The 68,871-nt window shown below is 43.0% G+C and overlaps 7 protein-coding genes across 10 annotated transcripts in view; 5 read left to right on the forward strand and 2 right to left on the reverse strand.

Annotated features, from left to right (window-relative positions):
• Positions 1-1,474: 1,474 nt before the first annotated feature.
• tmem200a (transmembrane protein 200A) lies at positions 1,475-13,983 on the reverse strand. Of its 2 annotated transcripts, XM_079290663.1 has the most exons (5): positions 13,354-13,983; positions 4,465-4,599; positions 3,751-4,043; positions 3,456-3,619; positions 1,475-2,858 (listed from the first exon to the last, which is right to left on the reverse strand). In XM_079290663.1, exons 2-5 carry the CDS (start codon positions 4,590-4,592, stop codon positions 1,740-1,742), a joined length of 1,704 nt encoding a protein of 567 aa, XP_079146789.1. In that variant the 5' UTR covers positions 4,593-4,599; positions 13,354-13,983; the 3' UTR covers positions 1,475-1,739. The 2 variants fall into 2 exon arrangements, with proteins under 2 accessions (XP_079146789.1, XP_079146790.1); XM_079290664.1 differs by lacking the exon at positions 13,354-13,983 and having other exon boundaries at positions 4,465-4,616.
• A 3,764-nt stretch (positions 13,984-17,747) lies between these two features.
• Positions 17,748-23,094, forward strand: tmem244 (transmembrane protein 244; the record flags this gene model as incomplete). Its single annotated transcript, XM_079290877.1, is given in 7 exon segments — positions 17,748-17,808; positions 17,811-17,839; positions 20,426-20,511; positions 20,630-20,706; positions 21,354-21,479; positions 21,849-21,893; positions 22,441-23,094. Coding segments are annotated over 7 exon segments (522 nt in total). The 3' UTR covers positions 22,539-23,094.
• Positions 23,095-23,560: 466 nt separating this feature from the next.
• Positions 23,561-26,684, forward strand: fkbp6 (FKBP prolyl isomerase 6; the record flags this gene model as incomplete). The annotated part of the gene is made up of 9 exons (XM_079290361.1): positions 23,561-23,635; positions 24,258-24,375; positions 24,475-24,564; positions 24,645-24,847; positions 25,167-25,286; positions 25,380-25,577; positions 25,941-26,050; positions 26,176-26,270; positions 26,381-26,684. 8 exons carry the CDS (start codon positions 23,561-23,563, stop codon positions 26,246-26,248), a joined length of 987 nt encoding a protein of 328 aa, XP_079146487.1. The 3' UTR covers positions 26,249-26,270; positions 26,381-26,684.
• A 2,172-nt stretch (positions 26,685-28,856) lies between these two features.
• Positions 28,857-41,992, forward strand: arhgap18 (Rho GTPase activating protein 18). 2 transcript variants are annotated; one of them, XM_079290359.1, is made up of 18 exons: positions 28,857-29,132; positions 32,299-32,530; positions 33,434-33,560; positions 34,214-34,296; positions 34,534-34,686; positions 35,409-35,472; positions 35,999-36,117; positions 36,941-37,012; positions 37,220-37,313; positions 37,486-37,577; positions 38,653-38,730; positions 38,859-39,018; positions 39,112-39,194; positions 39,282-39,488; positions 39,637-39,771; positions 40,199-40,320; positions 40,437-40,492; positions 40,626-41,992. In XM_079290359.1, exons 1-18 carry the CDS (start codon positions 29,008-29,010, stop codon positions 40,715-40,717), a joined length of 2,094 nt encoding a protein of 697 aa, XP_079146485.1. In that variant the 5' UTR covers positions 28,857-29,007; the 3' UTR covers positions 40,718-41,992. The 2 variants fall into 2 exon arrangements, with proteins under 2 accessions (XP_079146485.1, XP_079146486.1); XM_079290360.1 differs by lacking the exon at positions 28,857-29,132 and adding an exon at positions 32,090-32,137.
• Positions 41,993-43,142: 1,150 nt separating this feature from the next.
• Positions 43,143-52,179, forward strand: LOC306793676 (protein sel-1 homolog 1-like). Of its 2 annotated transcripts, none has more exons than XM_079291385.1 (21): positions 43,143-43,630; positions 43,780-43,817; positions 44,159-44,375; positions 45,592-45,759; positions 46,001-46,106; positions 46,384-46,546; positions 46,677-46,730; positions 46,824-46,883; positions 46,972-47,053; positions 47,185-47,339; positions 47,674-47,730; positions 47,822-47,890; positions 48,230-48,307; positions 48,552-48,614; positions 48,705-48,792; positions 48,948-49,096; positions 49,208-49,373; positions 49,479-49,556; positions 49,665-49,837; positions 49,980-50,108; positions 50,272-52,179. In XM_079291385.1, exons 1-21 carry the CDS (start codon positions 43,543-43,545, stop codon positions 50,551-50,553), a joined length of 2,463 nt encoding a protein of 820 aa, XP_079147511.1. In that variant the 5' UTR covers positions 43,143-43,542; the 3' UTR covers positions 50,554-52,179. The 2 variants fall into 2 exon arrangements, with proteins under 2 accessions (XP_079147511.1, XP_079147512.1); XM_079291386.1 differs by having other exon boundaries at positions 49,482-49,556.
• A 7,523-nt stretch (positions 52,180-59,702) lies between these two features.
• On the forward strand, positions 59,703-66,529 carry LOC306793565 (uncharacterized protein). Its single transcript, XM_079291218.1, has 8 exons — positions 59,703-59,952; positions 60,220-60,269; positions 61,029-61,122; positions 62,390-62,458; positions 62,561-62,650; positions 63,731-64,042; positions 64,802-65,184; positions 65,742-66,529. The coding sequence occupies exons 1-8, from the start codon at positions 59,907-59,909 to the stop codon at positions 65,823-65,825; spliced, it is 1,128 nt and encodes a 375-aa protein (XP_079147344.1). The 5' UTR covers positions 59,703-59,906; the 3' UTR covers positions 65,826-66,529.
• A 1,081-nt stretch (positions 66,530-67,610) lies between these two features.
• The window catches only part of ccn2a (cellular communication network factor 2a), a 3,067-nt gene continuing 1,806 nt past the window's right edge, over positions 67,611-68,871 (reverse strand). The window contains exon 5 of the mRNA XM_079290240.1: positions 67,611-68,871. This exon is cut by the window's right edge and continues 391 nt beyond it. The gene's annotated coding sequence lies outside the window, so the exon portion shown is untranslated.

Genomic DNA, 68,871 nt, shown 5'->3' on the forward strand with positions numbered 1-68,871 from the left:
CTTTCCTCCCCGTTAAAGGGGTTTTTGGGGAGTTTTTCCTGTTCTGATGTGAGGGTCCCGGGACAAGAAGATGTCAAACGTGTACATATTGTAAAGCCCTCTGAGGCAAATTTGTAATTTGTGATTTTGGGCTATACAAAAATAAATTGAATTGAATTGAATTGAATTGACCATAGACTGCATCAATCCAGCGCTTTGCATTGTGGGATGCAATTAGGATGACATCCGGGTATTTTTTTGGCATGCTATATCTTTTGCTTTTGTTTGCATTCTGCATATTACATTACGGCCAAAATCAGTATGTACTGCAAGTAAAGTATGCGGTTTTAAATACAGACGTTACACCGTATGGAACGAGAGACAAAGTTAACTTGCGCTGTAGATATACATCACAGGCAGACAGCGTGTTGCTAGTGGTACTGAAGAGTAAGGACCACACCATGTGCTGCTGCTGGGCAGCTAAGTAGCTATCTGGCCTGCAAAGCTGATATTAGCGGTGCAAGACGTGTGTTTAGTTAGACTTCAGCAAGAAAAGCTCATGTGGGTTAAGTATGTTGTAGCAAACAAAAAGAAAGAAAACGCTGTTCATTTCAGCTGTAGCAGACAAAAAAAAGCAATTCACTTTCATTTGGACTTTACTATTTCAGCTGACTGGATTTCCGCAGAGATACAAGATAAATGTGTCGATGGTGAGTAACTGCTGGCTCGAGTGCAATGGCGGTACATCACTCTGTTACATTTCTCAACAGTGCAGAGCCAAAAAAAATAGTTGGACTTAAAACTAATCAATGGCACTTCTCTTAATCATTTTTTTAAGTAATTCATCAGGTAGAAATGCCTCAGATGTGATTAATATTTGTCATTCTTTTTGACATTTCATGAAGCATTGATTGATTGAAATGAATTGATGATCATCACTCGTTTCAGCCTTAAGTGATCATACTTCTGGTCCTGCTCAAGTCTATAAATATTAAATATTATGGCTTTCTCTCACACTGAGAAGGTCTTTTGGACTTTAGAGCATTGTTGCTGCAGTATGCCAGATAGGTCTACACCAGGCTATTATAAAAAGAAAATTATATACAAGCTGATTTTGGATGAGTTTAGTTTTCATATCTGTGCAGATCAGTTAAAAAATTATCATTTTCAGTCCGTCTATACAACCATATTAATCAATTCAAAGGTGCCATACTGACTAATATCATTCATATTACTGTTCTTCTTTTTTGATATTCAACTGGTTCATTTCTCAGGTTGTGCCTGGACCTTGTTATGAAAACGATGCCTTTTGTGTCGCTGCCGCCCGCAGAGGAAGAAACTTGCTCGAAGCACTTCCAGTGTGTCCTTGAGTTCAGCGGCAGCTGCTGGAACGAAAACCTTGTAACACTTTTTAAGAAAAGCAATTTTCAAAAGATCCAGTTAAGAGTAGACTCGTGTTGTAATGTGATTTATTTTTATTGATCCTTGTAGCTCCCTCCACACAGGTCACAGGTCAGGGTCAGATACAGCATTTGTGGACCTACAGTCGGCTTTCAGCTCCGTGCTGGCATGAGGCCCGAACCTTCGACAGTGCACGACGGCCCATTACTTCCTACTCTCCATCCTGGCGCTGAACAAAAAGTGTCTTTGAAACCACGTTTTGAGTTGTCTCACTCGTCAGTGTCCTCCACACAAACGCACTGTACACTCAAACAGCCTGGAGAGTCATTTACAGAACAGGACAGAGCTGTACCTTATGTTCAGAATCGAGTCTCAGAGCTGCCCCTCTTCAGGGTGCTGCTGTTAAACTCGTCGTGCTCAAAACTCAGATTGTTATGCGACCTCGATATCATCAGCAGCTTCTCCCGCCTGCTGTATTCGCGTCTCGCTGCCGCCGCAGACGCCGACGCATCCAACAGCCGCTCCCCTTGCTCCTCCAGCCGCGCGTAGCCTTTGCTGCTGCTGCCGCCGCCGCCGCCCCGGTTGCCACCGTTGCAACGGCTGCTGTTGCTACGGTCGAGGCGGGGCCAGCTGGGGTGCTTCCGCTGCTCCGGGTGCACGCTGAGCACGCTCGGCCCGCGCTCCAGGTCCAGAGACTTGGAGTGGCTGCCGAGCATGTGCAGAGAGGAGTTGGAGCCAAAGTCGCTCCTTGCTGCTCCCGGGGAGAGCCAGCAGCCTGAGGTAGAGGAGGGAGCAGGGGAGAGGGAGTAAGAGAAGACGGAGGAGCAGTGGGAGGAAGAGGAGGCGGAGTTGCTCCGGTGTAAGCCCGGCGGTTTGGAGGCCTTGGCAACGGATGCTACAGGAACCACCAGAGACTCCATGGAGCTCAAAGGCTGTGACCTCTCTCCATCCCTCCTCTCTCCTCCCCTCTCCTCCTCAGTAATCGCCTCCATCTCCGGCTCATTGATAACGCAGTTGTTGAGTTTTATAACGGGGAGGGTGAACGCAGAGATAGAGGAGGAGACAATAGAGCGTGCATGGTGTCCTCCCTTCTCCCCGTCTCCGTCCACCGACCGCTGGTGGCGCACAGAGTCTGAGCGGGCCAGCCTGAAGGGGTGATCCTTGTAGAGCGGCGCCAGCAGCCCCGCGAAGCTACAATCCAACCTGGACTGCCCCCCGTGTCTGCAAAACTCCTCGTCCCCTAGCAGCACCTCCTCCTCTTCTACAGACCCTTCCCCTCCAGCGCCGCCTCCGGCCCGAGAGGAGAACGCCAGCAGGGAGTTGCTGGCCAACCGGGCTGCGCTGTCGGCCCCAAAGACTCGAAGATCCCCAACTTCTCTTGCGTAGGTGCCGTCGCGGTGCTGGTGTTGTTTCTGCTCTCTCTGCCTGAGCCGATGGATGTCAATGACGGTGGAGTACATGTCTCGCATGTGGATGATCTAGTGCAGAAGAGAAATATACGATCAGTAATGGCAGAAGTGTTTGGATAAACTGAGAATACGTTTCATTTTCCATTAGAACATATTATTCTCTCGTTTCAAATTTGTACGCGTCTGTTGGATGTGACCCTGGAATACACGTTTCACATGGATTACCTGGAAAGCGGGTGAGGAAGGAGGAGAGGATAAATCAAATCAAGGAAGGGAGCGAGAGGGCATACGAGCAGAGATAACGTGATCAGAGGAAAACTGCAGGGATGGGGATGGAACGAGGTTGGCAGAAATATGATTTGCATGTTAGTTATGTGGAGAGGATGAATATGGATGACTGCCCTGTGCATGCACCTCATTTTGTAGAGAGTGGAGGAAGAACTGAAATGAGAATTCTTCTGTTGACTCAGGTTTTGTGTTTGTAGAATTTAAAAACCTGTTTGAAATTGTCCTTCGTAACCTTTTGAAGAAGCACTTTCTGCACACATCTGTGTCTCTTTACAGCTTATTGGGCTAATAACATGTAGACCCTCAAAGTCCACTGGCAACTTTCCTTTCTCTGGTAGACGCTGGGTATGCGTGTGTGTTTTCTGATTTCAGCCCTACCTTAGTTTCCCGGTCTCTGTTTTCATGAAGAATGGCATTAGCACAGATGAAGATGAAAATCCCAATGCCCATGGTGAAGGGCCCGAACATCTTCATCCTCTCAGAGTGACGATGCTGTTGCAGGAACCGCGTCAGAGCGCCACCGGTCTGCCTGGAGGGCGTACCTACACGCAGAGCACATGGAGGGTGGGAGCCATTTAATACAGAGAACCATGGAGCAGGAGAACGGATGCGTTCAGAGGAAGAAACTGACTCGACTTAAGAAAACCAATCTTCAGAACCTTCGTTAACTTACCTTGCACATCGTGACTCGCGCTGGAGTTGGCCACGTCCTCGTCCGTGACGGCCATCTCGGCTCCATTTCCTTCACCTGTGGCAGATGTTTTAGCTCCTCCAGCTGTCTTAGATCCTCCTCCAGCCGGCGATCTGGCCGGGGTCGTGGTTTCACTGTGCGGCCAGTAACCCAGCGTCGCCATGCATATCCCTACGGCCAAGATGACCAATCCCAGGAGGAGGAAGAACCCGGAGGCGGAGTAGAGGTGGAGCCTCCCGCGCACGACCACAACATCGGTGCGTCGTTTCCGCTTTCTAAATGAAAAGTATGGAAAGATTGCAAAGCATTTGCGTGGACCGTAACACCTGGCACACAAAACCAGTGTCACTCATAAATCACATAGAAATTAAACTGCTACTAGAAAGAAACATTCCTTTATTGGTCCCACAGTGGGGAAGTTATTCTCTGCATTTGACCCATCCCTGTGTATATGGGGAGCAGTGGGCTGCCAATGACAGGCGCCCGGGGAGCAGTTAGGGGTTCAGTGTCTCGCTCAGGGACACAGGACACGGCGCAGCCGAGGATCGAACCGGTGACCTTTCGGTTGGCCGACAACCCTCTCTACCCAGTAAGCCACGGTCGCCCCAAGTAGGCAGCACACAAAAGTAGTTGAGCTAATTTGCAATTGCAGGTCCAAGTGTTTTAATTTTGAATGCATGAATATAAGATAACTACCTGGGGGCAGCTTCCTGGCCGGAGTTTCCCTGGCCAGGCGCTGTAGACGAGGGCCCGTGTGGATTGCGGGCAGAGTCTTGGCGTTTGAGCTTAGCCAAGCCTGTCAGCACACCTGCTGCTGCAGTCATACTTAACCTGCAGATACAGAAACAAATTAGCAATGAGTTTTTGCACTGTCGACCACTGATGCGTGGCTGTTGCAGACCGGTGTGTTTTGATCTTTTATACGCACACTCAAAAAGATGCAACTGAAAAAAACGACCTGCAAACAACCGTTTGACAAGAGGCACAGAGCCACATACTGTACGTTCACACAATAAAATAAACATCACCAGCAACCACATTTAAAAACAGGTCAAGGGACACACATCTGTATTTCTGCACAGTCAAAGTCTCCCAGATGCTCTGAATATAAGAAACTTTAATATTTAGAGCACAGCATCTCTCACACCTGAGCAGCTAAATTTGTCTTCTTTGTTGCAGGCGTGTCACCTTGCGTCCAGGCAGGACTTTTTGAAAAGCCGCAGGTGATTTCCTGTAAAAGTGTGTCAGACCTTCAGCGTCATTTCGAGAAATGCTGCTTAAGAGTTTAGTGGTGATACAGATGTAAGCACACAAACATGCACACACCCAGAACAATCTCCTCTTGTGTACAGGTGATGTTTGTGTTGTTGGCTGTCAGGCCCTCAGGACAATATGGGCTGGCGTGTGCATGTGTGTGCATACTGTGCGAAGTCATACATTAAACCCTGCAGAATGTTTGCTCACTACTTTCCTCCTGTGTTTGACAGAGAAACATATATATATATATATAGATATATCTATTTCTATATATATATAATAGAAAGAAAACAGACGGAGAGAAAAACACACTTTGGATAATTTATATTAACTTCAATTCAAATCCCTCATTTACATTTTTTGTTGGCATTGTCGTCGTTATTTACGTTGGTGTAGCAGTTATAAAATTGGAAATACAGTGCTGCAATTATGACATAATATTCATATGAGTCATCGTCTCTCCGCCCACCAGCTGCTCAGATGTCTATTAATAGTTTTTAAAGGAAAGAGGGTTTAAAACAAACACAAGCTCATTCCAGCAGCCTTCATTTGTTTTTAAATGCCTGTTAATCTGGACTCACGTGAACATTAGCGTTGTCCCGTTCAGCACTAAGAGGATTAAACGGACTATTATTGGATGTGGAATAAGGTGGATGGCAATTTCACATATTCCTCTTCAGAGCCAATTCTGGCAAAGTTACTTCATCGCTGCAGATTGTTTGACAGGTCGGCGTCACTACGTCGCTCCTCCACATTCCAAATACGGTCATTGACGTTCATCGGATGCAAAAAGGCCAAGAGCCATTGCTTTGTGAGGACTGTGATGTCACGATGACTACGCCCACTTCTTAAATACAGCCTGTGGTTGGTACTTCTGCTTAAGAACTTAAACAATTTGAGGAAAAATTTGAGGAAAAGCTCTGCTTTAGCACCGCCCTCGCATGGAATTGTACCGGTACTTCATCAACATACTGCCGTCTGATTTATACTGCTGCGACGGTGCGTCTATGCGTCCGTCTGGTGCAGGCACCTCTAGCACTCCCCAGCATACGTAGTATTGGGGCCAATTGCTTGTGTCGTCTTTTTGATTTAGACCCACAGTTTGTAAATCGGTATTTGATTTATTTCATTGTGATTAAATAGTTTCATTTAAGTTTTGCCCAAAACAACTCTTCAGATGGAAAGAAACCCTGATGATGAGAAGGAGCTCTTGTTCCTGGAATAAATATGGTTGATCTCATCTTTATCAATCTATATTTTTACATTGCAAATAGGTGGTTGTTGCTCGATTAATGGTCTGAATATCTAATTTAGCACCTCTTTTTTTACATTACACTGTTCAGATCTTGGTTGTTGGTATCTATGTTTTTTAACCGTATGAAGGGTTTAGTCGGTGATCGTCTTGATCTTAAATAATCAGAGAAACGAGCTGAACAAACGTCAGCGGTGTTCGCCGAACAACATCACGTGAAACTGCTTTATTCATTGTTTGCAGCAGTTTTAATGTCTGTGAAGATAAGAGGACTCAACAGATTTAGCTTGGGAACAAGAACACCCCCGTGACCTTCGTCTGTCTATTTTTTAATTCCTCTCTCCCTCCTTGCTTCCACATCTCTTACCGTCTCTTTCTTCCTCCAGGAACAGATCAAATCTCTCCCTCTCCCTCTCTTCTATTCTTACACTCAGTCTCTGCGCTAATGCATTCTGGTTGTGACCCTGAATAATTGTTTCCCTCCTTTACTTCCTTTTATTCTCTCTATTTGCCCCCCCCCCAGATCTATTTTTAATCTGCCTCTAATTTTAATTTTCTTTAATTCGGTGAAATTTTCTTTTCGTCGACAAATCTTAAAGCAACAAAATCTGCTTTAAGATTCAGAATCAGACAAAGCTTTTAGTATTCAAAGTGACTGTGAACCGCACACAAAAGCAGACGTTCTCTCCTCCTACCCTTATCTCTCCGTCTCACATCTTAATGTCTTTTTCATGTCAATCATTGTATTGGTACTAGCGCTCTACCACAGATGGTGAATCACACGAGGACAAACACAACCAGCCTCGCTTCTCGGGTTTTTCTGCTCTCTCTCTCTCTCTGCTTGGATCTCTCCTTTCGTTCCTTGGTGTGCGTCAAATATGAACCCACACAATGTTTCAAGAGCAGGGGGAGAGAGGCAGAGTTTACTGAAAGATGAGAAAAGGATGGATGGGCGTACAGGGAACGGATGGAGGAAAGGAGACAGAGAAGGCAACAACAAAAAGAGAGATACTGGAAATACGGGAACAGCAAGAGAAGATGTAAAGGAGGAGTGGGATGTAGAAGCACTTATCGCCATCAGTGCAATGGAGGGGTACAACACTGAGTCATGACCGGAAAATGAAAGCCTGTACAAAAAGCTGAATAGTAAAAAAACAATGATGGAAACTATTTTGAGCCAGAGGAATTGGGGTTGATGCGCGGATAGAAAGGCCCGACGGTAAAGCAGAGTGCTTTTCCTGCCAGTGGTGATGGGACAGAAGCTGAAAACAAGCCAAGTGCGTCTGTAGTTTTAACAAGGCAGGAGTGAGAAACAAGCAAAGCACAGAAAACGCTGGCGTGACAAGCAAACCAGCAGCCTAATGAGAAAGCACTCAGGCTTCGACACGACAAGGCTTTCATGGAGAACGCGTCGGACCTGCGCAGCGACCACATGAAGTTAATATTCACGAACCGGGTGCAACACCCAACACCCCACCAGTGGGTCTGTGCAGTTCGCTCACACTGTATGCGAACCTGCAGAATATCTATACAGAAACCATTCAGTGAGTTCTGTTTGGGTGAGAGAGATTTTCTGCAACATCACATTTGGTTTGGGTGAATTAATCACACTGTGATCATACATACTGTATGAATATTAGGTTTCCACGGCCTATCGCATACAACTTATAAATAATGCGAAATCCACCGCTCCATTTCCCGCCTCACTAATAAGCAGTTTCCTAAATTCGTGCTTATTTAATCATGAATTCGGCTTCCAGTGATCGCCCTAATAATTACTAAATTGCTCCTGCTGTTTATTTGTGCATACTATAAATACATAATAATAATTTGCCATACCTCACCCCTCAGGGAGGCGATTTATTCTGCTACATTTCAACATCTACAGACAATCCTAACACGAGTTTAACATGTCTTACAGAGCAGAGATCCCCCCCCCCCCTACTTCTTCTGTGGTATCATCTATAGGAGTCACGTGATGCATTGTCCCTATAGCAACTACATGTGCTGCTGCCAGGTGACACGTTTCTATAGCAACTACCAGCTGTGCAGGAATGACAGGTATGTCTTCACCCTTTTAACAAAGGTAACATTTCTCATGTGTCATTTTGATTTATTTTTTTATTTTGTGCAAAGGAACCAGCTTACGGTTTCGAATGATTTCACTCCATCAATCTCAAAGACCGCATAGGATGCTGGAGTAGGAAGCAAGGGGGGGGGGGGGGGGGGGATGAGAAGAGGAGGTGGTGAGAGGGAGACGGTTATTTTTGCTGCTTGATGGTGGATATAGCCGGCTCACGCGACATGAATTCTGGATAACGTTACAAACCTCACTTCCCTGGAGTCAACGAACACAAGCAGATAGCCCGCAGGAACGGCACCACTCTGCCATTTCAACTCAAATTGTGAACGTTTTTGCCAAACGAACTTATTTATAACTTCAGCAGCAAAATACCTCCTCTCATTAAACCCATGCTCTGCATCATAAACACGGCAGTTATGTCAAAGAAAGCCATTAATATGCCTTTTTGGAAATTAATACCTTTTCTAAGTGCCATTACTAACATTACTTCTGAGAGTGAATTTCCCCGCTGTGAGACTAAAACACTAATAACTCGACCGCCGGCAAAATACCTCCGCTAAATAAGTCCACGCTCTACTTTAGTACTGCGGTGGTTGTATCAAAGGATGCAACTGCTATGCTCATTTGGAAAATACCTCCGCTAACTGTAACTACGGTAACTAACAGCTTACTAAAGTATTCAAAATAAAACTGTTAAAAAGGCATTATCAGCAAAATGTACCTACATTTACTTTATTTCTGTGCAAGGTGGAGCTTTCAGCTCTAATATGATGCTGGATAGTTTAATCAACAACAATAATGCATCTGCAACCTTACCAGTCACATTTCTCTGTCAGGTAAATGCAAACAATGTTTCCGTATCTTATTTTTTAGGTGCTTTGGGGCCTTTTGTAAGTCATGAGTTGGAGATCTTTTAGTTGGGTGCCCCAGGACCAGGTAGTCTACCTGGCCTCCTGGTAAAGTCTGCCCGTGGAGACGAAGAGTGTGGAAGAGGAAAGAAAACAGGACAGGTGTGATAGAAAAATAGCAGAAGATGCGAGAAATGAGGACCAGAGGAAGACAACCAGAGGGGGAGTACTGCAGGCGAGAGAGAGAGAGTGGGGGAGATGCTTTGATCTGCACGTAACAAACTCCAGAGACGGTGTTTGACTCCAGAAGCACGCTGAGAAAAGTTTGTCTGAAATGACTCACCTCAGTCAGTGAACTGCATGCTAACACGTCATCTAAGGCATGTAATATGGACACATGCTAAGCAGGGGGAGAAAAATGATCGTCCATTATGTCTCCCATCATACTTACAATGTGTTTTTGCTTGTGTCACGAACTGCTCTGGTAAGGTAAACTGAGGCCACGTTGCTCGATTAAATATAAAGAAATACAACACTGTGCCAGTGGCTCTTTTTTCTTCACTTGCTGGATTAAAACGGAGAGACAGAAACCCTGCTGTGCAGTTAAGGTCACCGGTCACAATATCATGGAGCTGGTGTTCAGACATGTGAGACTACCCTCGAAACGACACTATCGAGTCCTATTTTTCCGAAGTATCGTGGCTAAAATTGAGTTTTGGCAAATGTTCAGAATATGCAACGGTAATTGACTTTCTGTTTTCTTTCAAAGAATGATGGAAATGACCTGCGTGCGTGAGGGCTAAAATGCAGCGAACGATTTCTGATCTTTGTACAAACTGTTCTTCAAATACTGAAGATACTAGTTCATAATATACAGTGTAAAATACTATCGTACAATATAGCAAAACAATATCGTGTAACATAGTATAACTAATCGATAGTATATTATAGTACGATGAAGGATAGGACAGTGGATCTGTCTAATGACAGATTTTTTTACGTCTGTGTTAAAGGATTATACTGTTTTGCATGTTTCAGCCCATTAACTACAAATTGTATACCCTTAATATTACAAATAATTGTATATCATCACTTTAGCAAATGGGTGCCGGGCAGAAATGCCATTCAAATTTTAAATCCTCTTAGCTTGTGCCGTCCAAAAAACACCCAAAACCATCATCATTTAATGGAAGAAGTTCATGTGATCCCTTTTTACAGTGTTCATGTTTGCTTTTTGTGCCTCGCAGGCTTTTATCTTTCAGACATAATAGCTCACACTTGTGGTATTTTTGGCAGAAGTGCTGCACGAAATATGTTTTCACAGCTTCCATAAACACACTAACGTAGAGGAGCATTCAAAACTGATCTGCAATTACATTACTGGACGATGATAAATCAACTTCAACAGAAATAAGCTGTTTTCCGTGAGAACATTTAGTTTCAGTAGATGTCATTGCATACTGCTGTGAAATTAATTTGAACTAAAACTAAACTACTAAACTACAAAGGGGGTAAATGGTCACCACAATCCTCAGGTAAACATGAATTGTAGTTTTAATTGGCTGCAACATGAAAGACGACTGTGATCCTTCACAATGAGTTTCCTGCTCCAGCCGGCAGGATGTGACAGGAAAGACATCACAGAGAGACGAGATGACGCGTGATACCAAGCTGTGAAATGGATTACCGCACATGATGCGCCTCGCAGCAGGAGCAGGTCTGTTTTGTTTTTACAGTCATTTACCGTGGATCCCTGAAGTGTAATTCTCTGTTTGCTTTTCCAGAAAGGCAAGGACGTGAACCCTGACCAGCGCCACACCTGGAACACAACTGGAAACGTTGCAGGAACCACCATCTTGAATTGCCCGTTCATCTCTAGTAGGTTGAGATCATTTTTATCAGCAGACCATAACTTCTTATATTATTTCAGACACACCCAGTCGTTACCACAACTTGAATGTTGACTTTGACACGATTGACAAATTGGTAATTCGATGAACATGCCCTTAGCTCTCTTCTAAAGTTGAATGTTTGTGAAACTATGCTGGGAGTTATGAGTTATATGATGTCACCATATAACAACGGAACAAGTGCAACATAGCATGAGTACACACACACACACACACACACACACACACACACACACTGTCCTGAGAGGCGGTCTAATCAGGCAAAAGTGAAAACACCTGTGCAGGGGCTTTTGTGATAAAGCATGAGAAAATTGCATGCAGCTATCACATTTTCCAGCGCCGAGTTGGTTCACAATATTAATCGTTTTGTTTTCCATCGCGACACCGATTAGAATTGAGTCACGGAATCGACTGAAATGAAATAAATTGCCTGTATGTTTGTGTCTGGCTGAGTAGTCGGACCTCAGGGTGAGCCTGGTGCAGTAACCTGAAGGAAGTCGCTGTCCTTCTTGCAGTTCTTCAATTAAAGAAGCACACCGCCGTTTCCATTTTTGTGAAAAAGTGTTTCATATCCATCCATCTCACTGAGCGGGAAAGAGGTGAAGGAGGAGTGCGTATCAGAGTAACAAGAATGAGCAGAAGATACACAGATAGCGAGCGTGTGTTGGTGCATTGCTTTACTCCTACAGACTCAATGGTGAGTCATCTGTCTGGAGAATATGTCACTTTGTGTTTTCCTGCTGGCCTTTCGGCAGCACATTTTCTGATGCAAGCACTCGAGTGTCAAATCCTGCACCCTCTTCACCGTCTTGTTTGTATTTTTATTTTTTTCTTTCCTCATTATTTTGATGATACATGCTGTTTTTTTTGTTTTTTATATTTGTCTTGCATCCTTCACACTGAATCAGTTTCCTGCCATCGCCTTCTGTGATGAATTCAGCTCGACTCAATTGAATTAAGATTTGAATTGAATCATCAGATGCTCATGCCAGGCATGTGTGTGTGTGTAGGCGTGTGTGTGTGTGTCTGTGTGTGTAGGCGTGTGTGTCTGTGTGTGTGTGTGTGTGTGTGTGTGTAGGCGTGTGTAGGTGTGTGTGCATGTGTGTACTGGCGTGATCCCCCTGTTGATTCTACAAAATGACTCATTCCGTCTCCCTCACAGTCCCGATTATCAGGCAGTCACCCACACCCATCCTGAGGCACGAACTGTCTCCCAACATGCCCTGCAGCAGTGGCGCCCAAGCTGGAGTCCTGGGACCTTTGTGGGGTCATTGTTTGGATTCTAGAGGCCCACAGCTTAAGAAATAATTGAATTCCTCCGTGCCTCCATTAACATCTAGTTTTCCATGAACAGTTCTTATTCAATTTGTCCTCGAGAACATTCTCAGCGAAGAAAGGAATTAACAATTTTTAAATATACATTTAATTGCCATTATTTTTGACTGATATTGCAATCTCGATATGATTTGTGATATTAGGGGAATTGGTAAATTTTACATGATTATTTTTATTCTCATTTAAGCGAAAATAACACACCCAAAATGAACCATGAGGCTCATATGCATATTTCTGGTCTAATTTGATAAGACGCCAAGGAATATAAATCCATTGTAAGTATATGTTGCCATTCCAGAGTAAATGTAGACAAAATAAAGGAAAACATCATTTTTATCCTCCCTCCCTCTTCACAAAGCCGGCCGCCATGTTTCTACAGTAGCCCAGAACGGACAAACCCAACACTGGCTCTAGGAAGGGCCATTTGCTTTTTCATGTTTTTTTGCGCGGGCCACCGTAGTTCTCCGACACGCTTCAAACACAAGATAAGTTTCAGTTGGTTGCAATCTGTAACCTCACCACCAGATGCTGCCAAGTCCTACACACTGCGCCTTTAAACCCTTAATTGAACCCAGTTCAATTTCAGTTACTCTGGTTGATTACGTTGCCTTCACATGGACTTTGACTGAAGCCTTATTTATCTGCTTTTTCTGGCATTAGAAAAGTCCCAGCTTTCACAGTCATACTTACAACTTGAATGAGGACTTGAAATTAACAATTGTGGAAAGAAGGGCGCTAATAGATTATCAGACTGCCTGGAGCTCATGCTAAACTTCCTTGTTCATGAAATATTGAACACAACGTCATTAAATATGGATGGAAATAAAAAAGATAAGACTGTAGAGCTGACAACCTGGATTGTTTAAGAGTTGGAGAAGTCAAACACTGGTCAGTCCTTACCTTTGCAAAAAGCCGAGTGTGTCACTGCCACTGTGCCTTTAGGCATGGAGGGGGATTAGGCTGTAACCTGGGGGGAAGTAAAAAGACATCCTCCACTTTGAAGGCTACTTCCACTGAAACGCCATGCCGGAGACAGGAGGCACAGTCTGATTGGGTTTGCGCGCTTTCAAAGTGTCCGTGTTGTTGACTTTATCTCGCGCGGAGCACGTTTTCCGCCATCTGGAGAGAACGTGCGCTCGGGACAATGAGGGCGCTCCTTTTTACGACTCGAGGAAATTCCTTAAAAACACTCCGCCTATTTAAAGTCGTTAACGCTCTGGACGAAAAAAAAGAAAAGGTAATTCCCTTCCGGAAAAAAATATCCCTCGTCTCAGTGGTGGAAAAGACTCCAAAAGCCGCTGATGTGAAGTCCCCTCCTGGCTGTCTGGAATGGAACGCGTAAAACTCTCTCCCGATATTTGCGTCCAGAAACTTCACGTCAAAGAAGAGCAAAGAAAAGATACAACTCTTTTTTTTAAGAAAACCTTTGCAGCGAGTTGTTGCGTTTCAAGAGAGAACGTTGAGCACAGTAAACCGGCGCGTTAACCGTGTTTTTACGCCGGAGAGAGAGAGACGCGGTAGCTCCATCCAATTCCTCCAATGCGCATGTGGGAATGTGAGGGGCTTTCACTGTGTGTGTGTGTGTGTGTGGGTGTGTGTGCGTGTTTATGGAGGGAAACAAGGAACTGTGCCACGCTTTTTCTCGCATGTGCAGGGCGCAGGCGATAAGGGGATGACTTGTTCTGAGCAAAGACAGAGAGAGGAGCCTCGGTGATGCACAGCAAGGAGGAAATGAACCAGCTTGTCATTTTAAATGTGAAAGCAGCAGGATTGTTAACAGACTGCAGCATGCAAAGCTGAGGAAATGCAACATTCCTGCAGCAAACAAATGCAACTTGTGAAAGTGTGTTGGAAGTGTCTGACAGCTGCAATATTGGCAGGAGCGACTCCCTTTGTGTTCATGTGAGATATCCATGAAATGCACAGAGGTTAGGGGTGATCGACACACACAGAGCCCCCAGTTTTTGTTGAACTTTTCAGCTGTTTCTGTCTCCCTGAACACAAGAGAAAGCAAGGCCATACAAAGACATTGCAGATGTTGGTATGCGTGTCATTTCCTGTATTTACATGCTGGAGTTGATTCAATGAAAATACACCAGCTGAGGCGAGGTGGGGAGAATGTAAGACAGACGTTTTGAGCAATAAGCTGTACAGTAAGTGTGTGTGTAAGAGAGAGAGACACACTCACAGAAAGACCATTATTTGTTCAGATGGCTGGTGAGAAATGCAGCACCCCAAGGGCAGATGGTACAGCTGAACATGCGCGGCCACATTCGTGCACAGTCACTGGGACGCTGGTCCTCGACCTGACCATGACACGCCTGACCCGAACCCCATTAACTCTAATTATAACACCCTCTCTGCACCACACACACACACTCACTAATCCTTCGGGATCCTCAAGCATCCCCACTTCTTTTGCCCTTGTGGAGACTCCTGGAGCCTGTAAGATTACATAAACAGTCTGTAACACTCACAAAACAGCCCTGTCCCTGCTGCAGCGGTCAGTCAGTTGCTGTATTTACATTCCATAATAGATCGAAATGAAAACACGCTGCAGAGAGAAACCAAACAGGAGGAAGACTTGGAGAGAGTGTGGGGAGAAAGAGGAGAGGGAAAAACAAAGCCTTACATTGTTGACTGTTGCATTTCCCGTTTACAAGCCCATTTGGGATTATGGGATTTCGAAAATGTGTTGACTTTTTGGGTTATACTTATTGTAAGCAGCTGTGGACAGGAGTCTAAATAATTAAAGGGAAAATGTAACTGACAGGGAAAGGATTTTTGGAAAGAAAAGGAGGAGAGGAAATGGGGGAGGAGGAGGAGGCAAGGGGAGGAAGTAGAGTGGAAACATCTGTGGTGGACAGCAGAGAATTGGTTCGTTTGAAATTTCTTATCATTTGAAAAAATAATATCTCAATGGATCAAAGTATGGACAGATTGGGGGCTTGATGGAAGCCAAAAGGAGACATGCAAGGGTAATTTCATGCTCAGTGATTGGGTAATTAGCTGGGAGAAGGCGGGACATGTGAACGAAGGGTTAAGGGCGGTATGGGTTCATCCTTTGTTCTACAACATGTCAGAAAGTATAAAGCATCTCCTTTCTTTCTTTCTTTCTTTCTTTCTTTCTTTCGTTCTTTCTTTCTTTCTTTCTCACTTGTCATGCAAACCTCTCACTAACCTACTGCTGTTATTGCCTGTTTTTGTACATTTTGAATGAATTATGATGCATCAAACTGAGCTTTTGCGTGACGTCAAAACCCGTACCACACACACACACACACACACACACACACACACACACACACACACACACACACACACTGAATGATAATTACAGCCTCTCTGCTCCGAAAAAAAAACACATGTTGACATGTAGGTCAATGAATTCTCGTGAGCCTCTCTCCGTGAGTCTGGTTGATTTTCATGGAATTTAAAAACAGATCAGGAGAAAAGCAGAGGAACAGTGTGTTCATTTCTCTGCTGCTGTGGATACGACACAGATTGTTTAAAGCCACTCGTGAGGTGTAAACACTTCCTGTCGATACAGAAGCACGCTGTTGAATCGTCTGTCAGTCCCATTTATCATACTCGGATCATCTGCTAACATGCTTCATGCTGATATCTAAATGTACTGCAATGTACTGTTTTGTTAAAGTTTTTTGTTATGACAGGATACCAGAGTTATAGTTTTTTTTAGCTTCACTGTGCTCCTTGAAAAAAAAGAAAGTCCTGTTTTTCGTTTGAGGTTGATATGGGCTTAATAATTCATAAGTGCCTTGAAATCCATCTGCAATGCTTTTAAGCTTCAAAAGTTCCACTGGTCTTGTTATTCCACCACTGCTGAGCTTCTGCTGTGTTGGGCTGAAAAAAAGTATTTCGGTGAAAATGTGTGTTTTAAAGACATACGCAGGCTGTGACGCTGAAGAGCTGAATACAGTTTCTTCAGCCGGAGGAACTTTGTTGAACTTTCGTCATTTGCCACATCATTTTTTTTTCACCCTCTTATCTTTCTCATCTGTCTTTTCATTAGCAGATGATGGATGAACAGATTCTCCCTCGCTTGTCTGTTTTGATTTAAGACCTCAAAGTGAAATACAACATGGAGCAGAATGATTTCTGACTCCATTGTCAGAAGTATGAATGGTGCATCAGGGAGCACCTTATCTGCTGCTGTCAGTGCTGTGCATGTGGCTGTTATCTTGTTCTTGTGTTGCTTCTTCATGGGTGGATTAAGTTCTCTCTCTCTCTCTCTCTCTGCCTGTGAAGCTATGCTGCCGCCCAGTGTTCAGACTAACAACTGCCGGACAAGATTGTAATCGTGTCTCTGTTGATGTTTTGTTGCAGATTTCCCAAAAGCTGGACTTCCAGGAGGAATCACAGATCAAAATGGGCGTAAAAGAAAGTTACTTCAGGCAAGAGTCATCAAGTCACACCTCCAAAACACATTTAGGTCAAGTTAAGTTGTTGTGTGTCATCACTGTTGGTATCAGCAGCTCCGTCATACTAGGGCTTCAACTAATAATTATCCACATTTAAAGTTCATTTGGAGATACGTTTTTAGATTCTCAATTATCAATGAGTTGTTTTGGCAATAATATGTTGGGAAACCCAATTTTTTTTGTCTTACTATCGGTCCAAAACCAAACAATATGTAGTTAACATCATATAAGACAAAGAAAAGGAGCAGATCCGCACTGAAGAAGCCGGAAATGTTTGGCATATTCTCTTGAAAAATGACTCAAACAATCAGTTGAATATGAAAACAGCTGCTGATTAATAATCTGCCCATCATTCAACGAATCGCTTCAGCTCGACTTCATGCCGACGTGTTCTTCTTCTGCTTTATCCTTTCATTTTGACGGAGAGAGGAGAGGCGCAGTGTGTGAAGGAAGCAAAGAGTCAAATAAAGATGGACCCAATGGGAGAACTGAAAGATGGAAAAAGAAGAAAGAGGATGGTAGAAACAGGAAGTAAAGAAATGGGAAAAACGGAACATTCAGAATGACTTAATGGAGGGATGAGGAAGATACCCGAAGGCAAGCACAATTCAAGAAATAATACTAATATTCAGTAAATATGTATCTGTAGCACTTCCTGAAGTATTTAGTCTCAGAACCAACTTCGTTCGACGAGAGTATGTTCACCGTTATCCCTTCTGGGATTTACTCTAGTACTCTTCTTAGTATAATCCCATTTCTTCTAATCCAATCCTCCCTCCTCCTCCTCCCCAACATGCTCTCTCACACACAAACACATGTAGCCCATTCTCTCATTTAGACCAGCAGCCATTCATGTTGTTGGACTACTGCTGTCGTTGTTTTGGATTCACACTCATAAAGCGCCATGGACCCTTTCCCTCAAGACTACACCCAGTGGTACCTTGGTAAGCACGCTGTTTGATGAGTTTGCTGAACAGAGGGGATTAAGGCGGCAGAGCATCGGTGTTTACAACGTGTCGAGAGCAAATTACTTGCGATCAAGTGTATTGCCTTGTTCCATAAATTCGATTTTTATACAGTCATTTGAATTATGTCATTCTCATTGCAGTCGTAATCAACATTTAAGTTTATACGGTTTATGTGCTTGTGTCACAATTAGGCTCTTGTTTGCCCATAACAAGCATACTTTAGACGAATCAACCAAAACTCAATTTAAAGTCAATTTAAAGCCTCAAACTGTTTTAAAGTTGTCTAGTGTGGAGATGGCAAAGAAACCAGGCGAGCCAAGGTGTTTAGCTTTCTCTTAAGTGTTGAGCTAAGCTACTTTACTGCCTCCAGACTAACCAACATCCTCACGGCTGAACGGGGCGCGGGACCACGTGGTTTATGGGCCACAACAAAAGGAAATGTAGGTCCGTTTTTAAAAAAGGCATCCTTTATATGTACAACCTCAAGATACAGATGGGGATTTTCTCAATACTTTTAAAATGCTGATTCTTTTTTTTTTTTTACTTCTTCTACTTCTCAGTGTGGCTCATTTTAGAGCGACAATAGAGCAAAAACAATGTCAAAAACAAGTGTTTGCAAGTGTTAATAGTATCCATTGGAGTGAACCACCATGGCATCCTCCCCCTGGATGGATACAGGGGTCAGAGGCTCAGTCCTGTGGATGTCAACAATCTGTTTCTTCGTCTTGCTTCTGTTCAGCTGCAGATGGTTCAATCTGCACCACCCGTCAACAGAAAAGGGTGGCGGTCGGGGGGGGGGGGGGGGGTAGTGCCCTGGGGGACCCCTGTGTTGCTCACATTTCCTGACCCGCGGTCTCAAAGACAAAGTGTGGCCTGCTGGTCAGGTAATCCATTATTCAGGACACCTGCATGGCCCTGAGCTCCCAACAGCAGAGGCTGTACGGTGGTAAAGGCAGTGGAGAAATCATGATCCTCACTGTGGTATCTACCTTGTCCAGGTGGGAATAAGCCCGATGTAACAGGTAAATGATAGCGTCAGCCACTCAGGGGTTCAGTGCTGGTCTAATGACGATGTCATGCAAACAGATATCCTCTCATTGAAATGTTGAATGTTACTACCTCTGAAGCGATTAGTGGATTACTTGCTTCAGTAATTTATCAAGCAACAACAAGCCGTATGGGCACAGTGGTGCTTTGAGCTGAATGCTAACGTCAGCATGCTAAAATGACTGGTTAGATAAGTGGGTTGACCAGGAAAATATATGTGGCGTCCAGAAATGCAAAACCAATAGAAAGACCAAAGTAAGGGGGATCACAAAACCCAGGATTCATCCTCTGGGGACCATGACTGTCAGTACAAAATTTGTATTTGATGGTTTTTGAGATATTTCAGTCTGAAGCAACATGGTGGGCCGATCGACCAACTGACTGATGTGCTGTTTTACACCACTATCAATCTAATATCTTTGAGCTTGGGACTTTGTTCGGACACTATGAGCCAATCAAACCAAAATTTACTTTGGACTTTTGGAAATTGTAAAATGTGTATTGTATAGACTGATAAAGACTGATCAACAAGTATATAAAAAGTGTGAACAGATCATTTGTTTAAAATGATTGCCAGTCACAGCCTGAATGAATAGTCCCTATCACCATAAACATGCAACAAAATGTAGAGAAAGTTATGATTCATCTCATCCGTGGTCTTTATCACAGCTGATGTTTGGCGCGGCAGGAAAAGAACAGGTGTAACAAATGAGATTAACGATGATTGCATTTCATTAACGCGTGCCAGTAAGCCAACATGCAGGGCCCTGGCACCGGCACACCTGACTGGAATGCAGCCCATTATTAATGCAATCAGCTACACCTGTGTTTGACAATGCCAAAAACGTCATCTGTGAGGAAGAGGTCTTTTATCTCTCCCCCGAGGGTGTCGTGTACAGTTTCCTGTAAAGGCTGCAGTTAATCATCGATGAAAGGAGACTTTAGCAGGCAAGCAACAACTGTCTGCTGCTGTCTGTTGTCATCAGCGTTGGGTTGCTCATGCAGGAAAAGAGAAAATGGAGGAAAGGAACAGCGGATTTCTTTGTTAGCTTTGGGAGAAATATCTCCAAATGTAGAGCTGTCTAGTCAGATTAAAATCCCTGCCATAAAGGTTTATGGTTCTCTTGGTATTTATAGTCTTATTACCTTGTTTATTTGAAGCAAAAACACCCAGATGAACAATGGAAGACATTTTTAAAAGCTGAAACGCATAGAATTGAGTAATGGTTCTCATTTATGTAATTAAAATGTTTAGTTTAACCTCAGGGTTGTAATTTGTAAACAGTCAGCAGTCAAATGAAGGAAAAAGGAAATAACTGTAAATATAGTGCCAGGAACATACAGTATACATTAGATCAAGCATTATTCAATATCCGTCAGTGAAAATAGAGATAAGACGCCGTCTGTTCCTCACTCTCCATCAGAAAGAAAATATTAGAGCTGCTGCTACAACACAGTTTCATGTGAAATTAAAACCACGGAGCATTATTAATAAATGTCTCTCCGTCTCCTCAGGTTGTCCTACAGAATCTGTTGATGTGCATGGTGTGCTTCTACTCTCTCTACTACATGGTGGTCAGTCTCTGCATCGGACTGCTCAGGTACGCACAAATGCTGTACACGCCTCCACAGTTTGCTCCAAGAAAAAGTTGTTGTCAAACAATAAAATCAAAATCAAAGTGGACATTTACCGTTTGTCATCTTGTGGTGTGGCTCCAGGGTTCACGAGATCAACAGCTTGTTGGCTCCATTTGACTACACAACACAACCGTCATGGCAGAACCCCAAATACCTCGGTGAGAAGCCCTGATGGAATATCGCTCAAGTAGTTCGATTCAAGGGCGATTGTAGTTTAGTGGAGTATTAAAATGTGATGCTACTTTACACGTCTATATGTAGGCGTCTGAGGTTACTGCTCGTTCAATTTACGTACAGATATTGAACAGCGGTCTAAAAAGAAATTAAAGTTGTTTACATGATGTTGAGGGCTTTGAATGTAACCAGCTGATCTCCTGGTTTGTACTCCACTACTCTTCAGATGCAACTATTGTACTTTTTCTGCACTATATCAATTTTAAAGTTGTATTCACGGGCTACTTTTGCAGATTTAGGTTTTAAATATGAACCATGTGATCAGTTTATAAAATATGAGGCGCTGTTATAGATTCAAGCTTCACCTCCACCAGCAACAACATTAAAAAAGCTGCAAACTCATGAATCCATCAGTAAAAATAATCCAATTGTATAATATGGATTATCATATGCATGTTTTATACTACAAATTGTGTTACAGCCTGACTACTTTTACAGTTCTTTTAATGAGTTTATGTGTTTGTACTTTTACTTGGGTCACATTTTTTTAAAGCAGTATTTCAAAACTTTACGTCAGTAAAGGAGGATGGTCACACTGGTTGTTGGTTGTTTTCTCTCCTCCTCCCACCAGTTGGTGTCATTTCCACAGAAGTGACCTATGTTTTGGGAGGGCTGGTATTCGCCTGGATTGTCGAGGATTGGGTTTGGGATTACGCCATAACTGTCACACTGCTGCACATCGCGATGACTGTGGCAGGTAAACACACACACACACGCACACACACACACACACACAAAGTGGATCAATAGAGCGGAACAGCTGATAGGATTGGAGGCCTGATTATGTAACTGAGTGTAGTGGTTCGGTTATGTATAGACACACACACACACACACAGCCACTATTCATTTGTGTTTGAGAATTTAAAGCACCAAAATACATTTCGCAAAACCAAATTAAAAGAAAACAAACACTAATACTGCAAAGATTAGGACCTAAAGAAATGCCCAAACATCCTAAACTTGCAGCCTTTTCGCTACGTCTTTCACTTGTCAGTAAAGTGAATATGTGCAGTATGTTTTATGTACAGGTAGTTGTTCAAATACACAGTTTTCATGTTTCTGCAGTGATGTCGGACTTCCCTTCAGCTGAGCACTGGTGGATAGCTCTGGGTAAGATCTCTACTTTCTTCTTGTCTCTACCCCTCCATGTGTAGCCTTCGCTGTCTCTGTCCTCTATTTCTGTCTCCTTTTTATCATGGCCAAGATATTACTGCCGCCTTTTCCCAGACTTACAAAAAAATCACTTCCCACTAGGGCTGGGCGATATTTCAATATGATAATTTATTGTCTTTCAATGGAATCTTATCTTGAGGAAATCAGTTATCGGGATATCATGATACACAATTACTAAATTGATAATAACAAGCAAATACTAAACATTTTCAATAAATCTCATTATTTTGCACTAAAGTTCTTAATTTCTCAGAAGATACTCAGTACTTTTTATTTGACATGTATTTAATTCACACAAGAGTAAACAAATCCATGTGGTTATTTCATATAGACCAACATGCCATATACTGTTATCGAGAGATTAATCGCCCAGCCCTACTTCCCACATCCCTTTACATTAAGGCTTTGTAAGGACAGCTGGTGGCTGCGAAACCTTCCTTGATTTGATCTCTTTTCCTTAATCATTAAATCCCTCTCTCTGCAGGTTCAGGCCTGGTGATGATGATATTCGGAGGACAGCTCATGGCCCATATACTCTTCAGAAGCAACTTTGTCTATCCAGCTGAACTACAGAACTTCTAATGACGAAAGCTTTTAATCGGTTTACTTGTTCATCTAAGGTCCGGACACATCCACTGGGTTCACTTTTTAATACTGCTAGGTTCACGTTAACATCGATGTGAGCAACTACAGCGTGTCTATCAAGAATATACTGTATTATTATAAAAAGCAACCACAAGAAACTCTTTCTTTACGAGATAACTTTGTTTTTTAGCTAATAGTCACATCCCTCCTTGTACAAATGGCCCAACTTTGTCTATTTTCTAAATCATATTCTGTACAGTTTAAATAATGTTTTGTATTGTTTCTTGATTAACTGAATACAAATAGAGGAGATGACACTCGTAGCATTCTGTAGAAGACTGGATTTACAGCTGCTAAATAAAATCTGAGTTAAAACAAATCTGCTGACTGATATTTATCCAATGGTGAGTGAAGTCAGCAATATTACTTTTGTAATGTTGGTGTTATATTTATACTGAATGTGTCACATACCAAGTTTGTAGAGTGTAAAGTATAGTGTCGTAGTCTGAAGGCAATTATTACCATTACCTGTATTTTAATTCTGGTTGTATAAGATAAAACTGGATTTACATTAAATACTTTAAGCAAAATGTTTTTTTTTTGTGTGTGTGTTTGTGTCTGTATACATGTGAAACTAGAAGAGGCGTAAGTGTCGCTTGCCTTGATAACAAAGACATATCCTGGCTCTGAAATGAACGCATATAATAGATCAAAACAGCCATTTCGCTCCCAAAGTCACCGATGAGAAGGAGAATTTGGGGCCTACAGAAAGTAAATGTTTCGTTGTGAAGCATCATTTTATTTTGAAATGTTTGGTTTGTGTATTCTGAAACAAAAAAACAAAACATGGGAAGAATAGCAGCAGCAGGAGTCAGATGACACACTTTTAGACTCCGCCTCCCTGAGCGCCAAAACACAGCAAAACTACTCTTGCTCTTAATTAAGCCACCTGGTTAACTTCGGTATAAAATTCTAAATAAACCTGCCTAAACGGTAGAAGTAACGATCCCGCCGACTGAATGCCAGGAAACGGGTTAACAGCCAGCATCCGGCGGTTAATAAGCCCCGAAGAGCAGCTATCGAGGAGCACTCCGGTAAGTGTGTGTGAACACGTGTTGAACCGGGTTAGCATGGCGAGCTAAGTAGCTAAGCTAATAGGTGACACGAGAGCAGCTGTAGCAAAAACACACTGACGTTTGAAAATCCACGTTACTGCAGTTCAGCTAGTTCAGCTAAAGTCATTAACGTCATTGATAAGTTACATCTGCATCAGTCTGTTTTCTGAAGCTAAGACATATTAGCTTGTACCATGTGGCACAGTTCTGTTCAATGTAGGTGAAGCTAGAGTGCCAGCATCTGATGTTCAAGTTTAATTTAGTTTTTACATTAACTTTATCTTCTCACAATTGATTGACATCAGGTGTTGGTTATAAGACGGTCTTATGAAGTAGTTTGAAGTGTACAAGTAATACATATTTGAAAGTAAAATTGTGCAGTAAGCCGAATAAGCCATGTACAGCACAGCAGCCTCAGTCTTGTGACAAAAACAAACAAACATTCAAAAATAAGAGCTGACAAAAGCATAAAATGCTGTTCAGCCTTCCTTCTTGAGCAGTTTTCTCATCATTATGTTTGATATGTCTGGACATTCGCCAATAACTGAAGTACTGCACTGTGGAGTTATTTCAAGGCTTTAATTTTCTCGGCCTTCTGTAGAGTCCGTTTGATGAACTCGGCCAGCAGATGAACGATGTCCTGGGCGATGGAGGGATCCTGAAGGAGGTGGTCCAATCTGGAGAGGGCCCACCTGTACCTGAAAACGCTTCAGTATTGAGTATTTACAAGTTTAATTTCTTTCTAAAAACTCCCGACGCAGTTTTGCCAAATTTTTATGTCCTGCCGTAAACCTCTCCTCATTCTCCTCCTTCCACAGTCCATTACTCGAGTTTCCTGGAATATTCCGACCGGCCTTTTGAAACCACCACGCACTACAAGTACCCCCAGATGATGAAGTTAGGGAGAGGTCAGTCATTTCTTCGTGCAGGTCTCAATAGAAGTTTTCTACTTTTCTCCTCACAGCTTTTTAAATGGTCATTGAAACAGATGTGACGCTGGCCGGACTGGCGCTGGGTCTGCTGACCATGCGGAAAGGAGAGTTCTCTCGCTTCCTCTTCCAGCCCCAGTATGCCTACGGGGACATGGGCTGTCCTCCGCTCATTCCCGCTGCCGCTGTCATTCTGTACGAGATTCAGATCCTCGACTTCCTCGACTCGAGACAAGTGGACGACTTCATCACGATGAGTCCGGTAGGGAGGCTTCAGGTCACAGTCTGAGAGTGCTGTGAGGTCAGAAGTCACACAACATATTGTTTTCCACTTGACGGCAAATTAATGCTTTTGTCAGACTAAGAGGAGATTTATTAATATTTCCATACACTTATGCATGCAACAAAAAAAATCTTGCTCATGTTATTGTTGCTTGGTTGTGCTCTAGCACCTTGAAACATGTGTTCTAGCTTTTAGCTTATAACATTTTGCTTTTTGTATAACGCAACTTTTTAATCGTGAAAATAAGACGGTAGGATTTCGGTTTGTGTTGTTGGCGACTTACATTCTCTGTCTTCAGGAGGAGCAGAGCACAGTTCCTCTGGCCACGCTCCTCGACGTTGTCGGCACGCAACGCACCTTCGGCAACCGTTGCTTCAACCAAAGCCACTACGACCATGCCAAAGATCTCTACAAAGAGGTAAATCTGGGAAGAGTGTAAACACGCTCCATTTTCAGGTGCTTGTTGCCCTTTTTTGTGTACTCGTAAAGATGGATTCTGTGCTTGGTCAAGGCGACGCTGCTGCTGGGGAACAGGGAAACACGGAGCGATGCGGAGGCGGAGAAGATCAAGACAGCTCTGCTTCCTCTCTATCTGAACCTCTCTCTCACTGAGCTCCGTCTGGACAGCCCGCATAAAGCCCTGAAATATGGCAACAAAGCCCTGGAGATAGACTCTGCCAACACAAAGGCTCTTTTCCGCTGCGGTCAGGTGAGACGGGGAATCCTTTTGTCTTCAAAACCGTCAGATAAACAATCCTCACAGGCTCTTGGAAGTCTTTTTAAGTGTCTGATATTAAAGGTTTTAGGTCGCAAAGGAGGTTAAAAATAGGGACGACAGTAGTGATGACTTTAAATGTCTTGTTTTGTCTGTCCAAAGCCCAAAGATATTCAGTTTAATATGATCTAGAACACAAAAAGCAGCGAAGGGCTGAAAACAGCATTTTCTGCATGGAAAAAATGGTGACTTGGTGACTGTTTCTGTTGATCGACTAATCGTTGCAGCTCTGCTGCCGACTGCTTACTCTCTCGATAACAATTGGTGCATTATTCACACTGATGTCATCGCCATCAGGCGTATCTGGAGCTGTGTGAGTACGAGAGCGCCCAGGGTTGCCTCATGACCGCTCAAGCAAAGAAGCCCTTTGACACCGACATCAACAACCTACTGAGGAAAGTGGCAATGTAAGCTGAACGTACTCACTTCTGCTTATTGTATGCGCGTGTTCGGCGCTTTAGTGGCAGCGTTACCCGAGGCCACAAGTCACTTCGAAGATATTCTATGTGTGTAAACTGTTTCCATATTTCAGATGCTATAGAGGCACCTTGGACAAACAGAAGGAACTGTACGCCAAGATGTTCAACGACTCGAGGGGCAAGTGAAGATGTAAAGATGAGTGAAAAGGTAAGAGATCCTGTCTGTGTGTCTGTCAGGGGTCCAGTTTAACTAACTTTAGGACAGGGTTTGAGCTTTGCCTAAATACTGATCTCATTTCACGTGTTTGTGTGTTGCAGATGACTTTAAGGCTAAAGAACAGCACAATTTCTCTCCACTGCAAATTCTGAAAGTTTAACTTTTTTGTTTTTTTGCACAGGTTATAAAATAATGTTGTACAGCTGTATCGTTATTTCCCTTTTTAAAATAATTAGTTCTTTACAATTCTTGTTTGTTCATTTTGTAGCTCAACAGTTCTGTTTGAGGATGTTTTGCTGGAATTTGCGTTCACCCCGAAAACCTAAATGTGACGGCTGGAAGAAGATTTGCATGAACAGTCGCGGGGAATGTTGAGTTCTCTATGATGATGCGCCTCCTTAGATGCTCTTTATAAAGACGGTTTGCTGGAGTGTTACATGCACCGGGTCTGATCACTCTCGAGGTATTAATGATAAACAAATTCAATGTTTGTAAAGATATCCTGTTTTTTTTTTTTTATGGAAATTGTACATTTTCACGATCTGTTATTCTTAAAATGAATCTTGACACTTGGCTCCTGTTTGATTTAGAAGATGATTGAATTCCTGTTCCTACAGAATTTGTTCTCGGGGTTGAAATAAATGGCCTCAGATGTAGAAATGATGGTTGTATATAAATTGCTTTGTTTATCTGGTGACAAAGGGATGCATCGTGAGTGTTTGTGGCAGATAAATAACAGAGGACATGGCCAATAAGTTTCTTTCCAGCAGTTTGTGCATTTAACATGCCGTCTTCTGGACTTCATCGATGCACCTCAGCGGCGTGGTTGTGGTTCACTTCGGTTTCTTTGGTCCCACATGAGATTTGTCTCACAGCGACGTAAAAGCAAAGTGAGTCTGCGTGGTTTAATAAGTACATTTTGGTTAAAGGGCTGCTAGTTGTTGTGTGTACCATGAAACAGCAGGGGGCACACTTTAAGCAACCTGTTCATGAGAAATGTTAAAGTCGGGCTTTGGTGGAAAAAGTCTGAATTCAACAAAGATGTGAGATAGACTCGTTAAAATAGGAACACTGTAAATGTTGAAGTTAATGTCCAGCAGACTTCTTGAATTTACTTTATTCCATGATGTTTTCCAGACCTACTGTAAGTAGCCACCATCTCCCTCTTCTAGCAGTTGCTCTACTGTCCTCATTAACTGCCATATTATGTGTATATTTGGCACAGTGCAGCAGAGTCTGAGGGTGATTCGTAGTAACTGGACGGACGGAGGAGTGGCGGGAGGTAAGGTGATGGGGGGGGGGGGGGATCAGAAGTGCGGCCGGGCAGATGGAGGAGCAGAAAAATCAGATTGACCTCTCTGGCTAATCCGCTTGTCACGGTGTGCGAGTGCTGCACCATTATCTCCCAGCATATGGCCAGCAGGTCGTGCTCTGGTAAAGACTGAGTGGACACAGACAGACGGGCACAATGGCCTCCAGACTCGCCTGCTACCTTCATCTCAGGTGAGGAAGGAGAGCCGGCGTCTGCGTAATCCTTCTCATTTGTTTAAATGTGTGTGAAGCTGCGCTCTCTGACACGTGTTGCTGGTTTAGTGTGAATGTTAGTAGTAGAGAAATAAAAGGCATTTGTTCCACATTCAGGTGCTGATCTTTTCTTACATTTTCAGCAACACCTGGGAATTTGTAGTTCACTTTGATGTCTGGTGAAACATGCATCACGCAATGTTTTCTGACTTGTATGTAGTGTTTTTAGTTTGAGGGTGTGATATTATGTGCTATAAGTTTGCTGCGATGAACACTATCCAGAGATTTTTGTTTTAAAACTAGAGGTGCATGATAGGAGTACATAACTGAGGTATTTCTGGTTTGTATGTACCACATTTACCTGACAGCTGTATTGTTAACAGGTACTTTGAAATATGATTAAACGAGCATCTGGACCATCTATTAAAAATGGATCAATTAACACATTACTGATTTACGACACCGTTCTTCACAACGATGAGTGCTTTGGATGATTATTCATTTCATTTCACAGGATTGCACTAAGTTATTATGTCATGTTTCATATTGCAGTGTTAGTTGTTTGCAACTTTGAAAGCCGCAAGCTGATACTTTGAGTAAAAAAGAAAGGCCTGTATTGAAGCCACCTTTACTTCTTTCTTGTTTTTGGTGCTTTTTTTGCTTTCAGCAAGTAAAAATCCTGATCATTTGCATTAACTTTGACCCTCAAGCATCTCCGGGTTTGTTGTTTGTTTTTTGTCTAACTGTCCAAAAAAAGTGTGAAAGCATGTTTATGCAGTAGACTGTGCACTTAATAAGCAGATGCATTATGTCAAGCTAGACAGAAAATGGTGTGAAAACACCCTCCAAAAATCCTTAGTTCAGAAATAGCATCCAGCATTGCGCCAGGAAGTAGTCTGTACCACCTTCGGGCAGCAGGGGGCGCCACGCCAGCCATTAGCCGTTGCCCCTTGTGGTTTCAGCCAATCCCTGCGCGGTGTCGTATCTGTAATCCAGCCCCCGTCCTGCCTCGCAAACACTCAAGTTGTGCAGAAAGACGAGAACAGAAGAAGAAGGAGGGAGGAGAGTTAGGTGTCAGAATGAATCGGCAACATAACAGTCCCGCGATGGAACGCGTTGAAAGATAGCTCGAGTGCCGATCAGCGAGGGAGTGCATGTCGGCTGTGTGTGAAGCAGAGGACGATAGAAGACGAGGAGGAGAAACATGAGTCGGCAGCAGCAGCAGTCCCAGGGAGTGGTTTTAACGGGTTACCACAGTAACGCGGAACTGTTGCCCAAAACTGGACCCAGCTGTGCGTCAGCCCAGGACCACGAGCCCCCCGTGCCCAGGTGCGACATGTGCGCGCGCGTGTATGCGAGTGTGTGTGTGTGTGTTGGAATAACGAAGGCAGTTGCAGCTAAACGTGTGCGTGTCAGAGAGCAAAGGTCGCAGTGATCGTGTTATTTTCTTCATGTTTCTACTTGAGAGCTGATCAGAATATGTTTTGAATGAAAGCCACCATGCTTCAGTGTGTAAACGTTTTATTTTCCATGATGGGGCAAACTCCGCCCTAGCTTGGCCTCTGGCTTTAGTTTTTCCTTTATTCCTGATCGGCTGGTTAACCTTGACTTTATTTATACTCGTCCAGATTTTGCAAGGTTGCCTAATATCTAACTCTTCTGCTCCACCGCAGGTCTCATGACAGTCAAAGGGAGAACCGGTGTTCTCAATCAGTTTTTAGTGACATTAAATAGCCACCAGGTTGTTGTTGAAAGAGTATTCAATTAGTCAACCAACAGGAACTGAACCAGCAACTGTTTTGACAAGTGATTAATCATTTAGTCAAAGTATTGGGAAAATAAAAGTTGTGACCTGGTGATGGTGCTAGAGAAAATATTAAGGGGATCACCAAAGTGATTATGATTCATCCTCTGGGGAGCACGACTGTCTGTACAAAACCTCATGGCAAACCATCTGACAGTTGAACGTTGCCAACCCTGGAGCCATGATGCTAGCGCGGCTAAAACTATTACAATGTAAGATCAGTGTGAACACAAGAATTTAAACGAGCAACACGGACAAACTAATGATGTTGGTTAGTCCGTGTGCGTCTGTGTGTTTGCTAATCTCTGATTTATGGTTTTGTCAAACCGTTCTGTAGCTGGATGAAGGTAAATGATTAACTCCTGGGAGTCCGTGTGTGTGTGTCTGCCAGGTTTTAATCTGCTTCTAAGTTAAACAAATCTTCTCTAGTACTTTAGAAAACACAGACATTTTTTCCATTCCTCACAAATGAAAACATTTCGTTTGGTGAGAAAAGAAATGAGAGGACAGCATGTCTCTGCAGGTTTCATCACACAGTGCTGTGTCGAGATCCTACTGGGAGGAGGGGAGAAAGCAGAGGAGATGGTGCCATGATAACAGAGAAAACGGGTGAAATACCAAGTAGAAAGGAAAAGGAAGGACACAAGTCCCCGGCAAGGTGTAGGAGGAGAGGAAATGGATGAAAGGGAAGTGGGAAAGAAAATAGATTGGCGGAGGAAGGAGAGGAGGAAGTAAAGTGTTAAATGTGTGTGTGTGTGTGTGTGTGTGTGGGGCAGGAAGTCAGCTGTGGTATGTGGCCTTGGCTCTGCGTGAACCCTCAGTGTAATGCTCCGCTGATAATTCCAAATTAATTAATGTAGAACATCAACTCGATGTTGTTCAGCCTGCCCTCCTGACTGCCTTCAAACTATTCCTTTCATGTCCTAATAGTCTGATAATGAAAAGTAATCAAATAGTTTGATTTAGTATATTTGAAACATAATTGTTGACTGAACTGCTTCCATTTTGTAGTGACTTGGATGTCTAATTGAGAAATCTTTCACAAGTTTTTGTTTTAATTCACTTTTTTAAAGGTTTTTAAACGTCGGTCCACATGATGTCGCTACGTATGTTTTTAAATGTGTGACCGTCTTCAAAGGTAAATGGAAACTGAACCAATTGTTAATTTGCAGAGACCTGAAATGTGCTTTTTCCTCACTAACGGCTGACTCATCCAGCGTCAGCCGTTAGTGTGGTGGGGGCCCAACTTTTAACAGCCCCACTGACAAATATTTAGCTGTGTTTGGATAATTGAGACTGAACTGAGGATTGTTGAGTGGGTGAAAGAATGATAGCAACCTTCCAGCTTGATTCGGCATGGGACACAGCAACCACAGAGCGGCTACACCATCAGTCAGTTGTACTAAAATAACTGCTAAAGGGCTGAGGTTCTACCCAGAATCAATTGCTTCTGAACAGCCCTTTTTGGGAGATTGTTTGGGGTTGTTCAAGGGTTCTTTGTGACATAAAGAGCTCCGTTAGGAACCCTTTACATCCAAAGAACCTTTTTTGGTAGCAAGAGTTCTTCAAGGATGTTGAAATCACACAACGGAACTGATACAACCCTAAAAACTGACACTGAACCAGGATTGTTGTGCCCCGGCCCTTTAGGGTTCTAGATGAACCCTGGGAATTTCAAAAGGTTCTCGGTAGAACCCATTGAGTGGCTTGTAGAAGAAACCCGTGGAATCTTAAAGGGGACTTGGTAGAACCCTTTGGGTGTGTTCTTGTTGGCATTGCTAGAAGGTTGAGTGGTTTTGGATATAACCTCAGGAGAGGTGAGACGTTGGCGTCTGGGCAGGCGGGGTTAAATAGTGTAGGAACACTGACCAGGTGTTCCCAATGAGGGTGCTGGCACTTCAGCTCCACCCAGCCAAGGACACACACACACACAGTGCCAGGGCAACAGGCCTTTGGTTGTGTGTGCATGATTTCTGGATGTTTCTGTTATTGTTTTGTTGTCTTGGGCACCATAAGCCCAGTGCCATATCGTTCCATTATATTCTGGTGAAGGCGAACATCTCTAAGGCTGATTTTCTAAAACGAGGCAACTTTCACCAAAACAGTCTAGTTTGATAAATAGCACTACAGGTAAGAGGAAACGTATGTATTTATGATTTTTGGGTGAGCCGTCCCTTTAAGGCCTCCCATGCAATAACTATTAAAGGCATGCCATATGTGTCACAACACTAGTTTACTGTGTGCTGAGATGAGCTGGCTGTGTGAGAGCTGCTATTCTTAGTCCCGGCTGACCAACTGGGAATTCAATATACTGCGGGCTCGTCCGTCGGTCTGACTATCTGACCGTATAAGCGATCTCTCTCTCTCTGTTGTCATGTCATCGCAACATGACTGAATCAAAGCAAAGATCAAATCTGTCTTTTTAAAACATTGCTGCATACACTTCTCTTTACAGGGCACAACACAACCGGTTATGATCCAGGGATGTTTTTATGATAGCTGCTGGTATGAGGAATCTATCACGTCACTGGTCAACAAGGTGCAAAGTGCACAGCAATAAGGCTATTAGTTTTGTTGTGGCATGTCGGTCAGATTTTGACGTGTGTTTAGAAATTTGTGCCAACCGATCACAATGTTTTCTGTCTTTCTAACTTCTCTGTCTCTGCCGCCACCCGTCTGTGTCTCTCGTAGCCGCCGGACAGGCCACTACACTGTTCAACAGAACCAGAGCGCACAACATGGAGACAGACCTGGCCCTTCCACTATCGACAGCGCTACGAAAGCCACCAGCACTGACCCACCAACAGTACTCACGTACCCCAGGTCTCAGCCCTCCTGCAGCCCTAAAGCAGGCTCCAGCCCCAGACACAGTCCCAACTCCAGGTCCAGACCGCGGCCACCGTGTCAGCGCTGCAACTCTCAGGTAGGCCCAGCGTGATGTGAGGAATGTGTGGTCGTGCCTCACTGGTGAGCAGATCTCTTCTGCACTCAATGAAACGGTGTCCACTGTACTGTGTTCTGCTGTCTTTAGTCTCTGAAAGTTTATATTTACAAATTGCACTGCTGCTGCATATGATTTAAAATGGCAGATAACTACGAAAGAAAACAGTTGTCACCATTCAGACGACGATGCAAAATCTTTATTTAACAATACATTTCAACAAATAATGTATAGTTCTGTTACTAAATTATTAATGGGACTAATAATAATGCTTGTATGTTCATTACCAGCCCAGTATTGCTGTGCTTCATTGTACTCGGTGGTGTTTGGGGTTCACAGGCAACAACCTTTTCTACTGTTGTGCTAACTCGGGATAAGAATGTCTGCCGTAAATGTCTAAATCGTAACGGTTAACATTTTCCAGGGGGTTTGTTTGGCAGCACGTACAATTGTTGTCCCTCCATTTGTTTAAAGTAATTCACGGCTCTCTGGGAGGCTGTACTTTCAGTCTGAGCAGTGATTGCTCCGAGAGTGAGCGTGGGCTCAATAACAGCACGGAGACTCGGTAGTAAACCAACACATTTACTCAAATGAAATGCCTTTTTTGGAAAAGCAGAGGGAACTGGAGAAACATGCTCTAATGTCTATTTAAATTCCAGGTGTTTTATGTAATGTGTGTGTGTGTGTGTGTGTGTGTGTGTGTATTGGAGAGAAGCACAGCCAGTTTCAATTGAGACGGCTGTGTTTTTTCTCATATTTGCATCAAATCTGATCAACAGCTCCTGCCCAGGACAGAAACAAGATATGAAAACAGGAATGGGAACTTGAAACTAAATGGTGAAATCTGTGTATATGTCTCTTTGCGTATCTTCGCATGTATCGCAGGACTCTCTGGACGAGCTGGAGATGGACGACTATTGGAAGGAGGTGGAGAATATCACCCGCTCAGGAGGAGAAGCGGGGAGGGGAGAAGGGGAAATACAAGAGGAGGAGCAGCAGAAAATTCCTGAGGGTAGGATACACCGTGTCCATGGATAGACCTCAAAGAGACGCATGTTTCCCCTGTTCTTTCATCTGTTAGTGTACATAGACACATTGTGTAGTTTTATTCTTGATTTAGAGCGTTCTTCTTTCAGAGATAATGTAGTGTCGGAGTTTGATCATTGGCAAGTTTGGGCATGTGCTTCCAAACATGGCAGATATACGAGACGATGGGCCCCTGAGCACAGACGTGTACAATGGAAAAGGTAGAACAGAGAAGTGGAACGACCCGGAGAGACCGTTATCAAATATAAATACGAGCGGTTTATCAAAATCACACTGCCAGCTCAGACTTGTGCATTCTCGCTTTGCATGAGCGGTATGTGTGTATTTATATTTAGCCTGTTTATGAAGACTATTGTTCTCTGGAGCAAACGCAGACTTCCTGTATAGAATGTTTGTCCTGCTCCGTCTGTGGTTACACCTTTCCCTTTCCTGCACCTGTAGAATTGTGTCTCGCATGCTAATAACTGAAGACTTTTGTCATCTTTCATACCAGGCTCCCCCTTTCTTTCATTTTAAGTCACAGAATTGTGATAGTGATGTACCATCTCAGGAATCCCCCCCCCAAACAAATCAAAAACAAAATCCTTTTTTTAATCTTCCTCTCATTTTCTCTTTCAGAAGGGGAACAGGAGGAGGCGTGGCTTACAGAGGCGGGACTAGCGCGGCTGTTTGATGATTCACTGGCAGCTGACCAGGATCAGGTGTCAATCGTCTGTCCCTTATTTAAATACCAAGTCTAGGTTGAGTCATAGTTTATCAGTTTCATATTTGCAGTTCACACCTCTCAGTGAGCATCAACTGTACTGTTTACTTATGCCGTGCTTTGAACCTGCTTATGTGAGTAAGAATGACAAAAAGAGTCTGAAGAAGGCATCAGATATACTGGATAGACGTTAAACTTATTGACTCATGCGTCGGTCTGATTGATTGACTGACAGGAAGAAGACAACGCAGTGTTCCTGTCCACACTGACCAGATCGCAGGTGGCGGCGGTAGAACGCCGCGTGACGTCGCTACAGCAGACGTTGCTGCGGCGGCGTAACCGGCAGCACGTTCCTGATGTTAGGGATATATTCAGACCTCCTGAAAAGGTGAGGGGATGCACGCACACACACGCACGCACGCGCGCGCGTGAAGATTAGTGAAGATTAGTTGAGGGGTATTGATCTTCTCATCAATCGGTGTATCTGATCAGTGTATTTCCCAAAATGTAGATTGCCGTTTAAAGTTTCTTTTCTTTTCAGAATTGTGTTAATTGAGTTCTGTCACAGTAAGCGGTGAAATCATGTCAGATAATTGTCATGAAAAAGAACTTGATACTGTTTTTACCCTTCATGCTTTGAACATCCCACCACAATACACAGAAATGACACATTTCCTTTTTTTTTTTTAACCACAAAGGAAGTGGTCACAACTTCTTTTAGATGTGCGCTTGTTGTCACTTCTCCAGTCTGGTGGCAATCAGTAACCGATTACCAAGCAGTTCTTTACACCACCAAATCCCAACTCCTTGACTGCAAAAGTCCTTCAATGCTCTGAACTGACTGGATTCATATTAAAAGTATATGTACTTATACTAATTTGGGTACAAGTATTACTGCTACTCCAAAACTACTCCTGTCAGCAGAATACACTGTTTTGAACCAAGAGTCGTGCACATTTCTTCACTTGGGCACACAGTTTGTCCACTAATTAACAGACAAGATAATATGTAACATGAAAGATGTAACGAGGGGGGGGGTGTGTGTGAATATGTTCCTGGTTGAACATTACTCTGCGTGCTGCACAGTTATGTGTCTGTTATCTGCCGCAGGATGAGGAGCCGAGTAAACTCAAAGAGGGAAGCGAGAATGGACAAAAAGATGTCACTTCAGCTGGTGCGTGCACACACACACACACACACGTAAAGTGTGAGTCACCATAGAGAATGACCAACTGAGGCCCAAATAAACATCTGCCTAGCAACTCACACACGCGCATCTTGGAAATAATCGAGCAGAAATCGTTAGAAGTGATCTGTTATGTGATACAATACAGCACAAGTGTGTGTAGATGTTTGTAGGAAGGGCTGTTTGTGGCTACTATAAAATGGTCTAATATTTTCACCATTTCAGATCTTCACAACCTCAGAATGATTAACTTGTATATATAGTACATCACTTTAAAAAGTAAAACTGTCTGGCGTCATCCACCAATAGAGAAGTTGTATTCACAGCAGGCCTCTTTTCTTCCTCTTTGTGCTGCAGTTACTTAAACACTGTTGCACTAACGAGAGGAAGACTCATTTAATTGTCTGTCTCTGTGTTTATACCACTGCACTTTGCCTACAGTGCGGAAAGACATTTGTACTTCACCTCTTGTGTGGTCGTGATCTGTCATTTCTTCTTGTGCGTGTCTCAGCAGAAGCCGAGACGGAACTGAACGTCGAAGTGGCGTTTTCAGAGCAGGCACTCACTTACAGGGACAACCACCAAAGGTTAAAGGTCACCACGAGCCCGAACTCTCCTGACGACAAACTACCAGTGAGTCACATACCTGCACACGGAAGGCTATGTGCACCTTCACTTCCTCAGCTGTGTGCCACTTTGAAGGCTCTTTGCATTCTTTAGTGCCGGGTCATGTTAGAGCTTGTATTGATAACGTATTAATTGGTGTGGGTCAATGATTACCAGAGATAGCAGAAAGACATCTGTCAACGAAAAATGAAGAACTTCACAGCACAGGATTATTTCTTTTTTTTTATTGCTCACTGCCCACGTTTAGGTGTGAAAAAATGTCTTTGTTGCAGCTAAATGTAATGTATGTAATGTCTTAAAATAGTTGGGTAATAGCTGTGGTTTGTCTCGCAGTTTTACAACCAGACAAGTATCTACTTCATGACCAATGGTTTTACTTAATGCTCGATCTACATGACAACAGCTGGCGTTGAAAATGCTATTAAGTTATAGTTTAGTCAGGTTTTATTGTGTTGCCCTGTAATGTAATAACAGGATATAGAGCAGATCAATTGAATCCAACAGACATTAGAATATTGTATGTACAGTTAGTCTTTCACTTACAAGTTGAGAGCAGAAAGCTGCATTAGTGTGCGAGTAGCTTGAGTGTCTGTAGTGACATCTGGTGGTTGAAGCTGGTATAACAGATGAAGTCCAGAGTGTTCATGAAGGTCTATATAGTCACTTCACATGCATTTCATTCAATTCAGTATGACACAGCCCACATTCAGTGTTCAATGTAACAGTAAATTCAGTCTGAAATGAATTTGGCATGGTGTTTACCTTTTAATGGCGTCTCCACAGTCACTGTTACTCTCTGTCTCCCTCTGCCGTCGTCTTTCCTCTCCAGAACTTTAAGCTGCTCCGAGACAAAACGGGTCAGACCAGAATAGGAGATCTGTCTCCTCTGGATATGAAAAAGGTAAGTAAGGGGAATGTGTTAGGACGAGATATTATGATCTGTGGATGCATTCGTGTCTGTTTATTTCATGATTTATTATTTTATGACGTCTGTATGAGACGAGCAGCCCTATAAGAGATTAGTGCGTTGAGTTGTGCCTAAAACCAGTCACTATTTATAAGCATTGTCTTGTATATATATTTCTGTCTGTTTGCAATGTTCTTTCAGGTGCGAAGACTTGTGCTTGTGGAGTCGACTGCTCTGTTTGACACTGCTGGGATAGACCTGAAGGCGCACAAAGCTGTCAAAGTTAAGACTAAAGGTAAACACACACACACACACAATACGCAAATTGAGTAAAAACAGCAAGTAAGAGCTTTACGCAAACACAAGAAAGAAATACAAACTAAACTGAAATGTTTCCAGGTAAACATGTGCAGCTAATGTGGTGTATGAAGATGTGTGTGTGTGTGTGTGTGTGTGTGTGTGTGCAGAAAGTGGTCTTTTTGGTGTTCCCCTTGCCACTCTATTGGATCTGGACCAGAGGCGGGCTGCTGGGACCAAAGTGCCATTCATACTGCAGAGGGTGAGTGAGCAGACCAGCCAGTCACATTGTCAGTCTGAGACACGGACGATTCAGCGTTACAGCTACGATGAGAGGAAATCTTATAACAGGAATCGATAGAACAGCAGCTATATGTCAATGCATCCTACTTACTTTAAACACAATGCAACCGGAATCTAAAGTCTGTGCGACTGACTTTACCTTTTCTACATGAGATGTTTTACCTTTACACTGTTTTTCAGAAGTCACGTGATCCATTGATGTTTTTCTTCCCTTAAATAATTACAATTTTAAGACAAAAAGACTAAGTCAAACACCAAATGTATTATTTACATTTCAAATAGTTTTGGCCCCAAAAGAAGAAGAATTAATGAATAAAACGTACGTTTAGTCTATGTTCCCACAGTGTTACATGCCAGGAGAGAATACTGTCGAACAACTTTTCCCCTCAAATAAGCTTCCCTTTTTTTATTTTTTTTGTGCCAGAAAAGCACAAGTGACCCTCAATCATTATTGAACCACAACAGAGCTTCTATTTGGGCTCTAAATATTTTGGGTCGCCGTTTTTTTCCTTCGGCCCTCTGCAGTCTACTCGGTATTTAGATTGAAGAGGTTTAAACTGTGATTCGTCAGTATGTTCAGATGATATTCCAAAAGTGCTAACGCTACACCAACCTTCTGTTTCTATTGTGACTTTTTGAGAATAGCTTTGCTTAACCAACACAACGTATAAATATTCCAGCTTGATTTAGGCATTATCGTGCACTTGACACTGAAACAGGAACTTGTTCCTCTTAAAATCTGCACACATTTTGTTGCTACGCCTCCCGTTTATTTGACCAATGACTGGTCATTTCTTCTGTTCTTAGTCAGCTGTTGCTCAGAGGGATCTTTGTCTCTTTCTGCACTCTCAGTTGTCAGTCCGGTGAATCCATTGTGCCGCGTTTTGTTCTCCATGTACAAAACAAACCCTTCATGCAAAATAACATCTATTTGTAAAGAGAACTTTCTGCGATCTAAAATCATGAAAGATATTAAAAATATACAGAAAAGTACCCAAAAACCCAAACTATTTCTGTCTCTCTCTCATTCCTAGCTTATTAGTCATATTGAGGAGGAAGGATTAGACACAGAGGGGCTGCTACGGATCCCTGGAGCGGCCATCAGAGTCAAGGTGGGTTCAAGCATTTCAGCGCCACCTCTACAGACACATGCGTTTGTAGCGTTTTAAAGAAAGGTTGATCCTTGTGGTAGATGAAGCAGTGAAACAATCTTGCCTGTGTGTATCTGTCCCAAATCCAGTCCCTGTGTCAGGAGCTCGAGTCCTCTTTCCACGACGGGGTGTTTCAATGGGAACAGTTGAAGCAGCACGACGCTGCCAGCCTTTTGAAGCTGTTCATCAGGGAGTTACCCCATCCGTTGCTGACTGTGGAGTACCTCAACGCGTTTATTGCCGTCAACAGTACGTTCGTTAAAGTGTTCCGCTTAATCGCGAGAGCTTTAAAGCCATGTTTACTTGCATTCAGCATTTTCTGTGCATGCGTGTGTTTTACAGAGCTCCCCACAAAGAAGCAGCAGTTGCAGGCTTTGAACCTGCTGGTCCTCTTGTTACCTGAGGCCAATCGGGATACCTTGAAGGTAAATGCACACAGCTTCATGTTTCACTGCAGTAGATAAGAAACAGTTTGACTATTTCTGTTGTAAATTTCTGTTTTCGTCCTCTAGGCTCTCGTGGAGTTTTTCCAGCGTGTGATTGACCACCAGGGCAAGAATAAGATGACTCTCAACAATGTCTCCGTGGTCATGGCTCCCAACATCTTCATGTTCAAAGGCTTTCGATCCAAGGTGACAGAGCAACAGGAGTTCTCCATGGCAACTAGCACAGCCAACATCGTCCGGCTGCTGATTCGATACCAGAATCTTCTCTGGACGGTAAGTATCACAAAGAGCCCTCGGGCTTGACGCATGCAGCCATTCAAGTCACCACTGTAAACAAACTGATGCAGTTACTCCCAAAATCGAATGGCACAGTGTGTACTAAGGGTATAAAACCTCCCGTATGTGTGTGTCTTATATCCAGATCCCCAAGTTCATTATGACCCAGGTCAGACATCAAAACATGGAAAGCCATCGGAAACAAAATAAAGAGAGAGCTGTGAGAAAGCTGCTGAAGAAGATTACCACCGACAAACCCTCTGATAAAGCTGTCCCTGAGGTGAGTTTTATTCATGTTGTTTATTCATGTTTTTAATGTTATTTATTTATCTATTCATTTATTTGTTTGTGTGTTTATGTCAGTGTCATTTTTTTAAATAAATCCTTGTTAATAATCCTGCTAAGAAATGTGCAATTTTGCGATTGACAGTAAGTATTTTGATTCATTAAACAACGTAACACCTGCTGCACATTATTGTGTATTGTTATTTAGGACTACATAATAAAAAGCATTGATTCAAATTAAAGGATTTAGTTAAATCACATCTACATATAAATAGTAAGACACAAAGAAAAGAGCAGGAAGTCCACATTCTTGTTGTCTGAAGTCTCTTGTGAGTGTCTGTGTGATGGGGACGGTGTTTATTCATGGCGGTGTGATTGACCGTATGTTTTCCCGGTCTCTCTCCGTCTGTGTCTGCAACCAGGAGAGTTCGCAGGGATTCATTCGAGTTCAAGCACCACAGTTCAGTAAAGTGTCCATGGCAGTTCAGCTCACTGGGGAGTTGCAGGCTGCGGATGTGTTAACCCGCTTCCTCAGCCAGGACAGGTAATGTGTACGCATACAGTACTCGTACAAATACACACACAGTTTCTTGTTTGTACGAAACCTGGCCTCTCTCTTCGTGTCGCCTTCACGCTTCCTCTTTATTTTTGTCCTCCCAGTTCAGTGGCTGTGAAACCGGAAGAGCTGTGTCTCTACGAGATTGGTGGCAACATCAGTAAGTCCTGCTCCTATTACAACAATGTTTAGATGTTGTATATTCTCTGCTGATTACCCAGCTAGTGAGCCACGAGGCGTAACGGTGAATAAATGTCTCTCTCCGCCGCTCATCTTTGTGTGTCGTCCCTCAGAGGAGAGATGTCTAGATGGTGAAACGTATATGAAAGACCTCTTCCAGCTCAACCCCACAGCAGAATGGGTCATCAGAGCCGCGCAGCGATAAAGTCCTTCCTACCATCGTGCTCTGCTGGATAATGGACTGCTCCAAATTGTCCCCACCGTGTCCCACTGAGAAGAGACATCTGTGGTTTTGCTTGGGTTTACATTAACTTAGACCTTTCCACCCTGCCTTATGCGACATGTATAAATGTTGGGCCTGGCGTACCACTAGCATAAAGTTTCCGACAGCTGTCCGGAGGAAAGAAAGCCACTTGACTTTAACATCTCTGGAGGCCTGACAAACCACTTTTGTACCGTGGAGGAAATATACCGTTTCTCCCAGTTTGTCACTGCACTTAAGCCACAACATTGTGATTCTTAATATTACGTGACACTGTAAGTATTGCAGTCGTGTTCTGTGATTTATTGCCACTAATCACTTTGTTGTGTCTGCAGTAATGAGCTGAAATTATAAAGTTTCGGACAATAAATAGACGTATAAATTCTATTGAATCATGACTGAATTACATAACATAAAAATATACCAAATTTTGAGAACACTGGCTTTTATTTATATATATATATTATTAAAAGTCCTAAAAAGTAAGTATGTGGTCCCATTATCGAATGTGACTTTATCAACGTTCAACCCGGGAGGGATGAACGTTGGAGTGAATGTTCGGGGGTCCAAAACTGGTTGGGAGACTCTGAGATGGGAGAGGCGACGAAGTACTACTGTACCGTGAGATATATGCGAGGGAGGGTGACGCCGAAACAATTTATAATGATGACGTCACCGACGGCTAACCAGGGCACGCAATGATGACATCACTGTTTTTAACGCTACATTAATATTGCTGTACATTATAACTTTATAAACCGTTGATGTTGGAGTGTGTTACATATATAGCCTGTGTTTTTAGGCATGGAAGTCATAAATTGCCGATTTAGTTTTCTACCAAAGTATTGATAATTTTAAAGATATGTAAATTGCTGACTGATTAAATTGCCTTCTTCAGTGATCTCACATGATGGGTTCCAAAAGTATGTGGATGCCAATACTTTGGCTGATGTTTGGCTCTGTACTCTTCACAGGATATCTGTTGATACAGTTTCACAGTTTCCACAGCCTGTGGAGGATCGTATCTGCACCACAAAGTCAAACTGATATCTCTCTCGTGGAAAGCTGTGGTCACACTGTTTGAAAATGTTTTGAACTGAGTCACTCCCTGCCTTGTATTATCTTGTTCACTGTGAATATTTGTTCCCCTTAAAATAATGTCTGTCTTATTATTGCCTCTGAAATGACCACTAAAACAGCCTGTAAATAAAAGTGCAGTTATTAACTACCACGTCTGCTGACTTTGAATACAATTGTGTGTTTTTTAAGTTTTCTCATTTCTGTCATCCTCGATAATCTCCGCTGTCAGATGTACAGACCTCCCTACACTAACTCCCCTATTAGGTAGCTGACAGCCCTGATCATTTCCTGTGTGAATGAATGGCCCCAGTAGGTCAGAGTGCTAATGCTTTTAGTGGGGCTTATAAAGCCTGAGCCAAAGTGCACTGGTATACTATCTGAGACAGACACCAGATTTAACGGAGCATAGTCCACTGTCCTTGTCGAAGCAGTTGAAGTGGGGCTTGACTGCAGTGGTCATGTGGTGTTTTGGATTGAATTGTGTAAACTATTATTCATGCTGAAAATTATCTGTCTTAATCTCAAACATTCTGACTGCTCTTGAAATTACAGCTATCAAGTCTGTGGTTATTTGTGAAAAAGAGTTGCATGTTTCTGCAGTTAAGTTAGATATACTGCCATTATAAATACATTGGTTACAACTTTTAAAGCCTTCCTACAGCTTGCATTTAATATGGTAACAGTATAATGAATTCTCAATACATCACATAACTACACACGAGACATAAAATAGGTGCTAAAACATTTTTTCAAAGACTTTTATTATACTTTTACAATCGTTTTCCTGAGATTTGTCAGTCTCATACCAAACTTCAAATATGTCCAAAGCCTGATGCTATAACAACCTAGTAATTTAGGTGCTGTTTATTTCCTAGACGCTCCTATAGGTGTTTGCATAATAACAACCGTGTGATGTCATGCAGATAAGTGACAGTTGTGCAGCATTACCTACATACTTATTGGACGTCCTGGCAAGACACATTTCATACATATTTGATACACGGCCACATTTTGTTTATCTGTATACATTGTTAAACTTCTATATTTCGGAGTTATACTAATAACACAACCGCCTCTTCCGTCCATATGAGGATTATCTTCATAACGTGTTGTGGTGTCGTGGACAAACCATAGACTGTATGGGACCAGCCCATCAACTGGAAACATAATTGTGTACGCACCTGATTGGCTGACACATCTTTGCGGTGCGCTCATTGGCTACTGTCAAACCAAACGCGATGTGATTGGTCGAGCTGCGAGAATAGGAAGTGTCGATCAGTAGTAGGGGCTTAACATGGACAGCTAAGTAGTATCTGGTTGATATAATTCAAAGGTTAAGCGTTTGCGTGTCGCTATTAAACTCGGATGTTTTGGAGTACCGAGAGGTACTGGTCAACCATTGTTTTGAGACCGAGGAGTTGCGTCTGTTGCATATATTGCGCTGTTTGGTTGGTCGTTTGTGTGGCTGTTAGCTTGTTAGCTAGCTGACGTTAAACGTCATTCAGCCAGGTACTACTCTGCTAACGTAGCTTAGCTTGTTCTACAGCTCACAGTAGCTCAATTTGAGCGTGTGTGTGAGTTTATTTATGCTACATATCAAAGTGCGACTCAACTGTAACCGAATGTTTGGCGATAGAAATAGCAGCAGCTACAGCTAACAGATTGTTAGCTTGTCAACATCAACAACAATGGGATATAAAAGGTGTTCTAAAAATGCAAGAACGGTATATATTTGGACCATTCTGCTGATAGTCTTCGTCAAAGAAATAACAGCTGGTGAGTATGCTATATAACGGGCTAATATCAGCGTCTGACGTTATGTGTCTGAAACTGTTGCAAGCAGCTGTTTTATATTTAGCTAACAGCTTTTTTTCCATCTCAAGTTTACACTGTGTTTACTCCTCTGCCGTATTAATACCTTTCAGATGAAGAGCAGCATGGGAATGACGGACCAGAGCTAAAGGTACGCCATGAGGCCATTTGATATTGGTCTTTGAGTTAAAACCCTGAGGCCGAATGACTTGATACCTGTTAGAAGTGTACATGTGATGGGCAGCAGAGGGGTGTCATCTGCTACCAAACAAAAAGCTTCTATTCTCTTGTACTTCTAAAAACAATAAAGAAATAGTGAGGAGACAACAGTGTTTCATGATCATCCATAAAAATCATAAAGCCACTTGAAACAAATTTGTGATTTGTTGAATTGTTCTATATAAATAAGATTTACTTGACTTGTAGGACAACCTATTTTAATATGCAGTATGATTCTGTTACTTTACAATAACTTCTTGATCGTCCCGCCAGTCTTACCATGATCCGGACTCTGAAGAGGAAGACGTCCGTTTGGCGTCTGAAATCGTGGCCAGTGCCTCTGTGACCTCGGGTCATGAAGTCTCCCAGCCGGAGGAGGAGAAACAGTCACCGGCGGAGGAGAAACAGTCACCGGCGGAGGGACTGGAGGGAGAGGAGAAGGAGGACCTGCCTGAGCAGCCTCCTCCGGTCCAAGAGGAACCTAAAGAGGGTAAGGTAACTCGCATTCGAGCTCAAGCAGTGAGCCGTAGACACTTCATGCAGTCGGAAAAAAGAAATGCATGTTAATTTAGAGTATTGTTGTATTGGATGTCATGAATCGAGTTCTGCTCTGCGTTTTCTGGCCAGTATTTGTTGTCTTGGCTTGTGTATGTGTCTTCAAATGTCTGTGTGGGACAAAGAGCATGAGCTGGTGGTAGCATACTGACTTTTGAGTGGTTTTGCCTGTCCAATCGCTGGCTTTACTGACTCCTCAATGCTGTGAGGTTTCACATCTGTTTTTGAGAATGAAGACTGCCCTGTCTTATTTCGTGACTTTCGTTAAGTCTCGACATGTTGACCTGTTTTCAGTATTGCTGACTCCGAGCAAAGACGTTTGTGGTTTCAGGGCAGCGCTTAAACCCCCATGAGAAATGAACAGCTCCCTGCACCTGTGGCTCCTCTTGCAGCCGGTTACATCATATTACTTGGAGATTGTTAGTAATTTCCCTGCAGTATAACATGAAGTTTGTATGAAGATGGTTTTTTTTAAACTTATATTTATTAGCACAATGGACGTGACAATTTCTTTGGCACGTTTTAAAAAAGATTGTTATTTACAATCTAGACAAAATATTATGAACAGACACAAAATGGAGAGAAAGTATATACTGATGGGATGATACTGGAAAGGTTCTGTTTCATAGTGTGTTTCTAAGAAGCCCATAAGCATGTTCCAGTAGCAACTCAGGCCTTTAGTTTTAAGAAAGGCTGCTGCTCATAACAGATCTAGATAATCCTCCAACTAGTGACTTATTACAAAGCAGGAAGGATTGCACGCTTACCAGTGCATTCCAGCGTGAAAAGATGGTTTGTAGGAAATGAGCAAACCGCAGGACAAACTGGGAAATTTGCATGTAGCATTTAATTCATAACGGAAACTACCTTCGACCCAAAACAATGTGTGCTTCTGGGCATTTCCACAACAGATGTAAAAAGCTGGTTTTTGGTTTGTCCGTTCTGGGCTACTGTAGAAACATGGCGGTGTAACATGGCGGCTCCGTGAACAGGACCTGCTCCCTATGTAGATATGAACGGCTCATTCTAAGTGTCTCTACTCTATCCCACAAAAGTTTTTTTTTTTTATACATATTGCATTTATAATTTTATATGTTCTCATTCCATATTAAGTTGTTTTTTGTCTAATATAACTATATTTGTTATTACAGTTCCTGTGGTGAATGGAGGCACAGCCCATGGAGAGCCCTGCAGCTTCCCCTTCCTCTTCCAGGGGAAGGAGTACTCGGACTGTACCACTGATGGACGGGGGGATGGACGGCTGTGGTGCGCCACAATCTATGACTACGACCAGGAGAAGAAGTGGGGTTTCTGTGAGAGTAAGTCTTCAACCCGGCTGTCAAAGCAAATGTGACAAATGTATACTTACCTTTGGTGTCCGGTTTTGAAGCTTGAATACAGAGCTAATGTTCAGTGATTATTATAAACTACTGATGATGGAAACCACCATGACAGCACATCACATTTTCATTTCAAGAACTACTTTTGCGTGCCCCGTCTGCTGCCAAAGTTTCTGGTTTCCATCTGTCTGTTCATTGGCTTCTCCTCTCTTTCCCTTAGCGGAGGAGCAGGCACAGCAGAGGCTGCAGGCCGAGGAGGCTGAGGAGCAGTATCAGACGGTCCTGCGCATGCTCAATGCCACCACCAGGAGGACCCAGAGGAAAGAGTGAGTTATTCCATTGGTTTTCATCAACCTGCTTTTAGAAAATGTCATCCTATTATGTGACCTGAATCAGTCCACATAATTGGATTTGTAAATGTGCCTACAACTGTTTTATGTGTGCTTTATTACACCATGACTTATATTAGCACATCCTTTATTTGCTTTAGATGTCATGTCAGTACTGTTTGTTATGTGCACATAATTTTCATTCGTCTGTGTCAATCTGACTTCACTCACGGCACATTTTTTTTTTCTTGGCTTACCCAAACCACACTTTCAGATTGTACGAAAAGCTGCTGAAAGTAGCAGAGCAAGGCCACCAGAAAGCCATGGAGAAGGTGGCGTATGCCATGCTGTTTGGAGACTACATGAGCCAGAACGTGACCAAGGCCAAAGGCATGTTTGAGAAGCTCGCCATTGAGGGCTCGCCTAAAGCTCAGACGGTAAAGATCTCAACCGAAAATGTTAATGTGTCACTGAAGTAAAGAGGAGAAAAGCCTCTTATCAAGTTATTATTTGTGCTTGGAGAGTCAGTTGTGTAATGCTGTAATTGCTTTGTTTTCTTTCCTGTAGGCTCTTGGCTTTTTGTACGCAGCAGGACTTGGAGTTAACTCAAGTCAGGCGAAGGTATTGTTTTATGTTCTGTAGGACTGCATAAAATCATGTTTGTGTCTTTGTCCAACAATTGTTGACATCTTACCTGCGTTCTGTGTTCGTCAGGCCCTGGTTTACTACACTTTTGGCGCACTGGGGGGAAACTCGGTTGCTCATATGATCCTGGTGAGGTGATTTGTCAGTAGAGCAGTTTGCAGTCCTGTTATTTCTTAGTGTGCATTAACAAAAAAGACATTTCCTCTTGTTTCATTAGGGATACAGATACTGGGGCAGTGTGGGTGTTCCCCAGAGCTGTGAGTCAGCACTGACACACTACAGACTTGTTGCAAATCAAGGTGAGCATTCCTTTAATATGATATTAAAGTGTGGACTGTCTGGTTGTTCTTACACAAATAACCTGATCAAAACTCTTTCTCTTCCGGCTGTTTTTTTTTTCTCCACTTTCCTCTCCGCCACCGCCTTCTAGTGGCCAACGATGTGTCCCTGACCGGGGGCTCGGCGGTGCAGAGGATCAGGCTGCTGGATGAGGTGGAGAACCCGGGATCTACCAGTGGGATGCTGGAGGAGGACTTGATCCAGTACTACCAGTTTCTGGCTGAGAAAGGAGATGTTCAAGCTCAGGTAAACTAATGTCCTCATCAATAAGTGTCAATCAATGCAGCAACTATATCTATATATAGATATATATATATTTATAGTACGAGTTGATATCACCTTCCCATACCGTCCATGCATCTTAATGTAATGACTTGGTTACAGCATATCTTCTGCCAAGTTTTACAGTTTCTGTTCATGAAGTTATTAAAAGACTAAGCAGCCGTTGACAATGGTCATAATCACAGTTTTTTGTGATGTGTCCAACACTATTCACTTTGTATGCAAATATCTACAATACTACATAATAACACAATACTAAATATGTGAAGTGAATAAGGTTCCTTGTTTCTGCTGATAGGTGGGATTAGGTCAGCTACACCTGCATGGAGGACGTGGAGTAGAACAGAATCATCAGGTGACTTTCTTTGTTCAAAGATGGATTTTTAAGTGTTTTTCATTTTTGTTTTTGCACCATTAAATGTGTTTCCTATGCTGCTATCCAACAGAGGGCGTATGACTACTTCAACCAGGCTGCAAATGCAGGGAATACACACGCTATGGCTTTCCTCGGGAAGGTGGGTCCTGTGGTGACCTTTTGTCTCTCTATCGGCCTGTGGGAAAGAGATTTGTTTGTTTGTAATAGTCAGTTTTATTACAGTTCCTTCTGCTTTTTACACTGACAAGCTTGCTGGTTCCTGTTTCAGTTCTCTATTTGTAAACATGATAAATATGTCTCCCGTACTGTGTGACAACTTGAGGGGAAGCAGTCAGCGGGTTGGAGAGCTGTTCTAAATTGAATCCAAAATAAACAAGGCCAAGTATTTGGCATTACTGTTCGAACCGAGGGCGGTGCAGTGCATTTCTTTTTCCGGCGGTGCGTCAAGTTTTTGATTTCACGCCTTCTGTCCTTTTAGATGTACTCTGAAGGCAGCGAGTATCTCCCTCAGAACAACGACACGGCCCTGCAGTACTTTAAGAAGGCCTCTGACTTGGTAAGAACGAAGCTGCAGCCTCATGTCTGTTATCTCTCTCTGAACTGGGTCATTTACATTCTAGTGTTCGTATGAGCATTCATCACATCAGTTATTCTTTGAGAGAAAGCAGCAGTCCGAATACCTCTGGAGAGGAACAGCTGTTACTCTACACACTGATACCTCAGAGCTGACCTGTGTTATTGAGTTGTTCAGTTGCTTTGAAGCAGTCCTTTTCATTTAGGTGTTGCTTGTTTTAATCCAGGGTAATCCAGTGGGACAGAGTGGCCTCGGCATGGCCTACCTATATGGGAGAGGTGTCCCAGTGGTAAGAAACCTTTACACATTTCAATGCTTTTTAAAACATCAGCAGACATCAGAGCGGCCGCTTAAAAGTTGTTTGATTTTGTGTCTTCAGAACTATGAGCTGGCACTGAAGTACTTTCAGAAGGCAGCGGAGCAGGGCTGGGTGGATGGACAGCTCCAGCTGGGCACCATGTATTACAGTGAGTGATAGAGCCGAGTCTGTGTGTCTGTGTGTTTGCAGTACACCTTTGTGTCATGGCCTCCTGTCAGAGGGTTATCCTTGTTGACTAGAATACTTCTTTTCTCCTCCATTTGATTGACTGTTTGTCTTTCTCTCCTTCCCGTCGTTCCTCAGATGGCATCGGTGTAAAGCGTGATTACAAGCAGGCACTCAAATTCTTCAACCTGGCCTCACAAGCAGGCCACATCCTGGCCTTCTACAACTTGGCCCAGATGCATGCCACTGGTACCGGTGTGATGCGCTCCTGCCACACCGCTGTGGAGGTGAGGCACCCTGGAGCTCCAGCTCTAGTCTCGGTTGGTTGATCATCGTGTTTCACTGTTGCATACCGTAGACCCGGTTTATATCTCTGTCTGTCTGTATCTCGGTTGCAGCTGTTCAAGAACGTGTGCGAACGCGGTCGCTGGTCGGAGCGTCTCATGTCGGCCTACGGCAGCTTTAAGGAGGGCGAGTCTGATGCGGCGCTGGTCCAGTATCTGCTGCTGGCTGAGCAGGGCTACGAGGTGGCCCAGAGCAACGTGGCCTTCATCCTGGACCAGAGTAAGAGACGCCAAGGCATTAGTATCAAGTGAAAAGCACATACGCTTAAAATGCAAACATGCATTCTCACCTTCTGACTGTTTTCTTTGTACGGATTGTTACAAGCAGAAGGAGTGAGGATCTTCACTGAGAATGAGACCTACCCTCGTGCTTTGCTCCACTGGACAAGAGCTGCAGCACAAGGTGAGTCCACGCACTCTGTGATTGGTTTACACGCAGAAAAGCAGCTGCGTTTGTCCGTTCAATCTTGCGCTTAGAGTGAGAGTTGATGCATATGGTCATCGTTCCCAGGTTACACTGTGGCAAGGATCAAACTAGGGGACTACCACTTCTACGGCTACGGGACAGATGTGGACTATGAGACGGCCGTCATCCACTACCGACTGGCGTCCGAGCAGCAGCACAGCGCCCAGGCCATGTTTAACCTGGGCTACATGCATGAGAAAGGCCTGGGCATCAAACAGGTGGGCGCAGAGTTACACCGGTGACTCTTAGAGCACCAGCTTGCTTTTAATGCTTCACTCGTCTCCACTCGGTCACATTGATTTATGCAGAGTGCAGTTAATGTATTCATTGGACTGAGAATTGTTTCATGTGCTACTGCAGGACATCCATCTAGCTAAGCGTTTCTACGACATGGCCGCTGAAGCCAGTCCCGATGCCCAGGTTCCAGTTTTCATGGCCCTGTGCAAGCTGGGCCTGGTTTACACTCTGCAGTACCTGCAGGATTTTAATGTGAGTACAGCATCTTCAATTCTAAAGCTGGACCTGTGACAATTTGGCTTGGAGATACAAGGAATTGTAATTCAACCAAGTTGAGAGCTACTTCATCAGAGGGAACTGAAATGAATCTTTGTCCTCTGTCCTCTCTCCTCGTCTGCCTTTTGGTTCCTGTCAGTTAAAGGAGCTGATTACTCAGGTGGACCTGGACCAGCTCTTCGGCCCGGAGTGGGACCTCTACCTCATGACCGTCATCGCCCTGCTGCTCGGCACAGTCGTCGCCTACAGGCAGCGCCAGCACCAAATCATGGTTCCCCCTCGACCACCTGTCCCAGCTCCAGCGCCCCCGCCCAGACCACCTCAGGAACAGTCGCAAGCCGAGGCCGAGCCCCAGGTTCAGGAAGAAACGCCGGCCCAGGGACCGGCCCAGGAGGAAGAGGAAGAGGAGGAGGAGGAGTGAGAGACGGCCAGACGGAGCGAGGGCAGTGAAAGACGGACAGGAGGCTCTGCCAGCCCGCCCCGCGGAGCAGCTGGTGCTTACCAGCTGAATACCTGCCAGTCTGAGCGCCTCTCTCACTCCACGCGCTAAAAGACGACTTAAGACTACTGCTGAACTGTGCAGTCTGACGACTCCCTTTCTCCATTTAAAATGTGCTGATCCTGTGCTGAAGAGAGACAGTGGGGGGTGTTACGGACAATGCTACAGATCAGAGTGTTGAGAGCATAACACAGACTTGGGACCTGCTAGTCTGTGACTCAGGATACTGCCAGAAGCACCCGCGTCCTCACCGCGGAACAAAAAAAACATCCTTTTGGTTTCCCGATCAAAGGCAGACTAATCTACAATGTGCATTAGTGTCTTCTCACTTTCCCTTTTTGAGAACATCACTCTGCCTCAATCCTAATTTAGAAAAATAACAGGCAGGAACATTCAATTCAAATCATTTTATTTGCTAGTTGGTTTAAAAAAAGTCATGTTTTTTCATGTTTTCATCTTTAATTTTAGACCCTTTTTTCAGGTAATTTTACTTAATTTTTGCATTAATTAGTTACTTGTTTGGTTGATATGTTGAGTCGGTACTTTTTCATACCTGCAATTCACAGAGATCAATTCACGTTCATTCAACATTAGTAACGGTGCTCAATCTGTCATTAGTACGAGAACCTGTTGAGCAGTTCACTGTAACCAATGGAAGAGCTCTACCGGATAGATCGCTTCATCTTGAGCTCACACGTTGATGTTCTCAACACGGCAGACTCGAAGGATGAGAAGCCGCTGAAGTCACAGTCACTAAGCTGTCAAAAGAGTCGTAATCATACAGACGCTTCTTTCACTCCCCGAGCACAGTGAAACAATCTAAAGAGAAGAACTGATGCGTATGAAGAGTGCAGTGAAAGGGCACGGAGAACAGATTTTGAAGATGTATGTTGGTGTGATAAGTTTCCATCGACGGGCTTTGGTTTCATTCTCGTGGTTGGTAGCGCAGTAGTTCATCCGCCTTTCTCTTTTAGTTCATTAAGCCTCGAGTTAGCTGAGGCGCAAATTGGAGCAGCCTTAAAGATGGCAGCACCTCAAGCTCTCGATTGTTTCTACATTGCAGGAAGTGGATGAGTTGTGCGCGTGTGTGTGTGTGTGTGTGTGTGTTTGGTTATACAACTTCAGCTGTTGTGAGATTTATTTTTTTCGCCCCCTCACCAAAAGTCCATGCTGGAGCGCTGCCAACACTTTTCAGCTAAGATGGACCTAAATCTGAGAAATGAGGCCACGGTGAGGCCATACAGTATTCATCAGAACTAAATTAGAATCTTCTTTTTTTTTTTTTTTAACACATGCATTTCTCTTCTTTTTTTCCTCCCAAAGTCCATTTGTTCATCTCCACAGTATGTGCTTGTTGTTGTTCAGAATCTGACGATTCGCCTGCATGAAGTGTATGAAGTCAAAAAGGACGATCAGAAATGATTCCAAACTGCATTCACACGTCGACACAACTCACAATCTGTCTAAAACGAAACACTGGTCAAGAATGTCGAGAAGACTGCATTTTTACCATCGCAAATACAAGTTTATAAATAAATGATATATGGATATTTACTGGTTGTTCTGAATGTTTTCTTCGTCGTTTGTAAATGACGACCCTTGTAATGTCGACTGTCTGAACTCTTTGCTGTTGTTTGGAGGTATTGTGTTGCTGACGTCGATTGAATGGCTCTCGTGGACCTGCGGGTCGTCACTCGGCTTTAGGGGGGGGGGAGAGACAAAGTGACAGTGCTGTGAAGCCGAGCATCACATTGTGCAGGCTGCAGGGGCGACCCATTGACCGGCCCGCACGCACTACTATGGAGCGGCTTTGGATCGCTGTGGCAACATGTCTGCTCACGTCCTGCTCTGTCAAAGGTAAGTGCTAGAACCAGCACACGTGAGGCTGTGTCTGTCTTTACTGTCACATCAGCCTCTGAAACGGGGCCTATTTTACACAGATTGTTTATGGTGGGTATAATATTAGAATATGATGACAAAAGAATTTATATAATTCAATAACATTAAAAAAGAAATGCAATTATTTTGCTGTAAATGTCGATTATGTCGACTAACATGCTAAGAAGTGTCTGGGCCATTTGAAAAGTTTCAGATGGACACTTCAGCAATAATCCTCTTGAAGGCAACGACTGGTGGTGGGAGTATGAGGAGGGGATACGACACTACAGCAAGGAGGCGCTCAACAAGGTACCATGTACACCCGGTTCAGCACTGAACATTAAAATACTGTCGCTAAAAAGAAATCTCCTCGCAGAGTGCTTGTTTAAATGACAAACTATATTGAAAATCAAATAACTGAAGAACAGACTTTGACTGAGAAATGTATTGAAAAGACAAAATGAAAACTACAAAAACAATATGAGTATGTAACAATGGATAACTTACTTTTAATATAAGCGGCAGGTTACATCATGGGCACAATGAGCAAAGCTGTGTCAGACTGAAGGGTCAATGAGTGAAAAAGACAAGATGTAAAGAGAGATTAACTGCCTCATGGGACACATTCCATCAGTACCTGAAAACAGCAGATTTAACCTGTTCAGTCCCGACAGTGATGAGGTGTCTCGCTCTCTTTTCTTTCTCAGGAGTTTCCAGAGAAAACTCGACCGGTGAGCTTCAAACATCCTGTGTTCCAGTGTCCAGACATGAGTCCTTCTCCCTCTGTCCCCTCCTCAGGTCTGTCAATGTAGCATCATCATCATCATCATACATCTCCGACCCGAGTGTTGGAACTGCAGAGTAATGTGTTCTCTTTCATCTCCGTCTCTCCTTTCACCCTTTGGTGCAGTTGAATTTGTGAAGGCGGCAGATATCAAAGTCATCGCTGCTTTGGGGGATTCACTGACAGTAGGTGTTGTTTTTGTATTCTTCAGTTGTAAAGGTAATATAGTATAAGTGATGCAATATGCAATCAAGATGACTCAATGTTGTGGTGATAATAGTCCAGCCAGATTACTTCTTATCACCGTTCTCAGGTAGTTTTTTGGGCTTTTTGAAAGCAAAAAAGTTAAATTGTAAAATATCAGTTATCCATATTTGCAAAGATACAAAACCTCCTCAAAATGCAGGAGACGATACCAGAAATGGAACGGTTGTCATTTCAATGAAAGAATCACCTCCTCAAAACAAACACATACAGTTTTAAGTTTTGATGGGGTCCTGATCATATTTTCCTCAGTTGTTGTTGTCGTTCCTTTTCAGACGGCCATCGGCGCCAACGCCACCACTGTCCTCGGGATTCCTATCGAGTTCCGTCACGTGTCGTGGAGGTGACAGAGGTCGTGTGTGAAGTCTGTGATGGATCTCTTGCACGGATCATAACCTTGCTGTAGCCGGCATATGATATCATAAATATTCATGTGCATACTTTCGTTGTGTTTCAAAATGATGTCCAATCTTGCAAACGTGTTTTGATGTAAGAGATGGAATTTGTCCATCAAGACTGTTTAAGATGATTGGATTTTCATTTTTTCAATAAACATAATTGAATTTGGTACTAATTTGACATCTCTCCGTCTTGCAGCATCGGAGGCCATGGCTCATTTCAGCATGTCATTACTTTGGCAAGTAAGATGTTTTAATCAGCGACGATATCTCATTATTGTGTTGCATATGTTCCGTATAAACGTCACTCAGCTGAAGAAAACAAGAAAAACACAGCACATCATCTCTTCACTGTGATTTTTAGACATCATCAAGCTGTTCAATCCCAACCTGCTTGGTGCTGCTCCCGGCAAGACGGTTCACGGGATGCAGTCCCATATCAGTGAAACGGGCTTCAACCTGGCTGTGACTGGACACAACACCTTGTAATGACTCGACGGTGTGATCGTTTTAAGTGTTATTAGTTCATCACGATGCTTCTAAAGACTTACGTTGTTGTTCGGTCTTTCTAGCAACCTCCCCAGCCAGACGAGACATTTGATCGACACGCTGAGAGGTTATGAGGTACAGATCTGCTGGTTAAACTGAGATATCCTGCATGAAGATGCTGTTCCTGAACCTGTTTTTATGCACCACATTTTGACGATGACCCCTTTGTTGTTGTCTCTCTTCAGGGTCTGAACTTTGAGGAAGACTGGAAGCTTTTGACCATTCTCATGGGCATGAATGACATCTGCGATTACTGCAAAGATAAGGTCTGACTTTTTTTTTTTCTTTCTTTAAATGAGTTTAGTTCAATAAAAATCTCTTTTTGCAGAACTACAAATATGTCACTAATCTCTGCAGAGTGTCCGTGGTCTCTCTAGGCTCTATTTTCAGTGGATAACTTCATTCACTATATCACCGTCTCCTTGGAAATGCTGATGAATGAGGTAAAGGGAAAAGGAAACGAAGCGTATTTGGGTCTTGGTGAGGTTTCAGTGTGGTGCTGGGATTCACCGCAGCGGGGGCTGCTTGCTTTCTCCATCCTGTGCTTCAGGTTCCTCGTATGATCGTTAATATCGTTCAGGTACTTCCCATGCAGACTCTGAGGGAGGTGCAGAAGCCCACCCCGGGGTGCCTGCTCCAAAGGTGAGCCGCTCATTCTGAACATTAACGTTCATGTGAGCCTTAAAGTCCCCCCCCCCCACACCGCTCAATGTTATGTGATGTTTGACACAAAGAGGCCGTTTTCACATTCGTGCCGCTGCTCCTGTTGCTCTTCACTCTGGTTTAGGTCTTTCTGCTCGTGCCTGATCGAGCCAGTAGCCAGGTCTCCTGAGCTTCAAGAGCTGGTCCAAGTCAATCTGGACTTCCAGGTACAGTTTATGGAATGTGCTTATCATCCATAACGGGAAACATTTTCCTGCGTCTTCTAATCAAACATAATGTACAAAGTGGCACATGGACCCAAAACAGTTCCTGTTGGTTTCATGTGAATGACTCTCTGTAAGTAATTTGCGTGATTGCTATATTTTACTCCCGTCCACAGAAAAGACTTGAGTCGCTGCTGTACAGCGATCGCTTCTTCAGGGACGACTTCGCCGTCGTTCTTCAGCCCTTTCTGAAACACGCTGACCCTCCCCGCCTCCCGGTAATCTATCCTCACTCCGGAGGCAATAACAATATCAGCGTGGCAGAGGTGTCTGCTCTCGGGACATGGATCGGTGTGAAACATTGCACAGTAACGATTGAATCATTAAGGTCCTGAGTGTGACAGCTTGTAGCTTTTGGCTTTGCTGACACCAGGCCGAGAATGTCAGAGAAGTCACGTTTCATCAACGAGACGCTCCATCGGTAAATCTACACCAGTGTGTGTTTGTTTCTTCTCCCTGAGCAGAATGGGAAGATCGATATGACCTTCTTCACTCACGACTGCTTCCACTTCACCATCAAGGGGCACGAGGAGCTGGCCAAGGGACTGTGGAACAACATGGTGAACACCGAGTCCCACTCGTATTGAATGGAACAAGAGGTTAAGGGTCAGCAGTCAGCCCCACTGCCATGCAGATGGTCACAAAATTATGCAGTGTAATGAGTAACCTAATAGGAAGAAGCTGTAGATCACAAGCAAAGGAAAATTAAGGACACCGTTTTTTTAAAATAAGCACTATATATGCTAAAATGTTTTTCCACAAATGAATGCGTCCTTTTGTCTTCTGTTCACAGTTTCAGCCCGAGGGGGGGAAGATGATTGTGAGCAGCTTCTCTGACCCCATCAGTCTCATCTGTCCACCCATGGTAAGGTCTCCATAGGACAATGTTGCCAACGCAGAGCAACAGCTACCTGAGTCTTTAAGTTTCAGGAGTTTTTGGTAAAACCGCGAAACTAAACAAGAAGAAACTGACCGTCACTTTTGATAACAAACTACAGCTCGCTGCAGGGACTTTGTTGATTTTTTTTATAGTACTTTCATACCATTTGAGGTGATGAATTAGAACTTTTTCCACAAGTTTGAAACCTTTGTTCCATCACCCAATGATGCGTAACTAAAGAACAGCATGGTCATTGATATTCAGATGCACAGCTCAAGTTGATCATGACGTCCCATATTCTCCATGTCTCCTCCGTAGGAACACCCGTATATCTTCACCCGACCGACAGCAGCCAAGTCAGGTCAGCCTCCGCGGCAGTCTGTTGCTCTGTCGCAGGCAGCCGTCGTCCTGCTGCTCCTGCTCCTTGTGGGTTTGCCATGTCTCGGACTGATGTAGCTTTCACATGGATGGTCTGTTTTACAAGCATGCCTCTGCTTCATGGGTTTCCGTTGAGCGGATACAGTGGATCTCCTGCAAAGGGAAGCCTGTGAGACACTGAAACTTAACATGTCTGTGGCCCCAAAAAGCAGGCTACAGAAAGCGACTGTGGTTTTAAGCTCTCGAACCTCGTAAATAAAGTGACGGGGAATCCTGCAACCTGAATATTTCCTCTTTAGAGGCAGCTGGAGGTGCTTGTTGCTGAGAAGCTTTCTTTGAATTCAACTATTTCTGCTCATAGCAGAACGTTTCCTATTTTGCTTTTAAATTAGACTTCTATTAATTCTGTAAATTGCAGATTTTGTAAGAAGCCAAGCATGAAGTAACACTTTTGTGACATTTATACACCCACACAAGACATTAAACTCATCTGACTTTGCCCAAAACTGAAGTGAATGTCTCTTAAGTGTTTCTGAACCCTTTTCTTCATGTCAAATTTTCTGATATCAACAAAGTGCTTTATGTTCAGTGTTGTCAAGCTGACTTTAGAAAGGTTGTCACAAATCCCATCAATCGCAGCATTGAAATAGATTTACCTGGCTTCTCCGTCCAGCAACATGCAGCGTGTGTGCACAGAGGCCCTGATCAGCTCAGTGGTAAAGATGTAAAGGAATTTGTCAAATATAAATGTTGCCAGAAAGCCGTGACTTTTCATACCAGAGACGATTTAGTCACACGTCTGTTCCTCAGATCTCCAGGCCGCTGCTGGCCCACTTTCACTTCTCCGTCCTCCAGGAGCTGCATTATTATGCGTCGAGCACGAGAAGAGACAAAGTAACCCACCGCACTGAACAAACACTCTGAATATTGTAAACGGCTGCTGGATGGTCTTGTTAAGAGTGTACAGTATGTATTGACTCTGTTTAATTAGTACAGTTACGAGGGCAGGTGGAGGCTATGTTAAGCGCAGCGCAGGTTACTTTGACTTAGCTCTTGAAAGGAAATGAAAACCACTCGGTGTGTACTCTGCATGGGCGGGTTGAGTTGGAGCAGAATGGGATGGTTGTCTAGGTAAACATGCCTTACATAATGCCGGCAAAACCATTTGGACTTTGAATGGGAGCTTTTAACGTGTTTATGTAGTGAACACTTAACCTGGATGTAGAAACACTGCACGATCTGAAAAATACATTTCCGTGTCCTCTGTTTTCTACCGTTTCTCTTGGATGTTACTGCTGAATTTCAATGAGTCCTCGTAGCCGCTGGATGTCATAATGACCTTATTATTGCATTCAACCAAAGCCCCTCTTGATGTTTAAACAAAGCCATCGCCGGTTTATGCAGGACAAACATGGAGCTGACGCAAATGGGCCTTTATTGTGTCTCTGGAAGCACAATGAGGTCTTTGGGATCTGCAGTAGGAAATTTGAAACGGCAAACAGTCCAACCCACATCTCGGCGAAACCTCTTTGTCTCCCGTTTCTGGCTCGTGTACATCTGAGACCTTATGAGGTAGAAGAGAGCAAACTAATTTAAGGACATTTCAAAGGTTGGTTATATTCACAATGAATTTGTTAATAGCTACAGACAGACGTTCATATAATGACACTATAAAACATAACTAAGTTCTTCATCCTGTGTTTTATTTCAGTTTAATTAAATGACTGTCCTTTGGTGACACTTTATAACAGGTTCCAACCCACACTTTATGATATAATAATGCAGAATGTTTCATACATTTATTTGTATTTCCTCCAAATCAGGTGGAATCCGTCTCTGGATCCAGTTATACAGAAAAAGGGCATTTCAGACGTGATCTACATGTTGCTGTCTGGCAGCGGTCAAAATCAATATAATGATGACCAAAGCTGATCCCTGACACAAAATCCACACCCATTGCTTTCTATTTCTCATTGTATTACAGTAGTGTATGCTTGAAGGTGTCTGTTCATTCTGCCCTGATTTGTCAATTGGCACCTGCCCGATGCTTTTGGTTTTACTCCCCCGTGCTGCACACTAATTAAAAGGATAAAATAAAAAATACTCAAATGCCATCCAATAGCCTCTAAATGCGACACAAAGTATTTTGGATCATGCAGCATTTTTATTTTAGCAAGTTGTACAAATAAATGAATGTAATAATTGTGAATCAACATTTGACATCCATTCGGTGTTGATGAATCCCAAATCACAGTGATTTGGTCATTTATTAATGGTGAGCGACAGGAATTCATGCCACATTCACACGTTACTTAACCATGTTTTGTGTTATATATCATCTGCAATTTTTATCTACACTTCTTTAATGGTCCAACAATGGATTGTCCAGAAGGAATCTATAACTGCTTTCAAAATGCTCATGTCGTGACCAAACATCTGGGAGTGCATTACATCACATAGATACATTTATTAAGTATTTATCAACTCGTATTTATAGTTATTAGCAATATAATTATTAATGTATCCTGTATATGTTATATTATGTTACACAGCTTAAATTCTGATCCCATCTCGTCTTTTCTAAGAAAGGGTAAATGCTGCTTTGTCTTCATAAAATCCATTCAAGCCACCTGATCAGAGTACAGCACAATGACAGCCATCATTATTAATAAACCATCACTCAGCAACACATTCAGTGAAGAAAGAGACATGATCAGCAAATACAGTGTGATGGTGGAGCTTTGTCCTGGATGGGAACACAACATAATGGAGACAAAGATGTGAAATCTGTGCGTCTGTATTCATCTTATGTCACTCAATCCCTGAATCTACTCTGGTGGTGCGCGTGAATACTTCTATAGTGTACTCTGAACCGATACACGCCCTGACAACCATCGAGGTGTAATCAGGTACGAGAGTAACAATTTACCTCAGGGTGACGTCACTTCCTCTCTCCGCATCTTCCCATAAAAGCGGGCGCTGTTGCGGCTCGGTGTCGGTGGAGAGAGAGAGACCGGAGAGGACGGAGGCTGCCGGGTTCACCGATGCTGCTGCAAGAAATCTAGCTCTCCAGAAATACCGAAAGTCGACTCAGTTTAGTTCAGGATGCGTCCGTAAATCCAGCGACTGTCTCCAAAAAGGGTGGAAATCACACCTGCTGATATAAGCTTCGCTATCTTTCTGTTGCTGGAGAGCTTTATTGCGCGTCGTCTCCGAACATGATCGGGAGAGGGCTCTTCGTTGTGACAGTACTGTCCAACTGCGGTAAGGAAACGCTCGTGGAAGTTGAGTGACACCATGTTATAGGTCGAGTTTGTTGAGAGAAACCTGCGCTGCCTGGGTTCAGCACCAAGGACAGCGGCACACACGTCTTTAATTGCGGGGGAAGATTCACCTGCGCCTTTTGGCACATTTAGTCCCCCGATGAAGCGGTCGGTGTTTTGGTGACAGTGAGAATAACATGACATCTTCGGGGATTAGGAACAACATTATCATGATAGGATGATGCGTCTTTTCTTGCTTTTCTTGCAGTTCTGTCATTGCCAGTGACTCCCAGTCAGCTGGAGAATGAGGACGTAAAGGTAAAGCTTTTGTCATTAATATCACCATTTGCACTACAGTTCTTTTATTATTATTGTAAAAGTAGTAGTATACAGTAACCTGTTATTATTTTATGTAAGTGTGACACGTCCTTCTACTTGCAACACTGAAAAGGCAGGCAGTGATTATAAATAATATTCACTTGAGTACCTTCTCTACTGCAGGGCAATCTCTTCTTCAAATCAATTCTGAGAGCAATGGAGCCTTTACCGCCAGGATTTGGGATTTGGTATTGCCAGATCCATTTCACATAGAGAGAGAGAGAGAGAGAGAGAGTGAGAGTTTCTATAGATGTGAAGGGGAGATGTGGACGATGTGTGAAAATGGACTGAGTAACACTCAAAGGTCTGCCTCTCGTAACGCTTTGAAAATAGATGAAAAAATGAGTGAAAAATCCTCCTGCTTGACATTGAAAGCACAATGGGAGTTGAAATGATTTTGATCTCTCGTCTGAGAGTTTCGTATATCTTTTGAATTCGCGGGCGAGTTAGCACAAGAGCAGCATTCAAAGAGAAGCAGATGAATTAGAATTCTCTCAAGCTGTTCCACATAGCCCTCACCAAGGACTTTACCAGAACGTCCTGAATTTACAGTCGCATCACCTGCGTACAGAATATCACTGACTCATCAAAGTGGACAATTCAAACAATTACATTATGACAACATTATTGGATGTCACAGGCACAATACGAGAAAACACGAGAATTTCAGTCATTTTTGTGCACTTTGTGTGTCTGCAGGTGATGAAATGCATTGTGGAGGCGCTGGCAGGTGTGCTGTCGAGGCCCCTCCCCTTGCCTGTCAGTGAGGAGTGTTTGGTCACACTGAAGACAGGTGAGTCAGTCTCTGTGTCATTTTTTGACAGTATATTTATATATTGTATTACTCAGCTCCACCACCTCAAGTGGAACACACACCAAACATGTTAAATGTATTTCCCTTAAAGGAATAGTCTGGATGATTTGAAGTAGGGCTGCATGAGGTACTTGTCCATAGTCAGTGTATTGCCCACAGTAGGCGGTCAGCACGCCCCCAGGAGCAAAACAGTGTACTGCTGTCAGCAAAACATATTTCAGCCACCTTTAAACAAAAAAAAATCAATATTTGTTTGAGTGAATACTATGTCGAATATTTTCACTGCTTTACCTTGCAGTCAGACAGCTCTCTCCAACCGGAAACTAAGCTGCTGTCTGTGCTCTAATCTAAGGCTCGAATGCATTATAGTGATGATTCATTGATCAATACTAAATATGCAATCATTTCCAAAATTCTGCAACCTACAAGGATTTTAGTGAAGGCTTTATAGTTGTTTAATTAGATCTAAAAAATTAGGTTGTTCAGCTTTACTTTGACCATATTATCATCATCATCATCATCATCATCGTGGAGACTAGGACCAAGACTGAAACAAATCAGGCATCGCTGGAGGAGCCAATAGGAGCCAATACGTAGTCTCTTTTTTATCGAGCGCATGATGCTCTCATCATAAGGTCAATAGGTTGATGCGATGGCTGCAGAGTAAAAAAACAACCTGCTCTGTTGTATGCAGCGAGGTCACGAGCACCGAGTAAAGAATATCCAGTTACACAACCAGTGTATTACCTTCACGCTGTCCTTGTTGAAAAAAATCAATCGGGGCATTACTCACCGAGTGTTTGTTACAGAGAGAGAGGAACTGTACACCGCCAGAGGGATGTTAAAAGAGGAGCGGGAGAGAACAGAGGAGTCAGAGTCAAGGACAGGAAGAAAGCTTTCAGACTGATATCAGAGCACAGTACAGTAGCTGTCTCCGGTGTGCTTGCTGCGTACAGTATGCAGTGCCGTTTGTGGGTCAGCAGAAAGTGCAGTGCTCACTGCTGCTGCAATCCTCTGGGGGAGTCTCTGTGGGCCAAATGATTAATTGCGCTCTTGCTTTGAAAGCAGTAAATTTCAGGGCTATTAACTCTGACGAACCACTGAAGCAAATTTGCTGAGTCCTTTGAAAAAGTGAAGGGGTAAAGACCTGTGTTTTACCCTGTGTTTCTGCCCATTGTCTGTTCTTTTCTTGCTTGAGTGAGACGTTTAACCACTAATTTGCTTCATTTTAACGTGTGTTTCCCAGATGACAGGCTGGTTTCTATCCTTCGCCATCATAACTTTCTGAAGGTGCTGCAGGACGTCGCTGTTGAAGGTGAGTCACGGATCACGCACACACACAGCCGATGTGTGTGTGTGTGTGTGCCGGGCGCGCTTGTTTACATGTGAAAGCTCAACCGACTCATTTTGATTGCAGGTCGTCAGGAGAGAGCTCAGCAGCAGAGAGATGGTGCTGCGTCTGAACCAACCGCACAAACTCCTCACGCTGCAGATGACGATGTCGCTGGTCAGATTCTCCAGAAGCTCCGATTCAGACTTTTCTGCATCGTTATGCTGCTTATTTCTCATCACAGTTCAACAACATTCAGTCGCTTTCGATTTGAGGAAAATCTCAAATCAACGTTTTGAGACGCACCAGCTGTCAAAATGATGTATGGCTTTCATTATTTTATATTGTCAGCAAGGCAGGGATGACAAACAGAGGAGATAATGCTTGAGGTGAATTGTATCTCTGCTGATGCTTTCTGTGGACAGGATCCGGACATACATGAGGTCCTTCCACCCGACAGGCTTTTTAAAAAGTTATAAGACTCCCTGTAGAGCACAGAGTGGGCGAGGAGCAAAGCCAGAACAAGTTCAGCAATGATTAATAAGGTCCATCAACCCTGGTCCTCTGTATGTTCTCTGACAGCTAGAGATAGATAAACTGATGAAATGGTATTCAAATAGTTAAGGGATACAATTAACACTGCAGAAAATGTGTGAAACCATATGAAAAGATGAACATAATGCACTAAAAATAATGTTGTATGGCTCTGTAAGCATTATTTTCTCAGTTAATCAATGAAATATTCAGTACAGCCCAAGAGGAGGTCTTCAAGTTTTTTATCTGAACAATATTTTGTTTATAATAAGAAAAAACAAAGAAAAGTAGCAAACGTCTATATCTGAGAGGCTGGGACCATCAGATATTTGGCATTTGTGATTAAAAAGGACAATTAAAACAATCTAAATTAATTTAATAATCAGCTTATTGGTTCAGTTCTAATATAAGTACCTCCTTTCTGTTGAGTTTTAAACTTACAAAAGCTGAGAGATATGGATCTTGACGTGTCCCTTTGAGGCTGTGGTGAGAAAGTTACAAAGGCAGACACATGTAAGCATCACATGATGCACAATTGTATTACTGTTACGTAAAATCTGATATTATGACCCACTCCATTCAGCAAAAACACACAAATTCAGTCCCGACACAAAATGACCCCATCAATAAACTGTTGTGCTTTTGTGTAAGCACCTTCTTTTAACATCACAGGAAAATCAATGCTCTCGAGTAAATTAGATTCCTACCCCTCCTGGTTTTCAGACCGATCCATGTTGGAAGCTTTAGGAGGCCCAGGTGAACGATCCATCCTGTCCCAGAAGAGAAGGACAGGAAATGGAGACGGAGAGGAAGAAAAGGATGACAGCCTGAGAGACGGAGAGTCACAAGACGACAACTGTGAGGTGAAGGAGAAGAGGGAACACGACGAGAGTCCAGGAAGCCACGTGTCTGCGCCTGTGGATGAGTGGAGTGAGGGCAAGGCTGAAAAGAGGGAGGAAGAAGAAGAAGAAGACGAAGATTCTGAAGAGAAGAGAGTTCATTCTGAGGAGGAAGACATGATCAAGGATAAGAAAGGCAAGTAGATATCGTCTTTCTTTATGCTTGTCTTTTTTTGGTCTTAATTACAATTTTTAAAAACACAAAAAGGTAAAACAAAAATAGAAAGAAACAAATAACATTACAGCAAAACATGCAGATTCAGAATTACAGCTTGATGTTGTAAGTGCCCAGTCAAGTCAAATGTATTCTTATTCAAGAAACAAATGACATCCAAGCTAATTCAAATATGTGACAAAGTTGACCAAAGATATGGAGATGGCAGAGCTTTGCAGATGAGATCTCCTGCTGCCACAGGACTGGCTGATCGATGGAAGTGCTTCCGTGATGAAATCAGCCCCCCTGACTGGGGAGCAGGGACAGCATGGCTGGCACACTGACAGCACACCAACAGAAGTGATTAAATGTCTCTGTGTCGCAGAATTCAAATGAGCTGGTGTGCATGATGAGAGCTATCTTTAGATCAAGACTGCACTCAAGATGTAGCTTCTTTTAACAGAGAAAGTATTTTTCTCTGCACTAAAATGGCAAAGAACTATGAAATGCCTATTCTATAAAAAGGGATACTTCGCCAAGTCATCTGAATGCTAACAGTCACGCTGTTGATTCCCATAAAGCACAGCTAGCAGTACTGGGTGCAAAGCTGCCAGCTGGCAAGAAATATTTCATTACAAGAAGTGGAATCTTGCTAATGGTGGAGAGTTTCTGGCTTGTAGGTGCTTCAGTCAAAAAAAACATAAAAAAATCATTCTTTATTCTCTTTTTCCACATTCCCAGGTGTTGGATCTGATGAAAAGAGAGATGCACCAAGAATGAAATCAAAAGAGAAGAAGTTTGTTGAAGAAGATGAGGAGGAGAAAGACAAGAGAGCTTTCTCACACAGCCCTAAACAAGAGGTGGAAGAGGAGGATGAAGGAGAGATGGAGAGAGAGAGTAAGGAGAGCCATAAGCAATGGAGCAAGAGGGGCAAGGCGTTGCAGATGAAGAAGAAAGCGGCCGAAAAGGAGGCGCAGCAGGAAGCGCCGCATCACTCGAAAGAGGCCACAGAGGAAGAGAAGAAGAAAAGACACACGCAGAGCAGTCCGGAGGAGAAGGAGCTGCAGATGATCGCTCGGGGGGAACCAGAGGAGGAAGAGGGGAGCGCCAGCACAAAGGCAGAGGTGAGCCGAGAATAAAAAGTTAGTTTGCTTTCTTCCTGCAAGTTAGATGAGAAGATTGATACAAATTGTATCTGAGAGTGGCACCAATCTTGTCACGTAACTTTTGTCAAGAAAGCAAATAAATGTATCTCCCAAGTTGTTAAACTATATTCCTTTAAATAATGACATCGTGCATTATGTTAACAAGGCTAACTGTACCGCTGAGCTGTCAGGTTGACCAGCTCAAGCCCCAAAAACTGAATATGTTTCTGTGTTTCTACCTTCAAATAATAATGAAGCAGAATCCTTCCTGCAGCCTGAATCCCATAAAGGTAAAAGATGTCCCTGCTGCTGCTTGGCAGCTTGCACAGAGGAAGCTGGTGAGACTGTGGTAGCCTTAATGGCCACAGACATGTTTGATGTAACCGTGAGGCTGGTCATGATGTCCTGCTAACAGCCAAAACATCAATGCATGGGAGGTGATTGTGTCCAGATATATTTAGATTTTTCCTATATATATATATATATATGATTGTTTGCACTCTAAGTATTTTCTTCTCCTCTCATTATATTTGCAGGAGCCAGAGATTGAAAGCCTGGCAGCCATTGAGTCAGAGCTCGAAAACGCTGCCCAGAAACTCCATGAGATGCGGCGAGGCTGAGAGAGAGATTGGTAAAAAAGAAATAAGTTGACACTGCAGCCTCCTCAGCCTCCTCCGCCTCACCAGCTGCCTGGTATCCACAGCTAAAGCGTTTCGACGAGATATTATCTTTCGCTATATTTTTCCAGAAGATGCCCACTGCTGCAGCCTCCCTTGTCCCTCACACAGATTAGCAAACAGTAGATGCACATTGCAGCTGGACATGCATCCTAAAAACAAACATTTGCACAAGTTCAGTTCATTCAAGCTCATGCATATGATATTCATAACACACAGTAAGGCCCCCGTCAAGGAAAACCTTCATGTCAGTGAAGGTTGACAGCTTGTTTTTTTTTTAAATTTTCACAGAAAATCATCTTCTCTTTCTGCAAATGTATCTCGCCTGCTTTTCAAAATATTTTAACTTATTGATTTATGTGAACGGTTGAGGTAGATCCAGGAACACACACACACACACACCAACAAGGTGAGGTTTTACAGTAGCGGCATGCGTACATGTACAAAGCTCTTGCTGCTTGCTTACTTATGGGGAAGCAGTAGAAGAAGACGTAGATGCTTACTTATTATAGATACAGTTGAACTCAAATCTAGCCAAGGACATTTTTAGCAGATTTAATGAACTGTAATTCATTTATGTAAGAAAACCAATAAATTGAATAGTTTAACTGGAAATGTCTGTAAACTTTTGGTAGATCATTTTAATGCCTCTAAAATGGAATGAATATTTGCATAAGACGATTAATGCAATAAACTCTGTGTAATAACTCATTTACACCTGTGTAGTTATCTTAATGGATTGTTTGACTGGTACAATTGATGGGTTTTGAATCACTTTCATTCCAATATATACATAACTGGTTAAGATTACCAGAGTTATACGGTATTCTTTACCCATGGTGAACCTGGCTTCTCACTGTAAAGACACTGATTCACACTGTACGGTCTGCACTTGGTTGTGTTTGTGGGCGAAGAAGCCGAGAATATGAATCATCACTCTGACACACAAGCTGTTTATACAGAATATTCAAGACAACAACATTTCAACCCTTAGTTTTGGCATGAGCGTTACATTATTAATGTGCTGCTACTATCGAGAAGAAAGAGCCACGTGTGGTGAATCATACAGTGCGGTATTCACAAAGCAAAATGTTGAAAGCTCTTGAACAAAAAATAGGCTATATATATATATATATATATATATATATATATATATATATATATATATATATATATATGCAAATACAGATGCAAATACAGTGAGTCAAAAGTCTGAATACCAAGAGAAACGTTTTCCTCTGCGTGACTTTCTAGTTGGGCAATAACCACAAACAACTGTTGTTATTTCACTTGTTCGACGTGTTTTATTTAGAACTTTCTGAAGAAACGCATTATGCTGCTTGATCAATATTACAGCTGTGGATCAGAGAGATTCATTTAAGGCTGCCCTCCTTTTCAGGTGTATGTGTGCGGGTGACAAAACAAGCTGAACGACAACAGCATGAAAAAGGGCACCAGGTGGCGACATTAGGCTGTAGCTGTCAGCAACAGAGATTTCCTTTGTGTTCCTTGGAACCCGGGTTCATTTATTTCCATCTTGTCTTGTGTAATAGTTCCAGTAAACCGAGCAGGAATGCTTTGCATCAAAGCTTAAACGAATAAAAAATATCCTCTTTCTGCTCAGCTAACAAATCAATTCAACAGACAAGTTCTGTGCATTATTCATGTTTGCTGGAAGAACTCATACATTTTTTAGACTTCTGTGTTTATTGAAGAAGGCATTACAGTATTGTTACATAAACCTGAGTGCAAAGTGGGAGAACAAACCAACATCTGTATGTTACTCCTGTAGTGGAATAAAACAATCTTTATGCTTTATTAAGATAAGGACAAATCCATCCTCCCCATGTCATTAACTTCAGCTGCAGACATGATGGAGTGTCTAAGCAAAGGTTGATTTCCTGCACTCTGTCAGAATGATATTTGTGTTAATTACCAATTAATACTTTCCTGCTAAGATGTCAAAGGTTGACATGAACAATTGATGTCCTAGTTATGCAGATCAGTCACATGTGTAAGTATGCTTCGTGTGTGATGTTAGTTTAAAGATCTTATAGTAAATGGACCAAACAGAGATTAAGACAGAAAAATCTGGAAACTTGTGTTCGTATAAAAAATATAACATTTTATTTCCAGCTACGAAGTGAAACATGTAACATTTTTGTCACACTTCTCAATACAATAGTAAAAAATACACTATCGATACATTTTGAAGCACAGAACAAATTTGGCTTTTAAATTAACTTAAACTGTACAAATATATACATCATTTACACACAAACAACAACAAAAAGGAATGAAATTAAAATTCTTCCAGTCTTTTCTTCTATTTTTGTACAAAATAGACTTTGTTCCTAAAACCACTTGGTTTCGTCTTTCTGACCTGAATCAGGAAAAGTCAACATGTCATTTGTTTTTTCTTTTTTTCTCTCTCAGTGCCGTGGCAAAGCCCACTGTGTCGCATATCTAACCTTAAACTCAGCACGCTGCTTGCTTTCTCATCCAACATACTGGGCGGAAACGATGACCTTTCCTCTACTCTGTGAGCAGGGTGAACCGCTTAGAGGCAGAGACAAGGCCAGCATTCAGGCCTGCGCTAACAGACACACACACACCCCCCCACACACACACACACACACGAGGACACATTCAGACCTGTTTGCACAGGGGAACACTGGCCTGCTGTGGTCTGCGTGCTACATCTACAGCTGCTTAGAGTTTCCAGGTCTGGTCTGGAGTTATTAGACACTCAAGGAGGACGTCAAGGTTTAGATAAGGTTAAAAAATGCATACAGTAGAAACGGACAGGTCTGTAAAAAGGGATTTCAAGGGGAACGGGCAGCAACCTGACAGTAGGTTTGTCAACAATAGAAGTTATAGTGCAGGAATCTCTTGGAGCTGCTATGCAACCCTCTGTCTGATGTGGCTGATGTGTGACAGCCATACGAAACACACACTTAGATAAGTGTCTTGACTACTTTTACAATGA

This window comes from Melanostigma gelatinosum, assembly GCF_949748355.1.
Source record: "Melanostigma gelatinosum genome assembly, chromosome: 19".
NCBI lineage: Eukaryota > Metazoa > Chordata > Actinopteri > Perciformes > Zoarcidae > Melanostigma > Melanostigma gelatinosum.

Bases quoted from the DNA above. Each gene is read 5' to 3' on its own strand.
- tmem200a (XM_079290663.1), bottom strand. From the start codon at position 4,592: ATGACTGCAGCAGCAGGTGTGCTGACAGGCTTGGCTAAGCTCAAACGC. The intron at 4,044-4,464 runs GTAGTTATCTTA...CTTTTCATTTAG, and splicing joins GGCCAGGAAGCTGCCCCCAG to AAAGCGGAAACGACGCACCG. The intron at 2,859-3,455 runs GTAGGGCTGAAA...CTTCTGCACTAG, and splicing joins ACAGAGACCGGGAAACTAAG to ATCATCCACATGCGAGACAT.
- arhgap18 (XM_079290359.1), top strand. From the start codon at position 29,008: ATGAGTCGGCAGCAGCAGCAGTCCCAGGGAGTGGTTTTAACGGGTTAC. The intron at 29,133-32,298 runs GTGCGACATGTG...TGTCTCTCGTAG, and splicing joins CACGAGCCCCCCGTGCCCAG to CCGCCGGACAGGCCACTACA. The intron at 36,118-36,940 runs GTGAGTCACATA...TTTCCTCTCCAG, and splicing joins CTCCTGACGACAAACTACCA to AACTTTAAGCTGCTCCGAGA.
- LOC306793676 (XM_079291385.1), top strand. From the start codon at position 43,543: ATGGGATATAAAAGGTGTTCTAAAAATGCAAGAACGGTATATATTTGG. The intron at 43,631-43,779 runs GTGAGTATGCTA...AATACCTTTCAG, and splicing joins CGTCAAAGAAATAACAGCTG to ATGAAGAGCAGCATGGGAAT. The intron at 49,557-49,664 runs GTGAGTCCACGC...CATCGTTCCCAG, and splicing joins GACAAGAGCTGCAGCACAAG to GTTACACTGTGGCAAGGATC.
- LOC306793565 (XM_079291218.1), top strand. From the start codon at position 59,907: ATGATCGGGAGAGGGCTCTTCGTTGTGACAGTACTGTCCAACTGCG. The intron at 60,270-61,028 runs GTAAAGCTTTTG...GTGTGTCTGCAG, and splicing joins TGGAGAATGAGGACGTAAAG to GTGATGAAATGCATTGTGGA. The intron at 61,123-62,389 runs GTGAGTCAGTCT...TGTGTTTCCCAG, and splicing joins TTTGGTCACACTGAAGACAG to ATGACAGGCTGGTTTCTATC.